This window comes from Dysidea avara, chromosome 2 (genome assembly GCF_963678975.1).
Source record: "Dysidea avara chromosome 2, odDysAvar1.4, whole genome shotgun sequence".
In the NCBI taxonomy this organism is placed as follows: Eukaryota; Metazoa; Porifera; class Demospongiae; order Dictyoceratida; family Dysideidae; genus Dysidea; species Dysidea avara.
In genome coordinates this window covers 48,591,388-48,663,476 of record NC_089273.1, presented here as the reverse complement: position 1 = coordinate 48,663,476, position 72,089 = coordinate 48,591,388, and the positions used below count along the sequence as shown (strand labels likewise).

General features: G+C 38.6%; 1 protein-coding gene across 10 annotated transcripts; it reads right to left on the bottom strand.

Annotated features, from left to right (window-relative positions):
• Positions 1 to 29,779: 29,779 nt before the first annotated feature.
• LOC136247526 (small subunit processome component 20 homolog) lies at positions 29,780 to 50,051 on the bottom strand. 10 transcript variants are annotated; one of them, XR_010697622.1, is made up of 20 exons: positions 49,860 to 50,014; positions 48,094 to 48,290; positions 47,978 to 48,048; positions 47,808 to 47,925; positions 47,486 to 47,755; positions 47,288 to 47,428; positions 47,157 to 47,236; positions 46,973 to 47,103; positions 46,855 to 46,910; positions 46,750 to 46,781; positions 46,614 to 46,662; positions 46,456 to 46,562; positions 46,125 to 46,326; positions 46,016 to 46,071; positions 45,897 to 45,968; positions 45,642 to 45,762; positions 45,527 to 45,593; positions 45,360 to 45,479; positions 44,490 to 44,739; positions 44,279 to 44,440 (listed from the first exon to the last, which is right to left on the bottom strand). XR_010697622.1 is itself a non-coding variant. In XM_066039281.1 (20 exons), exons 8-12 carry the CDS (start codon positions 46,993 to 46,995, stop codon positions 46,476 to 46,478), a joined length of 288 nt encoding a protein of 95 aa, XP_065895353.1. In that variant the 5' UTR covers positions 46,996 to 47,103; positions 47,157 to 47,236; positions 47,288 to 47,428; positions 47,486 to 47,755; positions 47,808 to 47,925; positions 47,978 to 48,048; positions 48,094 to 48,290; positions 49,860 to 50,019; the 3' UTR covers positions 44,279 to 44,440; positions 44,490 to 44,739; positions 45,352 to 45,479; positions 45,527 to 45,593; positions 45,642 to 45,762; positions 45,897 to 45,968; positions 46,016 to 46,071; positions 46,125 to 46,326; positions 46,456 to 46,475. The 10 variants fall into 10 exon arrangements, 7 of the variants coding, with proteins under 7 accessions (XP_065895350.1, XP_065895351.1, XP_065895349.1 ...); XM_066039281.1 differs by having other exon boundaries at positions 45,352 to 45,479; positions 46,614 to 46,703; positions 49,860 to 50,019; XM_066039284.1 differs by having other exon boundaries at positions 44,280 to 44,440; positions 46,614 to 46,697; positions 49,860 to 50,023.
• Positions 50,052 to 72,089: the final 22,038 nt, after the last annotated feature.

The following is a 72,089-nucleotide window of genomic DNA, read 5'->3' as shown; positions in this document are numbered from 1 at the left end:
CAAATGGTGTCAAATTGAATTATCAACTAGCTATTGCTAAAGTTTCTCTTGTAAATAGCAATAGATCAAAACTTACTCTCGAACTTTCCGTGTGCAGAACACCTTTATCACGTGACTTTCATTCCACTTTCTCCAGCCACTGCATCTCTATAGATTATAACCACGAAATTTCCATCTTATACTTAATATCGTACCTTCACTTCGCAAACATTACTAAAAATAAATTAATTTTAAAAAAACCTTGTTTTCTTCTCTTGGAAGGTGCCACTCGGGTAGTCAGTGTACGCTTCTTCACAACATCTACAGTAACCTACAATCGATAATTTGGGTAAATACTAGGTGCAGTACTCTAGCTTACGCATGCGCATCGAGTCGATGCTTCGACGGGATCGAGACTTCACATAGTGATTAAATAGCTTCGGTAAGGAAAGTTAATGATACGACAATAATAATAACTATAATATTACATGTATAAAGACTAGTAATAAAGAATTACAGTTGTAAAAAATTTGATCGGCACAAATGGCCAACCGACAGCTACATTGATCGGTCAACAGCATCGCTTGGTCGCAAAATGGCCTAGGGCCGACCGTTATATTGTACTCTGCACTGTCAGTTTTAGATAAAGTTATCATAATAAAATATAGGTCATCAGTTGTGAATATATAGCTTTAGAGTGAGCGAAGACACTATGTCAACTGAAGGAGACCAGAGAGATGAGTCAGATGCTGATGACAATAGTTTTGAACTTAATGATTTACAATGAAAGATGTTGCAAAATTATATAGAAGCATTGCCTGATGATGATGATTCAAAAGCATTGTTCCACTCCCCAGTAGTGATTATCATGAAGTAGAATTAATTTTAAAGTCAATCTTAGTAATATTCCATTGTACTATAAATATGTGAAAGTAACAATCTATGTATGAAGAGTGCATGTCGAATCAAATGAAAAGCTTGGAACAGTCAACTGAAAAAGAAAGCAAAGTGCTATGTTTATCCTGCTATGCCCGTGCTACATTCTTCTGTCGAATCACTTAACTTAGTTTCCATATATAAGGCCATACCTAATTGATATTATGTTTAGCAGGAAAAATTATTTTAAATTTGGGTAGGTAGGTCGGTTTGAAAATGAAAATGATAAAAATTTTAAACGCAAGCATACAAAATGCAATTAATGAATTTAGCTATAATAGTACATACACAGTTAAAAATCTAGGTTTCATACTCTTCTAGTAGCATCAGATACCTCCAAAAGAGCTTTCCCATCGTATTCTACAATTTTAGAGCATTGGACGACCTTCAATGATCCCTTTTGGACTATATCATGAGGGTGTTGTCTTTAATTAAGAACAATGACCGCACACGTGAATTTCAAATTTTTTTCATTTGAAGAAAAATGCATTCGGTCGGGCCCGCGCATCATAAGATCAAATAGGTATGGCCTAACTTCACTTCGAAATTCATCATGCTGGTATTGTGACATACATTAATTATGTACCTCTGTATAATGTCCACATTGAATCTTATAGACAAGGGAGCATATAAACTGCAAACACAATGAAATTTAAATGTGGCTAGCATTTAGTAGTTTTAAAATTTCCCATACATACAAAACACTATTAGTTTATGCGTTGTATGATGTACGAATGTATGACACTGACTGTGTATGTCTATAAATAGTAAATGCAGCATAGCATGTTTAGTTTTTTACCATATCTGGCCTGCAACTATGTACCACTTCATCATGTGATTTTGGCGTGTGTGTAGGTATTTCCTTAACCTACACATTCCCTTTTCTTTGTTGTCTTATGTGTGCATATAAAATCGCAAGCATCAGCTTTTTTAAAAACAGTACGGCATGGTAGCTAGATATGTCAGAAGATAAGTTACCCCAGGATGATTCTGATATCAGTAAGTCAGAGGATAGTAGAGCAGTGAGTGAGAATCCTATAAAATGGAAATTACTACCTTATTATTTAAGATCACTACCAACCAGAATAGAGTTGACTAAGGATTATGAAAGTGTTGAAATACAGAAGAATTACAACAGTAACAGCCATCATAAAGTGTTAGTAAATGAACTACATAATCTCATAGTTAGAGCAGTCAGTTGTGATCCTTCACATAACAAGACTGCCTGTGAATTTCTGAACAAGATCATTAAAGAGAATATTTGGCTAATGTTGCACGTCAATTTAAAGCAAATTCCTAACCTTTCTGATCACCTTTCATTCACAAAAAAAGCTTACTAGTAACAGTACAAGTTTCCCCATCACTAATTCAACTACTCCAGGAAGCTGTTGATGAGAAATATAAGGCACAGAAACACAATGGACAGATCAGTATTAAAGTAGATTGCAAACAGGAGAAACCTGACCAATCACAAGTTAAACCCCAGTTAAGCACTGATGTACCACATGATGTTGCTTCTTTCAGCTGTAATGTCACTGATATTCAGGCACTGTTGGCTTTAGTAGTTGCCATAAAATGTTACCCAGCAGGATGGAAACGGTATTTCTTCTGGGATGTCTGGCTTGCTGTTACCATCCAGCTTGGTCTGTTAAGAAAAACTGACAGTGACAATCATGATGAAGTATTTCCAGGTCTGTAGATGAAACAAGTCTTCTTAGCAGAACAGTTAGTTGGCATTCCTGAGAGAATAAAATGTTTATTAATGGACCAAGATCCAGCATGCAAGGTATACCAAGGCATTAACCTATCAAATTTGCATAGTGCTACTGGTATTGCCTTCCACAATATTGCAGATGAACATCCATCTATTGTAGTAATGCTCGATAAGTACTACTTAGACTGAACAGGTAATGAGCCTGAGCAATACTGCAGAGATGGTTTACTATTGGTCAACATGATACATTGTATTCCTAAGGACAGCAAATCAATGACTGGTAATCCATTCTATGATGCTTGGTATGTGTACAGTTTGAAGTTAGCAAAATACTGTGGGGAACATCATAAACCTGTTGCTGTGATATGTAATAGAAAATATGAACCAAACTTGGTGAAGTGTATACAAATTGTTAATGACAAAGCAGTGAGTGTTGAACATCCTGTAATGAATGTTAGCCCCACAGACCAAGAAATATTTTTTAACTTGGTAATTTTAACACAGGTGATTCAGGGACCTAGTTAATACTCCAGTATACAAACTTGTACTTGGTTTGGAGAAGCAACAGTAGAAAGTAAACACATAGTATGCAGCTCATCATAGTGTGCACCACCAGTAAAACTGAATTAACTACCAATAATTGCTCAGTTACTTTATTTCTTTCAGATAGGTAAAATTTAAACTTAAATTTTAAACTATTCTGCCAGAAAACCTGTATGAGGAATACAATGCAGAAGTACTATTTAGGAACATCATTGCAGAAAACATACCGTATAATATGTTGGCACCAAAGAACAGACTATAGTTTCCACTGCATTAACCTCTTAATTTCCTCACTTCTCAATCATAGTACATTCAAAATTTGCAGCAGAACACAATCATCGGACTACTGGCTTGATGTCTGCATCATTACTGTATGTTCTGCATGTACAATAGGTAGAGTATTCAGTGTTGGTGCTTCAATCACTTGAAGTGGTATCTCACTATAGTCAATGATGTATCAAGCATCAAGTAGCTAGACTAGTCAATAGTGTCATGTAAACCATCTCATAATAGTCAATGGTGATCCATCAAACATCAGTAGCTACAACAGACAAAGGTGGTGTATCAAACATCAAGAAGCTTTACTAGTCAATGGTGATGTGTAAACCATCTCTCAATAGTCAATGATGTGTCAAATATCAAGTAGATGTAATTAATAGTCAATGGTGGTGTGTAACCCTTCTCAGAGCAGTCTATATTGATGCTTGAATAGCTAGAATAGTCAATTTAGGTTTGTTAACTATTTCACAATGGTAAATGATGTGTCAAACATCAAGTAACTAGAATAGTCAATGGTCCGGTGGTGTGTAAACCATCTCACAACAGTCGATCGCTATGTGACATGTCATACATCAAGTATCTAGAATGGTGAACGGTGGGATGCTACACACCACCATTGGCTATTAAAGCTACTTGAGTTACTTGAAGTTTCATTGACTGTTGTGAGATGGTTTACATACCACCATTTACAATTCTAGCTACTTGATGTTTGACACATCACATTGACTGTTGTGAGATGGTTTACACACAGCGTGTAAACCATCTCACTTACAGCAGTCCATGGTTATCTTTCAAGGATCAAGCAGCTAGAATAGTCAAAAGTGTTGTGTAAACTACCTCATAATAGTCAGTAAAGTGTCAGAGATCAAGTAGCTAGAATGGTGAATTGTTCAGTGGTGTTAAACCATCTCACAACAATCTATGGTGATGCATCAAGCATCAAGTAGTTAGAATAGCAAATGTTTACATGCCACCTGGTTACTTGATGTTTGATGATACATTACCACAGACTTTTGTGAGATAGTTTACACACCACCATTTACTACTCTAGCTACTTGAAGCCTGATACATGACATGGATTGAATCTACAGTGACACCTGTCTTAGTGGCCACCTGCTAAAAAGACCACCTCTCAAAAAGTTTCTCTAGTTGGACATTTTTATGTTAATCCACCACAACCTTTGGCCTATGAAGGCCAAAAAGTTTTGGCCCGAAAACCGTTTTAGACAAACAGAGGGACTCTGATATTATAAACATTCTAGCTTATTACATTGAGATGATGATGATGGACACCTTCCAGCATAGAATTACTATGATATATACATGTAACTCTGTCTTCCACTTTCGAAAATGAAGTGCATGTCTCTGTATAGGAAAAGTTTATTCCCCACTGTAAGTGTTGTATTGATATAATACTAATAGTAAAGAAACAACAGAGAATATTGATACACGCATCAAATATTTCAATATGCATAATTATGATGTGGCATTTTACTTTCTATGAGAAATTTAAGGAAAACTGTGCGCAGTACTAGTGGATTGTACTGAATGATTGTATTGTACACTATGTATATACAGAGTACATGCAATATAACGGTCGGCCCTAGGCCATTTTGCGACCAAGCGATGCTGTTGACCGATCAATGTAGCTGTTGGTCGGCCATTTGTGCCAATCAAATTTTTACAACTGTAATTCTTTATTACTAGTCTTTATACATGTAATATTATAGTTATTATTATTGTCGTATCGTTAACTTTCCTTACCGAAGCTATTTAATCACTACGTGAAGTCTCGATCCCGAAGCATCGACTCGATGCGCATGCGTAAGCTAGAGTACTGCACCTAGTATTTACCCAAATTATCGATTGTAGGTTACTGTCGATGTTGTGTAGAAGCCTACACTGACTATACCCGAGTGGCGCCTTCCAAGAGAAGAAAAGAAAGTAATGTTTGCGAAGTGGAGGTACGATATTAAGTATAAGATGGCCATTTCGTAGTTATAATCTGTAGAGATGCAGTGGCTGGAGAAAGTGGAATGAAAGTCACGTGATAAAGGTGTTCTGCACACGGAAAGTTCGAGAGTAAGTTTTGATCTATTGCTATTTACAATAGAAACTTTAGCAATAGCTAGTTGATAATTCAATTTGACACCATTTGTAACAAAGCATTTAGCCTAGCTAAGTCAACAAACTGGCTGTACAATACATTGATTCATAGTTTTTTTTGTAAAATATGCATGCAGCAACAACACAAATTTTGTACATGTAAACAATTAATTCTCTGTAAAATGAATGTGCATAAAATTCAGTGATAAGTAGCTGAAAGTGGTCTCAGATTCAATCTCAAAGCGATCCTTTTTCAAAAATTTCCTGGGGGGCAGACCCCCTAGAAGGCTTGTACTTCGCACACTAGGATAGTACACCTCTATCTTATGGCAATGCAATTTCTAAAATGGACAATCAAATTTACTTTTGATTGGCCATTCTGTTTAAGCAATAATTTCCTCTTATATTGTACACTGCAGTGTGTAGCATACCTCTACTGTTGCTGTTACAACAGCAGTATAAAACAGTTACTCATCTGACGTTTGCTAAATGTTTGCAGTAAACTTTCTCACTGTTTTTATACTTGTATGCACATCGTGCAAACATGCACAGTAAACAAGTCAGAGTCACATGATGTTACCATATCACCACAATCACCTAATATAGTAAACCACATCACATGATCATCATCTGATGATGGTAACCAAAACTGGGTGTGATGGAATAGTATGAATTGTTGTGGGTTGGGTATGTACTGTTGTACTGATGTGTGGTTTGCACTTTAGCACCATATAGAGACATGTATTTCATTATTATGTCAAAATTGATACCATAACAATAAATATATCACCTTGGCAACATTGTTATTGATTGATGTTCAGATTTTGGCCAATTCTTAGCTACAAATTTGGGTATAGAACTCTGGTGCTCAATTTAGCAGATTTGCTATTCCAAGAATGAAACTTGTTGCATGTTTATTTTGTTCTGAGCAAGTCCATAAACAACAATTAAACATACTTAGTGGAATAAACAGCTATGTAGTCAGTTGCTTTACGTAGAACATGCATACAATTGCATTTACTTACATGGGTTAGTGAAACTTAATTATTCACAGCTACTTAAACTGCTCTTTTGGACCCTATAATGGGACTGAACATAAGCAGTAGATCTGAATTTTTATCAGATGTCACTTGCGGAATCCGGCGGAATCCGGTAAATTTGACATTAGTTTTGAAATGAAAATAGCAACTATAGTTACCAAACTAAACTAGACTACAAGCTCACTTATAGCTATTATAATTACAAAACTGACTAGACATTGAGAGCAGGGAAATAAGTGTCACCACACTGCAATGCCCAGTATCTTAAAATCATTCTGGCGTTGTTGGACCAAAGTGACATTGACAGTTGTTGCAGAAAGTTCTTATGCAAAGATGTAAATATCCCCAGTAGCTAGCTAGCTACCGCAGGTCCACACCCAAACCACTCAGTTCTTATAATAACTATGCGGTTTCTTTGTTTTGCTGACCACTTTCTTCTAGGCTAGTTACTGTTATCGTCTGATATTAAAGTTGAAAGTTTCGTGACGAAAACCGGGTAAATGTTCATAGGCTAACTACGTCAAAGATGTGGGATCGTAAAGAACTTATACCCAAGATGCCTTGCGGTTTTGCTGCAGACACTGGCGACATGTTAGCTTTCAAGGAAGTAAAATCTCTCATAAAACAGTTCAGCATTCGTTTCCTTGCTCCTCTCACGATTCATTTGGACCAGGACACCACCATCATCAATTTGGCACAGGACGCCAACATTACTCCTATCGAAAAACTGACTCCCGACCAAAAACAAGGTCTGGCTATTAGCTGTTGGAATCATGGGTTATGGGACGACTTTTTATCGGCATTGAACACATAACTAAGGACAAAGCAATAGCTGCAGTCGAAAATAGCTCTGAACTTTGAAAAGAGCTAGTGGACCTAATGATGAATGGATATGCCCTAATTTACAAAAGCCTTTTGCCGCATGATAAAGTGAAGTATCCACTTATTTATTATTTATTATTATTATTTATTACAGGTAATTTATAAGGCTAAACAGCCTGTTACACCTGATCAACAGGTAAAAAAAGTACAAGTAGACTAATTACATACATTTATACATAGTGTTAGATGAATATTGGTCAATCAATTTCTTAAAATCATCAACTGATGCTGCACATGCTACTTCTTGGGGTAAATTATTCCATGGCTCAACAACTCTTCTTGTAAAAAAATATTTCCTGGCATCTGTTCTTGAAAAATATTTAAATAGCTTAAATGTATGACCTCTGGTATGGGTAATGGGTGAAAAAGTATGAGGCCCGCTTTGGGTGAAAAAGTATGTCACCTCAAATTATGCCCAATTATTTATGCTTTGGGTAATGGGTGAAAAAGTATGTCACCTCTATAACTCTGAGGCCCGCTTTGTGGATATCCGCGGCGCTGGTCGCTCGGCGAAAGCTAGTCACGGTATACAACAATCTATCGTTTAAGGTTTATGTCCATGCGTACTTTGTATTTCGCTTTGTATCTCGCTTTGAATGTATTGGTGATATCTCACCTGGGCAGGAAAGAATATTTCATATCAGGGTTTCAGATCATGATGAAGCACTGTTGGTGGCAAAGGATGGATGGGATCCTCCTTCTAACGTAGTAAGTTCCTACGTAGTTCATACGTGGAGTACAACGTGGAATATTGCTACTCTCCCAACAGACAGTTTTCTTCCATCGGTTTGGAAGCTGGATAAGACTCCATGGAAGGTTCATATCACCAATTATCTCAAGACCTATATATGTATATGGCAGGTGCTGCCCAATGGTACCCTACATTTTATGCATGTTATGCGAAAATGTTCCTCCATTACAGCTGATCATTGTTACATTGGCACATCCCTTGTTGCTACTCAAGGTGGCACTGTCATCAGTAAGTTTTTTTGCTGACAGCAAAGAATGTATCATTTGGTCAATAGATATTGGCACACTTCCTGGTGGTGGTGAAATCTACAAAATAGGAGACAATAACTACATTTTCAATCAAGTTCACATACCACAGGATGACACGGCAAAACCAACACCTATAAATTTTAGAAAACAAATTCCTTCTGGAGTGAAATTTCTTTATGCCAGTCTCTTTGACTCCTCTAATGCATATTTTGCAGCACCACAAAATGTTACACTCATCGTTGATAGCCAAGATGGTAAAACAAACTATAAACACAAAACTGACATAGAAAGCTTGTACATTCAGATGACCAAAGATGGCCAAAGTCTTCAAAAGCTATGTGTCAGAAACCCTGAAGCTGGCACATGGACAATTAAAATCAAAGCAATGACCAATACACCAGTGTATTTCCAGTTTTAAACAGTGCCTACAAAAGACACATATGCTACAATGCAAGCCACTCTTTCTCCACATAGTGTTCTTGGAAAAAATTGGAAAGATATTGCCTATGCTGGCTTCACAAATATTGCCAATACCCAAACATTTGGTGGCAAAAAGAATCCTGATGTTGTACAAATTCCTGCCGCATTTGGTGCAACCGGAGAGGTGCTTGTTGCAACTCAGTCATGGACCTCAATAAACAGTGACATTCAGAATGGTGAAGGGGACATTGAGAAGGCTACAAAGACAATGTCCGATGCAGCTGAACAACCTCCATCAGATCACCCTGGCATCTTGCTAGTTGATGCCAATGGCGCTCATACTGTTATAATAACAATGTACAAGGGCAGGTATGACTATCTCTACCAGATTCCACAGAACTGCTCTAAACTGGTTGGGGAACATGAAGCAACTAATCAAAATTTTATAACAAGTGTCACCACACCTACTTTAAAATTAGTATCTGTAGCTGGCCATGGCAATGATAACAGTGTTTATGGATACGTTCCACCACCTGTTATTAGATATCCACATGCAGATATTATTTTAAGTACAAATGATGTACAAGGAGGTCTAGCAAATGGAAAAATCTTTCACCTTTAGGTTTGCTGCACTGCAAATGTCCTTGGGAAGCAACTAGTTAATAATGGAGCAATAGCATGTATCAGTTGCAGTAAGGAGTTTTTTTAGCTTTTGGCCGTATGTGGATGGTGAAGCCAGACTGCACCATTTTGCAAGAATTAATAATAAATGGAAAAACAATTGCTCAAGCTAAGGTGCGAGCCGAGCAGAAGTGTGCAGATCTTCAAAATAAACTTGGATCGGAGTTTACGTTGTTATGTAGTTTGATGTGGAGCAATTTTTGTGCTCTCAGAATAATAGGTGATGATAATGCCAGTCTACATATGTAGTGCAAGCCAATAGCCAAGTTAATAAAAACTGTCAAGTACATAATTTACATAATAAACAATAGTAGCTACAGTACACAGTTATATATATATATTTTTGTAGGTATTTTGTGATTTTTTACTAGAGACCCGCCGATTATGCTCATAATTTTACTTATTATGCTATACTGCACTGCTCAAAAATTTACCTATTATGTTTAAATATATGCTCAATACTTACCCATTATGCTCAAATTATGCCCAATTATTTATGCTTCAGTTCCCATGCTCTAGTAATAATTTCCAATTTATGGATAAATAATAAGTGGCTGAAGCACAAACTTACTTGTCAAAATGTATATCACAGAAAAGATCGATATACTCTAATAGAACAGTCAGTTATATGATTGTTCTATTAGAGTTACTGACTGTTTTATTAGAGTATATCGATCTTTTTGTGATGATAAGCACGAATTCATACTATTACACAAATATTCTACCTATTATGCTAGCATTATGCTCAATGCTTTCAGACACCTATTATGCTCATAATTATGCCAGCATAATACGCGGGTCCCTGTTTTTTACTATATATTTACTTTTGTTATATATATATATTCATGGGGAAGCATTATTATTTAATTTTTTTGTTGTAAGCATTTACTTATTTGCTGTATTGACACAACTGTTGATAAATACACTGGGTGAAAAACTGTACATTGTATGTAATGTTTATGAAATCCATTGGTGTGATTTCAGCAGCTTCACTTCTTTACTCATGTCATTTTCTTTTGATAACCTTGGTGCAGTGTTTATAGAATACTGCTGCATGTTAAAAGTATCAGTAAATGGATGTCATGTGTGACTATACCTAAATTAGCTACTATAGGGTAAAGAGTTTTAGAATGGCTCAGGGCATGTATAATGCATGATTATACATGCTACTAGAAATTGCATGAAGAAGGTGAAGTTGAAATATCAAGCTCTTTGCAGATTGTATGATATGGGCATATGGCTTATCTAAATCTGTCAATGCGTTGACCTATGCATATAATAAGAGTGTTCATTCCATTTTAATCACCTTATAATCTAATCTATAAAACAATAGTTTATTTTTAAAAATACATTCAACTCACCTGCAACCAAATTCTTCTGTTTTTCATCTCATCCTCCACTAGGCAAAATTGAAATGTCAGCTTTTAGCACATGAGTATAAAATGTGCATGAAATTTGTCATTTCAGCAACATTAATTTTCATATTTAGAAAATTAGTGGATTTCGGTGGAGTTTCCTGCAGAGTATAGAGAAAGATTTACTGCATCTAGAATGTTGCTGGAAATGAGGCAGTGAAGAAATGTACATTTCAGCACTGTGAAATGCATACAGCATGTAAAAAAATCATGTAGTTGAAATAAACATTTTCTATATTGCAGTGCATCTGCTTTATAGTGCACTAGTAGTTTAGCTAGCAATGCCTTGCTTCCGTGTTGTATTTACTACCCACAATACAGTATTATACTACATTTGTGACTGAATTTGACAAAACAAGGCTTCGACGCACAAAACTTCTTTAGGAGATATGACGATTTTAAGTAATCATTGTGTAATAACTTCCCAGTGCCTACAGCTGTGTAAACAAAATTTGCACCAATTATTCATCTATTTACTAGCTATCAGTGAATGGGTGTATTAATTTCTGATACCCAAATTTTGCTCTGTTTTGGGCAGCTTTTTTCGAGCGGGTTATAATATCACAGGTGGCAGTAATAGGGTGGGAGAGTGGGGGATGGTGGGTGGGCTTAATATAGGGGTATAAAATGAAATAAGAAGACGAATGGAATCAAGTTTTGGCCTTCCATGGCCCGCCATGGCCCTCAAATCTCTCCAAATTGACAGAACACTATTGGCGAGCTCTCTGTGAAGTCCCAGCTCGCCACACACCATTATCACAAAGCCATGGCCATTTAATGGCGCCAATTTCCCACTCGTGGCTTTGACAGGGTCGGAAGAAAGCTGCTACAGAAACCAGACTTGCCAGTCCTGAAGGAAGTACAGTGTGGAACATGATAGTGTGTTAGGCCAGCAATTCATTTCTGGTAAAAACGTAAGTTTGATTTTGTGTGTGTGGAAGCCTTGTTATATGAAATCCGGTCACATTTTATTAATGAGCAATAGCTAATAGCACATTGTTTTTACAACAACTATAATACAAAATGATTGGCTATGTTTCAGTTTACAAAAGTTCCTGATCTTGATTAAAATTGACCAGTAACCGTGCCATCAGGATTCAGAGGAATGTTGTATTCTCAACACCACTAATTCCTACTGTAGGTACATACTTGCTGTTCTACTTGAGTCAGTTGAGTGATCATGAAGCTTTCTTCTCATAATCTGCTTCATCACTATAGCTAGTTCCTGACAGCATGTTAAACCTAGCACCTGCAAAAATTTCGTTACAATAAACTGTTGCTATGGCAATTCTTTCTGTGACAAACCTTAAATTAATGTATAGGGTAGCTACAGTGTCACTCATAACTTTCACAAGATCCAGCCATGATCACAAGTTTCTCCACTACTAAACTTTGATAGGCATCCACAAAATACTCTTGTTTCAAGAACAATACTAGAATTTTATCCACGGCTTAATGGAATATCAATAAATCCATCACCTGCATAATTATGGTGAAAAGTTAACTTCACTGGAGATCGACAATTTTCAAAAATTGGGTCACATATAAAGATTCAATTAAAGCCTTGGTATTGCATCATGGTTACATCCTTAATGTGCAGCCCCCTAAAAAAGTTGCTTCCTCTGCCCCTGATTTAATCTACTAAAAGACATCATCAACGGTACAAGTTTTTAAAGAACCAGTAGCTAACTATATACTTTTGTCACTTCCTTTGACAACTTTAGTTAGTGATGTGTTGATAGAATCCCGCTGCCATGCAATGATATATACATAATAATAGTGAATCATGAATTAGCTGCATCTGCTTACCTCACAGTTGCTACAAATGCAGCTCTTCCTATGTCTTTCTGCAAAGTTCCCTACGTTAGGCTAGCTTGCATTTGCAGTCATCTATAAAGTATACTTAACGAATTCACTGTGAGGTAGTGTAATAGAGATGATGAATGCTTTTGGTATGTAATTAGCTGACTCTCAATTGGGGTGCTATCCACCGGTATCCTTTTGCCAGCAAACAACTTTGATCCATTGTAATACTATTTTGTAGCTGCCAATTTCATGTAGCACTGTTGCTAGGTGTAGCACTGTTGCTAGGTGTAGCACTGTTGCTAGGTGTAGCACTGTTGCTAGGTGTAGCACTGTAGCTAGGTGTAGCATTGTAGCTAGCTACATATAGATACTGTAGCTTAAGGTTATAAGTAGCGTAATATATGTGACCGTCTCAGCAAAAACCCGACTTGTTCGCACAAGCATGCGTATTGAGAAAAACGAAATTTAAAAATAATTCTTAAAAATACGCATGCTACAAAGAAAAACACGCAAGTATTTATCGGGCTAGTATTCGAAGAAGGAAGCCTCAAATCGATTAAACCTATATACCATCTTATTCGCCTACTCATGGAGAGTTCGAAAATCTTCGTTTCGTTTCTGTAGCTTCAACGGTATGCGTGTCACGTGCGTTTGTTTACGATGCGGTAACATAAGCAAGATCGTCATCGTTTTTCTACCAAACCGCTTTCACATCCATATGCGCAAGTATCTACAGGGATACCACTATAACTTGGCTGATGTGCTGATCCATGGTGAACATTTTAAGCCAAATTGCACCGTTGTAGACTAATCAAAACGGAAGTTGTGGCTGCGAATGTAAGCACCTGTAGTTTATTTTCAGTACAGTCGCTGTACAAATCGATTATCTTACTCTTCCTACTGGCTGGTGCTATAATTTCAAAACTACACACCACAGAAGGCTGAAACTTTGGAGATCTATTCCTTGGACACTGCTAATAATGCTGAGTGAATAAAAGTTTTTTTTTAAAATTGTGCGAACAAGTCGGGTTTTTGCTGAGACGGTCACATATATGCATAGCATCTGAGATCGAGCGACACTGGTTGGGTCCCAAAACCGAAAAAAAACTTTTACAAATTGATCCCTCTACCAATGTTGGATATTCATCGTAGTATACTATTATTAGATCCACCATGAAACCGGATGCACGATTGTTACTTTCACAGAAATGTCGCTTTTTGTATATCACGAGATGCAAAATTGGCGTGCAGCAGGGTGATCTCCCTGGACCATTACTGTTTTCCCTTGTCCTTATTGATTTCTTATCCAGTGTTTCTTTCCCAGCTGGACTGGCGTTTCAGTTGTTGTACTCGGATGATGGAACCTTGGTGGGTAAGCGCTCCAGCCTTGCCCTTTTGCAAAGGTTCGTGTAAGGTAAAGGGTGTAAGTCGCACTACAAATCACCCACGCAAGGGTGAAGTGGGAAGTTATACCAAGATAACTTCCGAGGCATCACGTGACTAAGACGTGCGCCCAAGAGCAATGCACTGAGGATTTGCTCCGCGGCAGAATCGCCGCATAACATGAGAGCTGTCAGCTTTTTATAAAGGAAACTTGGCTCAAATCGATTGTGGGTATACTGGATGTTCGTTTTCATAACGTTTAGGAGAGAGTATTTATGAGGATTGTGGTTGTGAGTTTTGTGTAGCGTAAACGTAATAGTGTCGAATTCCGCCAGTGTAAATTACGCGAAAAGTTTTGATTAAGAAGAATTAAGAGCCAAATAGATTATAGGCAGGTGATGAATGGAAGGAACGGATAAAGATGGAGATGAAAGAGTCTTCAAGTAAGTGCCGCTGATAGTGCGCACTAATTTAAGCCTGGAAAACTTAGTAAAAGCATAGATAGTATATTCTCCATACGGAGAATATACTATCTATGTTTGTGTTTGTGGTTGTATGTGTTTTTATCTATTTTGTGTGTGTTTTGTTTAGTGGTTGTATGTGTTTTGTATTAGGACAGTACCTTGTACAGGCTTGCCTTTTGCACCGTTCCTTCCCTTGTGGTAAATTGATAATAAATAAATAAAAATAAATCTATGGTAGAAGGTACACTGGTACACGCCGTGTGTTGTTAAAGAACGTACTCGTTAGGGGTGCAGATATGTAGTTATTTCTACTTTTACTCAGGAACAATGTGAAGATTTTTGTTCTTGGAAGATGTGGGAAGTGCGTAGTTGGAAAAAGAAAGATCACTTATTGTCGAACTACAATGCTACACACAGAATGCAAAGCTGAGTACTGTTCACGATGTCTTGAAGCAGGTTACAACATGACTAAATGTTGATTGGAATTCCACCATCTGGAACTCAATGGCAGTAAAGCAATGCCAATTGGGATTGCCTGTAGTGAACAAGAAGTGTCTTATTCAGTGTTAAGTCTTCCTCAATTTTGTTTGAAATTAGAAGGCTTAAACATTACTGTGCCAGTGGATGTATCTATGCAAGATTTGTCTGGTTGTACAAATCTAAACCATGTTACAGGATTTATGTTGGATTACAGTGAAACTAAATGGAGCGACTGGTTTAGTAGTTATTGTCAGCAGTCCAGTACAAGATACAATATGAAAAAAGAAGGGTATTTCCAGTGGCTTATTGAATACAATAAAGCTTGATATAACCTGTAGTATACTAACAATCACATGTAAGACTTTAGTTAATGTGTTAAACATACTGAAACCATATATGTGATGGTATAGTGTGGGCATTATATTTGATATAAGCTATTTTAGGTATTCTGGTAAATAAACTGAAACCATATATGTAATAGTATAGTATGCATTATACTAAAGTATAACATGGGTATAATACAGGGCTTATATTAAATCTTATTTGTATTCAATAAGCCACTGGAAATACCATCTTATATCCCTTTTTCACAGTGATACTGTATTCATACAGGAAAGCAGGTCAACAAACGGCAAGAACATGATACAGTGCAATTACAGTATATGAGGAAACCTTTACATATAAAATTGAGTGGTCTCGCATATATAATTGTTTCCGAGCTGGAAAAGGGCGACTGAAGTCAGAAAATAGTAATCCATTCAAAAGAAGGAATGCGCCAGGTAGTGTCATGACTGTCCTGCAGCAGTTTATTGTCGTCTCCTCATTTTAAGCAACCATCGTCAAATCCTTGAGGTACAATTACCCCTTTACAGAGCTCACAAAAATCATGACACGTTATCCATTGCCGATCAACTGTGTTATAAGCCTCACCCTGAAATAGAAAAAAAGGTTGAAGAGTTAGTGAGTGATACTAGGTTGACAGCTTTAAGTCTATATCTATTATATCTGTTTTTATAGCACTACATTATGTCATTGTTTATTGTTTAATTAGTATTCAGTCTGGTAAGTTCTAGAACATTCTTCTCACATAATACCACACCGATAGTGAGTTCTCAACTGTACAACACAAGTCGTCTGCCCAAACTAGAGCTGCCAACATTTCCAGGAGACCCTCTTAGTTGGCAATCATTCTGGGACTCCTTTGATGCTGCAGTTAATACCAACCCCACCCTGAGCCCAATCCACAAATTCAATTATCTCAAAGCTCAGCTACATATACAAGAGAATATGCTGCACAAACTATAGCCAGCCTTCCATTAACAGAGTTGAATTACACACAGTCAATTACTCTTTTGAAACAATGCTTTGGCCAGCCAGAGAAACTTATCAACGCTCATACCCATGCCCTCATTAAACTCCCAGGACCAACAAATGATTTATCTAGTTTACAGCTGTTTCATGACTTTACAGAAAATCATATTAGAGGCCTTGCATCACTTGGAGTATCCAAGGAATCATACAGCACAATCCTTGTACCAATAATTCTTGGAAAGTTCCCTGGCCCACATGCAGAAACTTAGCCGGAGATCACGACCAATTGAGCTGGACACTAGATATTTACAAGCTGCTGTGGCAAAAGAAATAAGGATATTAGAGAGTGGGTTATATACCAATGACTCCACATCTAATTTATCAATAGCTAGGTCACATGCAACCACATCCTTTCAAGCTGCCATCAAAGGTGGACGTCACACAACTGCTGTTAAGAAGAAACCACAGTGCATTTATTGTAAGAGTGAACACTCCCCATTACTTGTTCAGAAGTCACCAACCACCAAAAATGACTAGAGATAGTCCGTAAGGCCAATCTATGTTTTAACTGTCTGGGGAATCACAAAGTCTCACAGTGCAACTCGAAGTTTCGGTGCAAACACTGCAGACACAAGCACCATACCAGTCTGTGTAAACCCAATGATAGTCACACACCCAAATCTAGTACACAAGGGACTGATACATAAGTACAACAATCGACACAAGAAGCTAAGCTACACAGCAAGTAGGTGCCCACACAGCTCCAGTTCTACATGGTGTACACAGTAACAAGGAGACTCTGCTGATTGTTACCATACTGAAGACAGCTATCGCCCCTGTTGTTGGTGAAGGATTACGAATACAAGGGAATATCCTTTTTGATGAAGGCTCGCAACGGTCATTCATTACTGAGGAGACAGCAGCCAAACTGAAGTTGACACCAGTCAACACTGAGAACATTGCCATAGCACCCTATGAAGCTAAGTACTCATCTCCCCAACCGACATCAGTGGGACAAGTCAAGGTAGAAACTACAGCTGGGGACAGAGTACCTATATCTGTGCTTATAGTACCGTTTATTGCTGCACCACTGAAGAATTCAGTACATACGAGCCTCCATCGAGAACTTTCCTCACTGGGATGGATTAAGCTGGCACACCCTGTTACCAGCGAGCACAATTTTCAGATATCCATTTTGATTGGAGCTGACCACTATTGGACCTTTGTGGAAGATAAGATTATTCGGGGTGAAGGGCCAACTGCTCAGCAGTCCAAACTGGGATTCCTCTTGTCTGGACCCATGTCTTCTCCAATGTTGCAGTTGAATATTGCCACCATGTCCACAGCCACCAGTGAAGAGCCCAACCTTGAAAGGTTCTGGTCAATAGAAGCAGCCGGCACTTCTCCAATGAAACCTGTACAGACAGATAAGTTTATTGATCAATATCAGACCAACTGTATCAGCCAATCCACCAAAGGCGCTTACACAGCTCAGTTTCCATGGAAACCAGTTAACCTTTCACTTCCATCAAATTTCACGACCTGTGAGAAACAAAAAATGGCAGTTAATATCTCGTCTGACAGATTCACCATCTCTTTTACATATGTATCATACTATCATTACTGACCAGGAAGCACGTGGCTTCATAGAGAAGGTTAATTCTACCGACTTCCCAGCTAAGGTTTACTGTCTACCACATCACCCTGTTAAAAAGGAGTCAGCAACTACACCAATAAGAATAGTGTACGACTGTAGCTCTTGTCAAAGTAAGGAACATGCCAGTCTGAATGACTGCTTACTAGTAGGTCCACCATTCAGAATGATTTGTGTTCAATCTTACTACAATTTCATAAACACACCTTTGCCTTTGCCACCGATATTGTGAAGGCATTCTTACATGTCAAGCTCCATGAATCAGACAGAGATTCAACTCGATTCTTAAGGTTTTGGACATCAATAATCCATTTGGAACTCTTACAACTTATCACTTCAAGGTGGCACCCTTTGGAACGTCCAGCTCACCATTTATGTTGAATGCGACACTTTACTTACACCTCAAGAAATTCCCCTTATCAGAGGCTAAGGATATGAAGTCCAACCTTTACGTTGACAATCTCATTTCAGGTTGTGACTAAGAACAGCAATTCATGGACTACTACATTCAATCCAGATCTATAATGAAACAAGCAAATTTCAACTTGCACTCATGGTCATCAAACAGCCTCAAACTTTGAGCCAAAACTGAAAGTGACCAAACAAATGACTCCAGTACATGTGTCAGCCTACTGGGCTTATGTTGGAACATACTAGATGACACTCTAGGATTTATACCTAAACTGTTCCCTTCACTTACATTCTCACCATTGACAACCAAAAGGGAGATACTATGTGACTTAGCACAGATATATGATCCATTAGGTTTGTTAACTCCAATTACTATCAAAGTTAAGTTGTTGCTACAAGCTCTGTGGAGATAGAAGGTGGACTGGGATGAACCAATTGATCAAGAGACTCGTAACCACTGGCAGTTGATTGCTTCTGACATCCAAGAAGTGACAACTTATGTTTATCCAATATGTTACTTCACACAACAGTTCCACCTCACTGCCACCAAACAAGTTCATGTTTTTGCAGATGCTAGTCTAAGTACAAATGGTGCAGTAGCATACCTCAAGCAGAATGACCAAGCTACATTGGTGGTGTCAAGATCCAGGGTTGCACCAGTAAGGTCCATTACACTTTCTAAATTTCAACTAATGGCAACAGTCATTGCCACTTGATTAGCTAAGTTTGTCATCCAATCTCTACACCTGACATCTGATGATACCAATGTACATATGTAGAGTGATAGCCAGATCGCGCTTCACTGGATTTATGGCATCAAACAGACAACCACAACAAAGCCATTCATTGCTAACAGAGTAGCAGAAATCACACAGTCACTCCCTGCTTCTGCTTGGACCTATGTGCTAACTGATGAGAACCCAGCCAATCTATTGACAAGGGGGGATTTCTACCGAGCAATTGAAGTCCTCCCAACTCTGGCTTCATAGTCCTTCCTAGTTAACTTATACAGAACAGTGGCCCACATGGTCACCAGTTGTTGTAGTTCACTTACAGAACATTGCTATAGAAGATGCTCAAGAAACCAACAACAGACCTCCCATCAACCCTGCTGAGACCTGTGGTATCCATGCTGTCATCGATGTCTCCTGTTACAGCAGACTCACTAAATTACTCACTGTTACTATTTATGTACATCGTATTGGCCACAATTTGAAGCACCCCAGTGATAAAGTAATTGGTCCGATCACTGCTAAGGAACTTTCAGATGCCACAATGCTCTGATTAAAGCCTCCCAACAACTGGAATACTTTGAAGAGATCACAAACCTAACATCAAAGTCACCCAAGCATACTCTTCTCATACATCAGCTCAGACTGTTCCTGGATAGCAGAGGATTTCTATGCTGTGGGGGAGGATTCATAATGTGCCCATTAGCAAGCTGGCAAAGTTCCCCTATCTGCTGTCACCTAAGCACCACATCACTAGGCTTATTGTGTATGCCACTCATGAGAGAATTCATCATTCAGGAGTTAGCAGTACAGTAACAGCAATCAGTCAATTGTACTGGATTACAGCCATTAATTAGAGTATATGTGACCGAATTTTGGAAAATTACCCATATGGGCACATTTGACACCTAAAATATTTAATGATCAAATCACAAACAATAAAGAGCAAATCTGCTTGTTGATGGTTTTAAGCCATTCTCAATACCTTGAATTACAATAACATTCTTGTAATATTTTTAAATCTGTTCCCTGCTCTTATTAGCAACACACTAAACATGAACATTCTAATTATTTCATGCACTCCGATATGGGTGATTTTCCAAAATTCAGTCACATATGTGAAGATACTATTGAGGAGATGCGTGACATGTGTAGGATTGACAGGGAAACCCTACAGGCTGCCTGATCCACCACCACTTCAGAAGACTCGAACTGAAGACCTAACCCGTTCTCTGTTTGTGGTGTAGACTTCACTGGAGCCATACACGCTCATGAAGGAGAGGGTGAGCCTATCTCCGCACCTACTGCAGCAGAGCCTAGCGATGATGTCTTTCCTACAATTCCACCAGAGGAACTCTCTGAAACTGTGCAAAATTTTGCAATACTTGAAGAGAAGAAGATAATCAAACAAGGTGTGAAACAAAAGCTACTCAAATCACAGGATGCTTCCGGTGTGCTCGGACTCTAAACAAATGATCACTTGATATTCTTTCATTTTCCTGAAAGAACCATACTAATGTTGTTTTTCTTATGAAGAGTTGTTCACTGTTATGAATTACTTACACAAACTTTCTGTCTACTTTGGTACACTTTGAAGTACCACTTTCTTCATATAATGGAATCCAGCCATTTAATAGCAGTGGTATAATCATTATGTCACAATGTGATATTTCAAAATTACCTACAGTAAAGGATTCTGTGTGTTTAGGAGATATATGCATATTTTACCATGCTAAACCAGCAGAGGCAAACTGTGTACCCTGGGCAGCAGGAAAATTACACAATTTGCATTTTACAAGCAAAAATCAAAGTGAGATCAGCAATACAAAAACTCTGATGCAGCAGTTGAATCTCCTGTAGGAGTGTCATGCTCATAGTTTAAACAATGTGGGAACAAGTTTTTATTGTTGGCTGAACTATGCAGAAAAAGTCCAGATTACCTTCCTCTGCAGCAGTCTTATATATGTACACTTTCACTAGGATGCATGAAGGATGTAAAGAGCTCTGAAATACAATCTAGCTCTATTTGTCAAGTACCATCAATATCAACACTAAACATGGCCAGTGAGTTTTGCCTTGATCATGATGTATTACAATTTATAGATATTTGTATTGCTGAGAGAAAGCAGAAGCAGAACCTAAATCCTAGTAAAACACAGAAGACAAAAACAAGAACAGATTTGATAGATTTGACTTGTGACTTATGCAGTGCACAATCTGAGAGCACAGAAAAGTTATGGGTGATATGCAATGGGTTTCGTCTCACAATGAAGGAAAAACAGTTATTAGAAAGTGGTGGAGAGTTAACAGACAGGATAATATATGCAGCATGTTCCCTTCTAAAGAAGCAGTTTCCTGATTTTGGAGGATTGCAGACAACCTTATTACAACAAAGTAGTAGAACACTCTCCCAATGCAACAATGCAATCCAAGTCATACTTTTACCTGATAGAAAGCATTGGGCTGTAATTTCTACAGTCAACTGTGATAACAACACAATTAAATATTATGATTCTCTATTCAAAGATATTTCTATTCAAACGATTGTTAATTTGTTGAAGCCTTACAAGTCCATGAATGCACAGATCATGGATATGCAGCCACAAAAAGGAGCTATAACTGAAATCATTGTGCGTTTCCAAGAATCAGGCTATCCAACTGTTGACGTGCTGTGCTTATTGAGCAATTGCAATGCAATGATCCGACTTGGAGTAAAAAACTCCATAATTGATGTGATATAGTAGCTGTAAAAGAAACAACAGTAAAAATAGTCTAGTGTGGTTGATTTTAATGAATTCATGTGAGTGGCATTAACCACACATGCAATGCATATTCATTTTAAATGAATGTTTTCAATGTATTTTTAACAATGTATTTACTCGATCACAATGACACGCCTCATTATTATTGACATGTTATAACATTCCAATATAGGGATTTCCCACTGAACTATGCTGTAGCTAATACCATCATTCATCTCTTGTTTTACTACTTTTTATCACTTGGATCCTTACTTCATTGTTAAATTAATAATTTTTAATATATACAAGAAGCATAATTTCAGATTGGGCTCACGTGACATGTTTTCTGATATAGCTATAGTACACATGTACATATCCAACTCCTCTGGGATAACCACCATTCTTGTATTTGTATAAAATATTGAGATTTACTCTTCCCATCATGGTTACCCCATTTGGTCTAGTGGTTAGGATTTTTGGCTTTTTCCCAGGCGGAACGATGTCTGTTTTAAAATATCCATGCCAAATAACAATGATGTGTGTACACACCACAGGTGGCCTGGAGCCACATGTCTCATGTCTGGTTCTGTAACATAAATATATCCATTTAAAATGAATATGCATTTCATGTGTGGTTAATGCCACTCACATGAATTCATTAAAATCAACCACACTACACTATTTTTACTGTTGTTTCTTTTACAGCCACTATATCACATCAATTATGGAGTTTTTACTCCAAGTCGGATCATTGCATTGCAATCGCTCAATAAGCACAGCACGTCAACAGTTGGATAGCCTGATTCTTGGAAACGCACGATGATTTTATAATGTGTGTGCTCTTTTAATATGTGGAACTCTTCAGGTTTTTTTCTGATCCAGTTAATAATTCTGTCTCGCGAGTCCTCATAGATTGCTTTCAAATCATACTGAGAAGCACTGGACCCACCAGCATCATCACTATCTGCAATTTTCATTTTCTTTGATGGAGGTTGTAGTTTGGATAAAACAACTTTTTGTTTGACATCTTGTATAAAATTGCAGATCCTGGTCTGATGACCAGGTGTAAAGACAAATGACTTAGATGGCAAAGACATGTGATAACAAGTTTAATCTAATGGGAAGTTTTGTAAAATGAATGCTTCTATTTCATCAATGGTATTAGTAGGACCTCTTTCTGTAGTCATCTGAGCAACTACCCGAGCTGTATCATATCCAGAATACAAGAAACACTGGACTACATACTTTGGCAAAGACTCCCTCATATAAGTCACATATTCTTCATCATCCATGATCAAAGAGAATGAAAGTCCTATACAATTATATTGTGTGAATATTATGTATAATATAGCATGATACGTAACTGACTGACATACAAAATGTATTTGGAATATAGCGCAACAGAAAATATTTTCCAGGCATTTATGTAGCTGGTACATAGCTAACTTATAAACATCATAGTGCACGTGTCACAAGTTCAACTGCTGTATTTCTTATAATTTCTCATTTTACAGTATAACACTATAGCATTCTGTTCTTGACCACACTGTTAAAATGAGGTGTTACAGGTGCACCCATCGTAAAGGTGTTCATGTACACCCATGGTATTTACAACACCCTAAGGGAGTACTGTAGCACTAGGGGTGTTATTGAACATCACAAATGTCACTTTATTCCCCATAATAGCTAAGCCACTGTAAGGGTGTTTGCCTACGCCTTGGTATATTGAAACCCACAATCGGATGCTTCTATTAAAAATTAGGTTATAAATACATTTTGTTAACTTTTATAAGAGTGACTTGGAAACAACCATCTGATAAGTATAAAAGTGTTGCAAAAATATAATTGTGTACTGCTAATGTGGTTTGTTGTTGTTAATCATTGCGTATAAATTGAAATCAACATGAAGGTTACCGGAATGTTATAGCAAGCCTACATTTCTTTTCAACAAAATGCCACCATGGAGAGCACTAGAACACCTTTAAAGTGTACTGTGACGCCTTTATAGCTATTCCTAGAACACCCTTAGGGAGTATTGTAACGCCTTTGTAACACCTTTTAGTTGCTCCTAGAGCACCCCTGGGGAGTACTACAACTCCCTTCAAAGGAGTTTAATTTACACAGCAGTTAGAACTCCTCTAATGGTGATTGGATTACACCCTATTTTTAACAGTGCACAAGTGTGTTATCTAACAAGAAACTTTTTGAATTTTGCTAGCTGAGGCCAAGTAGGCAGGTACATTGTAATATGTGTATTGTATCCTAGCAACTAATGGATACAAGTGTACACTCTAGTCATTCCCTTGTACTTTTAGACCACCCATGCAGAGTTAGTTACTATACAGGCCAGAGTTATTATACAAGATATGCATACACAAAGGTATCTCAGTATATATAAGCTGATCCAAACACCACAACAATATACCCTAGTTACAGTATAGCTATAGGTACTTCAGTAGGTACATGCAGCATGCAGTATAGTACATATGTACAAAATAATATTAATGTATATTGTAGCTATTGATGAGTTTATTATAATTATTATAATAGCCACAAAACTAAACCACTTCCCATATAATTATATTAAAGACATGTCACTCATGGCAGCACAGAGTGGAATGCCTGTTACTACAAGTGCTGCTGGATGTAAAATAGAAGAAGTTTACATAGCTATATAGCTTCAGTTTTTTATTCTGCCATATTTGACCACAAATGTGTTGTCTAACCTTTGAGTTTTGCCAGCTAAGGTTCAGCAGGCAGGCACACTGTAAGTGTGTATTGTCTCCTAGTACCTAATAGATGCAAGTGTACACCCTGGTCATCCCCTTGTACTTTTAGATCACCCAGAGTTAATTACTGCAGGACTAAAACTAATATTTATACACTACACTGTTAATATAGAAGTGGTGATAACACACCAGCACAGGTGTGATATTGCTGTCCAAACTGGCACATCTTTACAAGTGTAGTATGCACACTACATCAATCACACTAATAAGGTAAGTTGCTGACTGACACATAGTGTTGTGTTCTGTTTGTAGATTGCTGACATTCCAGGATTTAACACCAATTGCAAAGCTGTACACTCCTGGAGATTTTGTCCATGAAAATCCAATGAAAAAAATGTTGACCCTGTGAAAAGTGAAGTTTTCACTGGGTGGTCCCAATGAAATTTTATTTTCGTAGGAAAATTTAATGAAAAACCAATGAAAAATTACCAATGAAAATTCCATGAAAAGCAGTTTCACAGAGTTTTCAGTGGTAATTTTTCATTGATTTTTCATTAAATTTTCCTATGAAAATGCTATGAAAATAAAATTTCATTGGGGCCACCCAATGAAAACTTCACTTTCCACAAGGTGAACATTTTTTTAATTGGATTTTCAAGGACAAAATCTCCAGTAGTGTGTAGATGATGCAGAATTTCACAATAATATTGAGAATAGTGGTTGACTTTGATAATAGCATGTCATGACTTGCCTCCCACTCCTAAATGTATTAAGTGCTATTTTTCAGTTGTAAACTTATCGTCACACTCTTAGCATTGTTTTCATAATGTATTTAAGACCTATATCACCAAGCATGGAGTTTGGTTGTGGGACTCAACCAAGGCTTACATGTTCTACAGTACAATATGTACTGCCCCCACTGATCATTAGTGCACAGTATTATTATTCCTTTACTGTTGCTTACATTCTGATGTCTGATGACATAAATGAATGTATTTTATTAAGCTATGAGCTAATGGAAATTAATTTTGTTGATACAAACACATATAGCAGCTTTGTGCATTGATCTGAACTGTCTGTGTGGAATGGCTTAGCACAAAATATCACGATTGATATGACTGTCACAAGTGCATGCTTAGTGCTGGATGTAAAATAAAAAGAATTCTACATAGCTATATAGCTTCAGGTTTTTTTTTCAATTTTACATTTATAAATAGCCAATTTAAGCTAACAGCCCATGCACTTCCCTAAGTGAAAGCTACCATACACAGATACAAAATCCAGTATAGCTAAATTTATATAGCTTGCATACCTCTTGAATGAATATTAGCTACTAAAGCTGAAAACAAATCAGTTGCTCCTTGTGAGGTCCACTGAAATCTACTATGCCTATAAAGACTGAAATCTGAGCTGTAAATTTCACCGAAGCAGTAAAAAATGAAGACACTACAGAATTGTGGTTTGTGTTACGATAACGGGGCGCGCGCTAATGAAAAGTGCCTGCCGAAAATTTCACATTTTACTCCAAGTTTCAAATTTCGAAATTAATTTCTGTGTGGTTGTACGAAATCTCATAGCGTGAGTGGCCCCTTGGTGGTTACTGAACCTAAAGTCGGTTCAAGAAGCCGGGCTTGCTATTGTACCGACAGTAAACCTTAGACAAAAAAAAGGGTCACTAAACGAAAAAAACCACAAAACTCAACCTGGACTCGAACCCTGGACTACTGGAACTGTAATCAGTGGGCTTACCACTGTTCTACCGCTGCTAGCTACCCAGTAATCATACCTTTAACACAGTGAGAAGAACGTAAGTAACCTAAGGGTAACCTAACCAAAGCTGAACCCAAGCATACCCTATGATAATGTTACTTTTCGCGTCCCCTAAAGTCGAATGCTCGGGGGGGGGGGGGGGGGGGGGAACTACTAGACGCGTCCTCTAAAGTCGAATGCTCGGGGAAACTACTAGACGCGAAAATAAAAACCACTTCCTACTTTTAAAAGTTTGTAAATAAAAGTTCCTTGCAATTATTAAATACCATAAATACAATGCCTGTTGTATACTAGCTATCTATGTTAGGATAGAAAAGACAATTTTTGTTAGGTAATTTTTTGAGAAGGTCATTATTTAGAATAACTGCTGGTAGAGCCAGTTGTTGTTTTTTATCTGTGCAGTGTGTAGCGTGTAGCCTACTAAATTGTTACACATCATGAAACTGTGTGTAGGCTGGGTACTAGTTGCTGTGTACCTATCAATGTCACACCCACCGACCCCAAGCAAGGTCAGGTAGTGGTTGGAGATTTGTAACCTAAGGCCACTCCAAATAAATTCTCTGTTTCCCGTCCTGGATTCAAGCATATTTGCAAGCGGGCGGGAGGTCCATTCCATTATTTCATTATAAGATTGACAGTTTTCAAGCCATTATTTGCCTGGCAATGGCTGACATAACCATAAAAAGCTGCATAAAAGCATGCTTAAGCTAGTTCCTTCCCTTTTAAGTAGCAAAAATAACACAAACGTGAAGTTTGTGCCGACTTGATAGTACTGCTGACACGTGAGCTGACCCTGTTTCGAGATGGCTTTACTGAGCCTGTCAGTATGCAAGAATAACCGGAAAATAATGGAAGAATATGGAATAATGGAATATTTAGAACTGACAGTAACTAGATGAGGGCGGTGGACGGGAAACAGAGAATTTATTTGGAGTGGTCTAAGAGTAGAAATTTTAAATCAGAAATTCATACCAAGAGTATCCTGCTCTAGGAGGATTTACCTTTGTTCCTCCCTCATGACACACAGGTGGTGGTTTACTGAGTAGGTGTGATTGCACTTGCTTTTGTGTGTGTGTGTGTGTAGTGTGAGTTTGTAATACACATGCATTCATAAATATACAACTCCTAATAGGGATTGGAAACAGCATTACAAGCCAGAAATAGGCTTCTTTCGAATGTTACTGGTGGTTTCTGTAATTTGTATCCCAACCAAAAACAGCTTATAGCTGTAAAAAAAGTGCACGTCCAAGTAAAACAGATTTAACTACGACAAAAGTAATGATGATATCATAATACGGCCATGTGCAAGGTATGCAAGTTGTAAACTTAATATTAGCTAATCAGGTAATACAATGTTATTGTTAAAGTGTTAATGAAAACTATGTAATGCTGCTAGTTTTTAAGCGTGTGAGCATCTTCATAAATGCCACACAAATTGTGACCAGATTTTACAAAACCGATCCAAATCACACATCAGGCAAAATCAAACTAACACCACCAGTGAAAGCTACACTATCGTACTAGTAGTTATGACACTCAGTACCATTCAAACTACTCGAGGCTGGTTTCAACAGACGTCTTTTCTGGGGTGTGTGTAGAGGGCGAATGGCAGTATTAGGCCTTGTGAAGGACCTGGCTTTGTAAGAATGAGTGGTTTACTGGTGGACAGCCTGACACAGGAAAAGCTAAATGACAATACACGGTTACACGGGTTGCGTATTGCCAATATAGTACGACACAAGCCGATCAATGATACGAAATATCACACTTACGAGCATGTATCACCGTGGTAATTTCACCCATCGATGGAACGTGAACAGACCTTATTTGTATTTCTGTATTTAACTAGACCAATGTCATTTAGCAAATATGCCATTCATTAATTATAATTACTTATGTAGGGATCGACGCATCGATATCAAACACTGGACTAGGAGCCTACACTACCTATAAAAGAAACCGAGCTCGGTAAGAAGACGTCCAGTCTGCTGGAGTGACACAAGTGGATAGTCGCACGATGAATCTTGCGTGGGGGCCAGAACCAGCTGCATAAGTGAAACCTCCTAGGCAATGCTGTTTCGTTACAAATCGGACAAGGCCATGGCCAGTGATTGATCTCTATTACTGTGCTTTTACTACTTGATAAAAAACTTGTGATGGTTATCACGTGATCATTTGTCTTGTTCTGAAACCTTGATGAGTGAAATTGTTATTGTCAGTAGCACCGCCCTAGTCTCGAACCCAGACCCTTTCGGTCTGGGTCTTCCCTTCAATTATTTGAAGTTACTGGGTCTGATAAAAGTACATGCCGGTGTGAATTATTGAAGGTTGCCCAGCAATTCAACGATCGGCAGCAAGGTTATGTTACAAGGACTACTCTAGATTCTCAAGTGTTTCATTAATGTTAGAAAATCTAAACTTACCTACCCTAGAAAGCAGGAGGAACAGAACCATAGTACAGATGATGTATAAAATCACTAACAACCAGGTGTGTATTCCAAATGATTCCTATTCCACAGAAATGGCTACTCCAACCAACTAGATACCAGAATTGATAGTTTTAAATTTTCCTTTTCCCCTCGACAATCAAACTGTGGAACTCAATCCTCCCTCATATAGTCAACTCCCCCACACACGATCAGTTTTGTACCCTCTTAGATAATTATCACAATCACACCTGTGCATTATAATCACATTGATTTCTGCACAGCACACACAAAGAATAATAATTCATCAAATAACATAGTTCTGGCAAGGTGGTTTCCTGTTTTGACCGTAGTGTAATTTAAGTCTTGTAGTCATGTTGGTGTATTTGGCAGGACTTGCCAATGGCTTTCAGCACTTACGTACTGTAAAACAATATTACTATGACATGACTGAAGTTGAACTAATTAGCACAGGCAGGTGGATATATCTGCTAGTATAGCACCCCCTTGGCTAAGATTTAGGGACTGGTGAGCATCTGTATTCTATGTGCTCCACTTTGTAGTACTAAAAAATGTAAGGCTACTCCAAATGAGGCCCCTGTCCTCTGCCTGCATCAAGCTTCGGTACCTGAATTATTATTTCTAAATTATTATGATACACCGTACATGTATAAATGGAAACCTTGATGGAAACTTCTCAAGACTTGTTCTATTTTAAATGACAAAAAGCACAAGAAGCCTCATTTTAAGGCTCACTACCTACATTATATATACCTGATCCTGGTTTGATTTTATGATTGATGTTGAGGTACTCTGCAGTCACATATTATAATAACTGGTTTGGACATCAATCTTCATACAACTTGGATGTGCAGTGAATTTGTCGAAAAAATCTTTCAAATAGGTCAGAAATGTATCACATATATGTGTTGCTATATTCATTGACACTGACTCAAGGTTTTGCTAATTACTCTAAATAAATAATTTTACATAAAGGCTGTATAGTAGACTACTGTCTATGTAGTTTTCATCTGCACAGAGACAACACCTTGAACACCATGTATGCCTGTGAAAAGTAATATCATTTACACAACCATCACAGAGTTTGCGTACTTCATCTCAGTGGAAATCTAATCAAAATATTCTATGGATACGAGAGAGTTAGTGACACACAGTACACACACACAGAGTACACACACACACACACAGAGTACACACACAGAGAGAGTACACACACACACGCACACAGACACATGCAGTACACACACACACAACACACACACAGTATACATGCTCAGTACACACACACACGCACTCACACAAACACACACACACGCACTCACACAAACACACACAGTATACACACAGAGAGTACATGCACGCACGCACGCACACGCACACATAATGCAATGCTAATAAGGTACACCATAGGACACTTATTTATGGTCACACTTCTATTTCTAATTCATACGCATTACAGTGGGGGCTAAAGACTCTCTCCCAATTAATAATATAGAGGGGGCTAAGCCTATCCAATTAAAATACTCTAATAGAGCTTTAGATATGCTAGTAAACTACATTTTCTAAAATTCAGAAAATCAATAGTTCCAAAATCCTTGTTGGGGCAAAGCCCCTAGGGAGAGCACATGTAGCAGCACCAGCCCCAAGGCCTTTTTGACTCACACTTCATACATACCATTATAATTTCCTGTTATTGTTGCTTGGTGTATTCAATGCTATTCATATAGCATTTTTGATGATCCAGATGAGACGTTTCAAGACACCAAGCTACTTGTGCAGTACATTGGTGACCCTGAAAAGAATTACAAAATATGCAGAATTATAAATATAACTGTTACAAATTACTGAATATATTGTAAACAAAACATAATTGCTTTCGAGGAACCATCATGGTCATAATGTTTTCAGACTAGCCACTGTGACTCGCAAAGGTAACTAGTAGTAAAGAATGATTAAACTTTGCGAATTACTGAAAATTCTACAAACCAATGAGTGCCAAGGTACTAAGTCCACTGTTTACACATACACCAGAACGTTTATGATACAGGTGGCATTGGTTGAACTATGTAGGTTTACCATTGACACACAGAGTTACTGACAGGCAAACAGGTATACTTGATTGCTGGAAGAGTGACCACTTAAAATGCATACATACGTATGGGAAATATGAGAAAAATATTTTGGGACAGCCATACAAAGGTGACCAATACAAAAGGGACCATGGACAAGCGTCGTCATCATTAGCATTAAATAGTATATACATGCACTTTTATACCCCTCAGATCAGGACACCTCACTAACAAGTCCACCTTGATAATCGGGACACGTGTTCATTGTGCCCCCCCCTCCCATGTATGTGTTGAGCTGGATTCTCAAAAAGCAGAAGTGTAGTTATACCTAGGCACAATAGGCGCTGGTGCTCATGTAGTAAGTCCAGTGAAAGTGGCCATTTCAACTTCCCGGCCATAACTCATACATTCTCTTCTTTTCATATTTATTAGATAATTTCCATATAATATCTAGCATCACATTTTGACATTTAAGCAGTTGAAGGTTGAAAGTTCCAAGGAGGGTTGTGCTAGTAAACTACTTACAGGAGCTACACTGGATAATTAAATGATGGAAAACAGACTAAAGGCTCAGTTCTACCATTGTCTGTAATGCACGAGGAAGATAGGGTTGGAGGAGTCACAGTCACTGCTATTCATTGCTAATTGAGCTCACTGAGCTGTAGTACGTATAACGTATAAAGAGCCGTGTGATACTAATAATAAAGTGAAAAAAGAAGTTGATAGTTCCCACTGTTAGAAGTCAATCTGCTGCGATCGTTTAGTTTCAGCTTGTAAATTATTCATGCAGTAATTTTAATAGTGTAGCATAATAAGCTGCATCATCAGCTAGCAGTGTAGTATAGTTAGCTAGGTATACGAGTATGCACTTTTTAACAGATTTCAAGAACTAAAGAGTCCATAGTTGAGTTTCAATAGCTTGAATGTGGGGACAATCAGACCTTGTGCCTGGGCAGTTCTGAAGGCTACCGACATCAAATCAGAGATGGACTCAGTTCTGACACTTTTTTGCATTAGTGAATTTTCTGCCAACAATTGTGATCATGAGTGCATTATGACTGGATGAACACTTTTATCAGAAAATGCCCTCACACCTTCAGATCATGGTCCTAGTTGGCAGATGGATGGGTGAATCAGTGTATTAACTTCTCACTTGGGGGATTTAAAGGTGGTCGTTATACAGAGGTGGCATTTTTAAGGAATTGGTTGCTAAGACAGGTTCCACTGTACTTCATACAGACTATACAATATCACTGTATTCTCTCACCTTTATTACCTTCCCAGCATTTTTGACCAGGTGTGTAAATGAATAGGGGCTATTTAACACTGCTGGGCATTTATTTTAGATAAGTTTACTGACCCAGGTAGCAAAATTTAATTGGACTCGTGAACAGCATTTATAATTGTAATGCATGTTGACCCATAGTCATGAACATAACACACTACTCATGCACTTTCATCCAAGAGTTTACAATAGAAGCTAGGCTCATCTTTAAAGAAAAAAAACATATACTACATATTAAAATAAACATACATCATCTAGATGTTTCTTGACAAAGCAGCCTAAAAAGAAACATATAAGTCCATCACACTGTACATGCACCATGACACTGACATCCACATACAAAACTATAGACTAGGGTATTTCCGTGATACACGTGTCCATGTATGCCTCGCATGTATTAAGTATACAAGCGAGAGTTTGTAAAATTTGGAATAATGGGATAAGTGAAAATTCAATTCTAAACCTAGTGCTGTCATTTTTACTCTATCACCCCATAGCAAGTAGTAGTGATAGTAGAATACCAGAACAGTACTCAGGGTAATCTTCAAATAAAATGTACACAAAACTATTTACTCTAGAACAATCTAACTATTAAAGCTTAACAACTTTCAAATACACTTCACTACACATTCACTACAAAACCACTGTATACGTTCTTTCTGCTACACTTGCTTATACCACCTGTCACATATTAAATTTATTATAGTTGGCCTCTATATAGTGATGAAGGCTAAAAACAGCATTTAGTCTTCTCCCACTATTAGCAGCCATTTTATGTTTGTGATACCATTTTGTATAGACGTCATCGAGGCTGGTTGTCAGGGGTTAATCTAGGGGGGGGCGGGGGGGGGCACAGGCCCCCTCTGGGTTAGCTATTGCCCCCCCTAGGTTTATACCTAAAGCCTTGAGAAATGGAAAGGTTTAATTGATCCCAAAGTTGTATAATCTAATGGTCAATATTCAACTTGGCATCACAGTAAAATTTCACCAAAATTGAGTATATTTACACCTAAATTTTCAAAATTTTCCTGGAGGAGCATGCCCCCAGACCCCCCTAGAATCCGAAGCGACTTACTTCGCCCCCTCTAGGTTTATATTCTGGGTTGAGCCCTGGTTGTAGTCATCTGTAGAATGTTACTGATATTTACTTACTCTGTATGATTGTCAGACATCTCATTCTTGCTGCAATAAATGTGATGTCATAGTTTAATTACATTCTACTGTTACAACTCTGTAATGCTGCTAGAGTAACCAGACCCTTCTTATTTATGCAAGCAGCTGTTTTGATGCATGCCTACATTGGGATTCTTTCTATTTTGTTACTGACTCCATGAGACTTTCTCTAGTGAGATAGCATTTTATAAAATGTCAACCTTCTTCCACTACCTGGTTGTCCGAAGGCACTTTACAAACAATAAGAGTTATATGTCTATTCCTGTTTGTCATTGGAGGATGAACATGTAAGGCCACTCCAAACAAATTCTCTGTTTGTCGTCTTGGATTCAGGCATATTTGCATGCGGGCGGGCGGGCAGTCCATTTCCATTATTTCATTATAGATTTTCAAGCCATTATTTGTCTGGCATATCCAAAAAGGTTGCATAAAAGCATGCTTAAGCTTGTTCCTTCCTTTGTAAGTTGCAAAATAACACAAACATGAAGTTTGTGCTGACTTATAGCAATACTAACATGTGAGCTGACACTGTTTCAAGATAGCTTTTACTGAACCTATCAGTAAAATAATGGAAGAATATGGAATAATGGAATATTTAGAACTGGCAGTAACCAGATTCGGGTGGTGGACGGGAAACAGAGAATTTATTTCAAGAGGGTGTCACGTAGGTACGCGCTGTACGTAGATCTGCGACCGTGGTCAAAGTCTTGACCAGCCGAAATTTCGCTTTGACCTGTGACTAAGAGCCTTTTTCGACCTTTGACCGGTGACTTAGCGACGATATTTCAGCACTTTTCGATTGTGGGTTGAAAGCTTTTACCCTTGACCATTGAATTGGCACGATTTTGGTGGCCTTGACCTTTGACTTAGACCGCGGTCGCAGATCTACCTACAGTGAGTGCCTGTGTGTCACCCCCTTGTATTTGTAGTGGCCTAATAGGCAGAGGCTGTATACCGTGCTGCACTTATGGTACAACCATATATATATACAAATTGTTGCTCAGAATCTACTAGCCCCTCTACCCGACGTTAGTTCTATCAAGGCTCAGATTCATCAGGATCGTCGCTCTGCTTTGAGGGGGAGGGCTTCTACGATCAAATCTAATCTTTCGTCACAATCCCAAAGAGTTTTAGACCTGAACAGTGAACCGGGTGCTTCTGCCTGGCTGACAGCATTGCCTTTAGCAGAGCAGGGATTCCATCTGATGAAGCAAGAATTTTGGGATGCCTTGCATCTTAGATACGGCTGGAAGCTCCTGAACATACCCAGTCACTGTGTTTGTGGGGTCCCATTTTCTGCGGATCATGCTATGATTTGCAGACATGGAGGCCTCACATTTGTTCGCCACAATGCTTTGCGAAACATCACTGCAGAGTGGCTTTCCAAAACATGTCATGGTGTGGCCCTTGAGCCACCTTTACAGCCACTTACTGGGGAGATCATTGCACCTAAGACTGCCAACCGTCAGGATGAGGCTAGGGCAGACATACATGCTAGGGGATTCTGGGGGCAGCGGCAAAGTGCCTTTTTTGACATAAGGGTGTTTCATCCTAATGCACTGAGCTACTGCAACACCAGTGTCCCCTCTTTGTATCGACGTCACGAGGCACAGAAGAAACGTGAGTATGGTGACCGTGTCAGAGAGGTTGAGCAGGCCTCCTTCACTCCCCTTGTGTTTGCGACCACTGGAGGTATGGGAAGGGAGGCAATAGTTTTCTACCGTCGTTTGGCTGACCATCTATCTCGCCGCGGCTCTACTAGTTACAGTCAGACTCTGGCTTTTATCCGATGCACATTGTCTTTTTCTCTACTTCGGTCAGCTACAATATGTATATGTGGAAGTAGGTCCATCTCGCATCGCTCCTCTGATGCCTCTCCTGAGATGGGCTGCATTGATGAGCACAGGGACTTTTAAACTTTTAGCAATCTGGTCCTTTTTATTCAGTTGTCCAGCACGTGCTTTCTTTGTGCTGGGGGTGGTAGGTAAGGGCAGTCCATCCAGCCCGGGAAAAAAAAATATATATATATATATATACAAACTATGGTACAACAATACTCCACGTAGTCTCGTGCGCCCGACATAAAGGGTCAGTCGGGCGCACGAGACTATACTCCAAAGCACATACCAACACCGATCACCTCCAGTTACACTGAACAATCTTTTCCATTCTTTTAAATCTGTGCCACCGGCTACTTTTTACCTCCTTGTCCCTAGAGGGATAGTTAAGCAGTAATAACCCACCCGGGGAACACTCCCGGGGAACACTCTCATCTGATTGATGGGGTTTAATAGGAATATTTATTCGCACGTGACAGCTTAGTTGTAGTCATGGCGAGAGTCACGGCGAGAGTCACCGCGAGAGTCACGGCGAGAGTCACAGCGGATGCTGTGGCAACGTATTCAGATGATTTGAGAAATTCTATGGCCATTGTAAGACACAGCGAGAAATATTATGATCATCACTCCAATCAATGGCTGATTGCAGGTATGTTCTAGTACCATATATGGATATTTATAATGATAATTATAAAAATAAGAGAGAAAACGTCTTGTTTTATTAAGACAACATACATACATTTTTTGTATCCGTGGCATTCTTGTGGAACACTATTCCTGAGGACATTTTGGCACGAAGTCAGGTTAAACATTTCAGATCTAGTTTATTTTAATGTGATTGTTTAATTCTGTACTTGTATTGTGTATGTTGTTCTGTTTTTGTAATTGTATTTTTGTAACTGTAAGGGTATCACCTTGTACAGGCACATGCCTTTTGTGTATCCCTTTAAACAGTTTGATAATAATAATAATAAATGATACATACATACATACAGGGAAGGAAAAGGGGCCTAGACTCAGGGCTACACAGCTAGCTGAAACACAGGTAGCTGGATCCCTGGCAACACAAAAAAAAACCATACATTGTTTGAGTGTGTAAGGAAGAATGGTTGTTGTTACTGTAAAGCTTTACAGTGACCAGCACTGAAGGCCTGACAGCAACATGTTCTGTCAAATCGTAACATGGTCAGATGAACTCTTATCAGTACACCAGCTGCTGTATAGACCCTTTTCAGGTGAGCTGCTGCCATAGCAACATCTGCTATCTTGGGGTACAACCCGTTTTGCAACCCTGGTAGCGTTGCTTTCTATAAGAGTAAAACAATACCCAGGAAATAGAGCTTCTGCATTTCACAGCAAAGGTTAACCTGGTTAAACGTACGCTTTCCCCCACGCTACCAGGGTTTCAAAATGGGTTTTACTCCAAAATGGCGGATGTTGCTATGGCAGCAGCTTACCTGAAAAAGGTCTATAGAATATATAGTTAGTTTATACCTACACCGTAATGTTTGTGCAAATGTGTCCAGGGCAAAATCTTGCCATATGTGCTGTAGCCATAGTGTAGAGTTTTTCGGAGTTGGCTCTTATAAATCTAATTGATAAGTGTCGTGACAGAGAAAAAGTGGTTTGCTGTCAGTTACATAAAAATCACACATGGTGTATTATCCGAGCATATATTTGTGACTTCATGTGCGAAAACCAGTCTTATCCCCCAAAATACAAATGCTGGTTTAAGTATTCAAAGTATTGTAGCTTACCAATGGCTGTAGCTATATGAATAAGAATTTCACACACTTCCCACTATCTCCTTACCTTTAATTGTGTATTTATAAACATTGAACCCAGTGTTTGCATGTGTATGTGTGTTGTGTGTGTGTTTGTGCATTGCTTTCCTTGAAAATGAATCATAATTATGTCTTCTTTAGATCAATGGAGAGAGTGACAAGAAGAGACATTACTAGGTATTAAGATAAGAGGGAGGGCTGGTGTGTCTGGGTAAGGAAGGATTGTTGCCTAATTGCCTAAACAGGTGTGTGTGCGTGCGTGCGTGCGTGCATGTGCCTGCGTGCATGCGGACAGTGCAAGCAAATGTCAACTGTCCAGCATGTAACATAGTGGGTAAAAGTCCAGATAGTACTTCGGGTGCCCACACCTTTACCTGTGAGACATGGTACAGCTTCCTATGGGTTACTAATCCTACCACAGAAGGAATTGCCTACACTAAATCATAGCACTTGAGTAGCACAGAGGTGTCACAGTGCTGGCACACTGGGCAGGCAAGGTAGCCTAAGGCTTTGCTTGACTATGTGTGTGTGTATGTGTGTGTGTGCGTGGGTGTTCATGCATATAGTGTGTGGAGAGAGAGGTAGTTTGCCATGATATTTAAATATTCACAGATGAAATCGTTCACTTTGTGTAACTTCTGCTTGATGGTATGCACTAACAAGCAGCCATCTACAGAACATGAATACATGTGTGATTAATTTCTTGATGACAGTTTTCAAGCTGTACACTGCTGTATATTTTATATTAGATTTTCTCAAGAGCAGACAGAATCATATGAATTCAGCAATAATGGTGATGAAGAGTGATACACATAATTATGGTAAGTTCCATGTACACACGCACACACAGACACACACTACACACACACTACACCTGTACACTAAACCTACACACTACACCTACACACACTACACCTACACACACTACACCTACACACACTACACCTACACACACTACACCTACACACACTACACCTACACACACTACACCTACACACACTACACCTACACACACTACACCTACACACACTACACCTACACACACTACACCTACACACACTACACCTACACACACTACACCTACACACACTACACCTACACACACTACACCTACACACACTACACTCCACATTACTCACTATACACACACACACACACACACTACACCACACACACACTACACATACCATGCAGTGATACGTACGCACACATTTTAGCTCACTTTAGTTTAGTTTAGTGTGTGAGGCAGCATAAATGAGTGGTTAGAGCATCAGCCTAGTAATCCAAAGGTTCCAGGTTTGATGCTTAGTTATGCCACTTTGGTGTTGTTGTTTCCTTGAGAAAGAAATTGCTCTAGTCTACCCAGCTGATTTAATGGAAGCCTGGTGTTCATTGGGGAAAGCAAATATCAAACCTCTGTCCATGTCTCACTAATGGGTGTGGCCCAGGTGGGACCTCTGGTACCCACACCATCACCCTGGGACATGTAACCCTCCTGCGGGGCACTAGCTCCTCCCCAGGTGGATTTTCCTATGCGGCACTTAACACCCCAATTATATGTAGCTGGTGTGTGTGTGTGTTTGTGCGTGCGTGTGTGTTGGTGTGTGTTTGTGTGCGTGTGTATGTATGTGTGTGTGCATGTGTGTTTGTGTGTGCGTGTGTGTGTATGTGTGTGTGTTTGTGTGTGCGTATGTGTGTGTGTGTGTGTTTGTACGTGCGTGCGTGCGTATATGTGTTTGTGTGTGTGTGTTGCTGTGTGTTTGTGTGCGTGTGTGTATGTATGTGTGTGTATGTGTGTGTGCATGTGTGTGTTTGTGTGTATGTGTGTGTGTGCGTATGTGTGTGTGTGCGCGCGCGCGTGTGTGTGTAGTATGTGTGTCTACTCTGTGTGTGTCCAGTGTGCTTAGTGTTGTGTGTACAGTATGTGCAGTGTATCTACGTCCATGATGTGGACACACTAAACAAAGAGTATATTCCCATATTCACATATACACATACTAGCACTGGTACCTGCCCTACAGTGCAGAACTACTTGCAATTTCATGCACTTTACACTAAGTTTAATCTTGTAGCTGTCTAGTGACACAATTTCCTACACAGCATTGGAAACCCAAGTTTAAAACATCACTTGTCTATACTTTAACTTAATTTAACATGATTGTGCTTCAAGGCACACATTCAGAAAATGTTACACCAATAATGTTCAGAATCAAACTGTAGTATATTGTGTATACCCATAGTGTTTACCATACAGGTACAAATGGTGCTAGTAGTAGTACCTGTCCTATTATGCACGCTTATGTAAAATCATTAATGATGTTTGAAATTCTGACAACAAAAGACATGAATTTGTACATACTGTTGTAGTACCTGCTTTACAGTGCAGTACTTGCCTTGCTGTGTATTTTACGTGCTAAATGTGCAGAGCCATCTCTGTATTAACTAAGCAAGGTCTAGTCACAGACACAGGCATGTCAAGACACACTACACACACATTCACGCATACACAAGCACTGCATAGTGCTTGTGCGCGCGCACACACACACACACACACACACACACTACACATGAACACAACATACACACAATATACACATGTCCCATTCCTAGACTACCCATACTGGTCAGCACTGGAACACCTGTGTGCTACTCAGGTGGTTCGAGTCGGCACTAGAAAATCCTCCTGGAGCAAGACTAGTAACCCACAGGAGGCTGTACCATGTCTCACAGATAATGGGGTGGGCACCCAAAGTCCCACCTGGACCATTGTGTAAGACATGGACCGTTAGCATTTGCTATACGCATACCAGTCTTGGGGTCAAATACATTATTTAGCGCTTTTTAATAAATAAAAATTTTGAGTATTTGTAATTAAATTTGTGGTTTGAAAAATAGATTTAATACTTTCTTATATTTGTATGTAACCTTGATAACCAGTTGTGTTGGGGTAAAGTCTACGACTATCTTATATCGTGATTTTGTCAGGTGAGGGTATACATGTAAGCTAGTAAATACAAGCAAGCTCAAAAAGGAAGTTAATTTCAGTGAGGAGACAGGAATTTTTTTTGTCCCATCGAGACTTTCATTACACGGCACACAGTGCTGCATGTAAAACATGTTCTAGTACACTGACATGTGTATGTACAAAGTTTAACAGTTTGTATACATAACCATGGATAAATAATTATATCTGTATCTGCTACTTTTTCTGTCATGGTGCCGGCCTGATATACAAAAAAGTAGCCAACGTATGTTTTTTTTGATAACCAATCCGAATCTGTGCAACACTAGCTTCTCATACAAAAATGATTTATTAACTTTGCAGTGCTGTTAGCGTTTGCACATTTTATAATCCTGGGGTTTTTATTATCCAGCCATGTTGCTTTCTAATTGGAGGGAAATGGACTTGTATTACCACAGTAAATCAGTAATGTATACTTGGTGTTAATATATTCTATAGATATGATTGGCTTGTCCCAGCAAATGGGGTTATGTGTCTTCAAATTCTTTGGTAAGCTATTGTTTTGTGTATATACATAGGTACTGAAGTATTTTTCCACACAGAGGGTGTGTACTTGGACTGACAATATATACTTGGTACTGACAGAGGATTAGAGAGCAGAACTTAACTGTTTTATTTTATAATATAAGATGTACATTCTATAGCTATTTTATACAGTTTCACATGCACGTAACAGTGAATTAATCTAAATCAATCAATTTAAATGTTTTAATATAGAGAAACTACCTGACATAGAAGAGCAATGCGAGGTGTTGGCAATTGCTGTAAATCAAATTCTCCATTCAATGGCACTCATGGGGATAGTTGCAAATTTAATTCCACTCAAAGTGAAACAAAACATGTACAACATATGTTGCAAAACAATTTTTACTCAGTAAATAACTACACGCGTAAGTCAAACTGGTGTCAAACAACTATAAATGATCAGATGTCCGTTTGTACTGTGTCCACAGGACAATTTTCTCCAGTGAGGTTTAAGGCTGCATTTGCCATTTGTTTGGTCCTACAGTACTAGTGAGTATGCCCTTACTGCTACCAAATTTGACAAAACAAGGGGCTACCACACACACATCCAATTCTCTGACTTCAACTTGACTACTCAGTAAGCTATAGCTATTGTTCAAAAATTTTGCATAATTCTTTCATAGCATAGTGAAATAACAGGTCAAATTTGAAACCATTTGCATACTTCTACATTGAGTTATATATGGTGCTTCAAAGTCCTAAAACTGGGTGTGTGTGGAAGGCTGGAAGCCTAGCTTGTTTTGTCAAATGCTTGATGGAGAATACAGTATACATTTAGACTCACTAGCTCCAATGGAACATGATATTATTTCTTGCTACCACATGCACTGCGTGAGAGGTCTGCAGATTGAGTGCAATATTGAAGAGTCAACTGACTAGCTATATTCACTGAACAGTGTACAATAACATTATTTCACCACCACCCATGATTTGATTGGCTGTTCAGTGGCTTTTTAGTAATGATTCTATATAACCAACTTGTGACCTGCTTCACTTACCATGCATCCAGTGGCTCATGATCAATGAGTTACTTCAGCTACAGTACATTCCATCAGTTGTGATGGTGACTTCTCATCGACCTGACCTTATTATTATTTTGTTGATAACATCACCACTTCCTTGATTGCTCTGATTGAGTTATTCTGTACATTGATTGATCGATCAACTAATTAATTTTTACCTTTATCGAATTTTACTCATCTGTAGGTCATGTACTATAATTAAGTTGACAGTCAGTTTATTAACAGAATTAATACCATTGCTTGAATATATGCTCAAGCTCAGCTATTTATATTATACACAATAAATTATATTGATGTTGAATTTACATCATGTTTGGTAAACATTATATAATTATTTTGGTCTGGTGAGGGTATTAAATTTTGCTTCAGCCACCAATAGACTGGTCGTAAACATTAAACAATACTGGACATGGTTTGGAGACTTTTTTAGTATACATATAGTCAGCACTTCCTTCAGCACCAGGCTACAGTGTGGTCGACATCTCAATGGCTTGAATGTTATTTTACTACAGTTGTAATAGTTATTGTGTCAGTACTAGTGTTGTGTAGCTTTGTCTGTGCTCAAGAGAGAGATAAACGTCATAATAATTGACAATTACATGAACAAATAATTACAAGTGGTCAGGAGTCCAGTCTCAGGGTTACCAAGTTATTACTAAAAAGTATGGAGCCCTGGCAAGACCAAAAAAAAAAAACAAAAAAAAACCAATACATACAAAACTAAACAATTATACATGGCTTCTCAACAGGTAAACAGATCAACTACATCCCAAGTAGTGGAAGCATGGGAATTAAAGATCCTATATGAACAGGAGATTGCAACATGAGCTGCTTGCTGAAGAATACAACGAATAGTATTCTTCGGTAGATGGCATACATCGCTTAGTTTAGAGACAGTCTGTGGCATGAAATGGCCCAAACAGCCAACCTCAATTGTCACAAGATTCACTGAAAATCCAGCCTGTTGAAGGTCAGTCAGTAATGAACCATAGCGATCTTCTTTACGGTTCCTTGCAGCTAAAAGGTGATGTTCAGTATTAGTAACTACAGAGAGTTCTAATAATGTGATGGAATCTGTGGAAACTACCACAAGATCAGGTTGATATCATTGGGCCAAAAGGGAGGAAACATAAGAAGTAGTCCAAGGGTAAAATACTTTTATGTCAAAAATGCCATAAAATTATTCTTATCTCGTTTCCAAAGACTCATCAAGCTAGGCACTATCTTCAACACATTAGCAGATATAGTGGAAATGATCCCAACAAAGGCTGTATTGCCGCTGTAATGGTGGTTCAGTGCATACATTATGACATGCCTGGCAACAAGGCAGCAGTACTAGTGATATCACCCAACAATTCATTAGCTACATTAAGGAAACCACCTGCTCTATAGATTGGTTAAAGGCATGCTCAACAGTCATTGGCTTTCCCACAAACACAACTTGAAAGCAAGTTAAGAAGTTTTGCCAACCACATCAAAGGCAAAGAGCATCACAACATGCTCCTTTTATGTAAGGTGCGTATCCATGATCTGGATGTCATCCTTTTAATTGTATAATATTAGTATCTTATTAATGGAGGTCTACACCGTAATGATGTACACTTAGATAACTTGTGGGATAAAGCAATGTGGTTACAATGGAAACTGATCATGATGATATTATGCTTGCCAATGAGGTAGCTAGGCAATTATAATGCTCTAAAATGCAATAATGTGCATGGCAATTATTCTGCCAGAGATTAGTAGTGAGGAGTTGGATGCAAAGAACTTCAACAAAAATCATTCCACCATTCCAGTAGTCTATTCCACTGTTTATACACTCCCTAGCTTGCCAAATTAAAGCAGGGAACATGAATGGAGAGAAAGTAGAGAGAGAGTACTTACAAAAGTACATACTTGCATTCTCTTCTTATCCAATTTAGCCTGATGGTAGCATTGGGCTAAACGGGAGGAGGCATAAGAAAGTGGCCAAAAAGTAATTACCTATTTTTAGATCAAAAGGGTCATCTTCTTATCTTGGCCCCCAAAGCTCTCAGCGCTCAAGCTGGGTAGAAATTAAAGCAGGGAGGAGGGTGGGGCTGTCAACCTTAAAGGCAAACAGAATCACAAAAGGCTCCTTTATGTATGTCATGCATGCATGATCTGATCAAGGTCATCCATCTTATATAAGAGGACATGATGTACACTTTGCTAGCTATGTTTATGAAGAGAAGGCAATGCAGTTACCATAGAAACTGACCAGACTATATATGATTGCCAATGAGGTAACTGGCTTGTCAAGTAGTGTATATGTAAGCTTTATAATTGCCAATTGTTTGCATCAATAAAATGTATAGATATAAATTTTAAGTGGAAGCTGTAAAGAAAGCAAATGGTTACCATGATAACTGAGCAGACCACGCTTGCCAATGAACCCATGTAGGTGGAAATTAATGTTCTCTATAAGTGCATGGTAATAATATTATTTTTGAGATCAGTGGTGGTAACTCATAGCAACATCAGCAATGTACATTGGAGAGATAATTGTGGCACAAAAACATGCTGCTGTACACAGGTGGATTACATAATATGACGTATTGTCACAACACTTAATTATATAATTCAAGCTTATGCAAGTACCTATCATAGCTTTAAGTTATACATCAGATTTGCGGGACATCACTGACATCTTAAAAGTAAGAATAAATATAAAAGCATGAACAGCACTTAACACACACAAATAATTTGATTAACCATTCGTCAATCATAATAGTTTTTTTCACATCACAACGTCTAGCAAACTCTTCATGTATCTGAATATGCTACAAGTAAGAGAAATAGAAAATTGCTCTACAATTGGAAAGAACTCACCATGACCAAACTTAATGAATGACATCACAGCCTTTGCAGAACGCGTACAATGTCATCATCATCTCCATATTATCCATAAACCTGCCGCTCAGAAGACTGTTTCATACTGTATGTACCAGTAACAATGTGATCGGCCTCACAGAAAGTCAACCCACAATCCAAGTTGGCAAGGATGCAGAGTGAATAACCTGGAGAATCCAGCAGCCACAATCAGACACATATGACTTCCAGGGTAGGTCATGAGCCCAATCTGAAAGACACAACACGCCATTACAAACTTATAAACAATACAGATTAATTGAACCTCTAGCTTTCTACTTGAAATATAGGATAATACTAAACCTAAACTAAATACACAACAATGTGTGCTCCAAGTCATACAATAATTAGTCCTGTTACCAATCTTCTACATGCCTGTCAATATATCAATAGCAAATAACAATGTTGATACACTGGCTAGGATCATTCCTGTGGCAGGGTGGTCAGAAAGAACTGCTGCAGAATAACAGTAGCATGGTGGAAGGCATGCTGCATACATGCTATATTGATTTGTGGGCTTCGGTAGTCTATCATGTAACACTTTCACATCTCAGAACAAGAACTACCCAGACTATATTTCACATACAGGTGTACATAAGTAGCCCCAGCTATAACTAGGCAGTGATTATATAGACACTAAGTCCAAAATTGGTTATATTGTGGGGATCGATTAATATAGGGCAATAACAACCACCTTGTTAGTACGACAACATGTAGTGAAATGTCCAACAATGAAGGGACCAATTTCAATGAGGTGACACACATCTTAGCATTGCTACTATCACAACATGTAGTCTCATTAAAGTTTCATAGTACTACATACTTCCTCACATTAGTGATTAAATCTTTCATTACTTCAGCCACCATAGACCTACCCATTGGTGAGTCATCATTAACAAGACGACTGGCCACTGGGATGAAAAAGTATGTTGCCATTTTGCAGTGAGTTGTCTGGTGAAAGCAAATATGAGCTTAGTAAACAGACCACAATTTTTTACCTTTGGGAGTTTAGCAAATATTACAGACGTTTCCAATGCCGGCTCTCTGCCACCCTGCACCTCAAAGCTAGTCACAAAATATAAGTATGTAAATATAAAGAAGTATTTTACGTACCTATATGAACAAATCAAAGTAAGACTAAAGCTTCTTCAGTTTATAGTCTGGGAGAAACTGTAGCACAGCAAAGGTAGCACTAAGCATGTCACTTAGGTAACAGTGATGATGACCAACCTTCCTGAAAAAAAATTAACCACTCAAATTCATTTGCAATGAATAAAGTGGCGCAGTTATCAATTAAACCAGACTGTTCCAAGAAAGCCCAACACATCACAGGTTACATCGCACATTAACATGTACTATGGAGACCACCCTTAGCAGTGGAAAGGCTGTTGTTTGGTGTTGATAGTCGTATACGTCTTCTTCAATGGACATGAACAATAGCTAAGAAGATGCGACATAAAACACTTCTTTCACACTCATGCACACACCTTAAGCTGTGCTTCACTAATCTGCTGACTGATGCAGTCCCTTACAAGTACTGCACCTACGTCAGCATAACACATACTACACTACTTACAGAAACACAATGGTGCAAACCTTGAACGCTGATGTTAATAGCTTTTGGTTTGAACCACTGGCAGAAGAATCCCCAGCTCTAGCATAGTTTCTCAGCACATCAACAATACACTTGCAGTTGTGTTTGAAGATCTGTTAACAGCTCAACATAAATATCCATCATTTTAAGATACTCATTGTCTTTGCTATCAACTTTTCCTCTTTTCAGCGAAGTCCATAAGATCTAATGAATATAAACAAGAGTTTTTAATATTTGTGAATTCTTGATACAAGAAACTTCAACTTTGTCTACCGATCAATCAATCATGAACACACACACACACGGTTAACATTACAGAGTAACACGGCTAACATTTTGTAATTCTTAATACTCTAGCTGGCACGTGCTTCAGGAAGTTTTGATGATGTAATTTCTCCTTCTCTTCTCTCTTCTGCCGCCACACCACACCAAACCAACACCTATACCACCATTGTTACCCTAGCAACAACTATTTTACCGGATATTGTTACCTCGCTAATGGTGACATCTAAATTTCCAGCAGTCAATTGGTCCTTAACTCTATTCAATAACACATGGATACTGTAACTAAGCACCTGCACCTGGTCCAAGAAAAAACTCTCAAGAAATCCTGAAATGTAGTCATACCTTGTATCCTTTTGTTAGCACCTCCTTCATCTCTTTTAATATGAAGTGGACATATTTGGGACCAAAAGTGATACCATCTTTATAAGTGTATTTCTGGCCAGTCACCTCTCAAACATCTCATTTGGTAGCTCCTTACTGTGTGACAAACCTTCAGTAGTAAGCTAAACAGCATAGAGACAGTAAGGATGGGAACAATTGCAATATCATTAACACAACTACTCACCCAGAAAGGTTAGAATTAAGCATGTCCTCCGGTAGTTACAGTAATAGTTGAGTTATGGCTAGAGTGATATGTACTTGAAGTGTGTCTTTGTCATGTTTGTGGGGACTGAGTCCATAACCACTTTGATTCGACTGTGGATCCATTACATGATGGTAACTACTGTATGACCTTTATATTATCATACCCGCTTTGTCAGACATGACTGCAACTCTGGTAAAATAGCTTTGGTAACAGTGGTGTGAATTATAAGTGACTTGGCCTTTTCTAAATCAGAAATGATGATGTCTATGTCGTATTTCTTGTAAAACTGCTCACCTTCCTCTTGTGTTTTCAAGTCTTCTTCTGCCACATCCATCTTGGCCAACTCTGGTACACCTTCACCTCCATTGTCAGTGACTAGCTTCTGCTTGTGATTTCAAATCAAAGTGAAATCCACTAAGAATTCCAACTGCTGCCCTACAAATAAATCATTACACTATGGATGGATAGATACAGTATAAACAGTATTCGTACTTGATCAAGTTCTTTTCAATGTGTTTCCTCTTTGGGATTAGCTGTAGGTAGCTCTTCAGTAGAAAATAGCATTTGGTTCATTTCAGGTGTGCAGCAATAGCAGTGAAGATATTGATAGCCTCTAATATCAGTTTCTGTTCTCTCTCCATGGAGGCAAAGATGACATAAGAGATCCTATCGGCAACAAGAAGTTCAGTACAGTGGACTGACTGAACGTCCCAGAAAAGCACAGTCTGGCAAGTGGTGGAGAGCTTGTGTTCAATGATGAAGCTATGGAGAAGACACCACAACTAAAAGCAAAAGAAATGCCATCCCTTATTACCTGATGTTCCTGCTTTGAGTCCACATTCAGTAGTTGGTGCATGTCAGCAAATTTAAATGATATATGGATAAGTTTTTACCAAGAGTGCCAATATGGCTATAAACTCATGATGAGTTGACTGCAACAGAAACATGTAACATTACTAGCATGATACACTGCATGGCACCTACCTCAGAATTGGAGCAAAGGCCCTGCCTAGCATTGTCCAATAATGTACCAAGAACAAGCAACTTGTCCTTATCTACAAGATCAATGAAGCACTTGTACTCCATGATACAATACTCACCTGTGTCAGGATCAGTGGCTGAAATTGGTTTGACAACTCAGCGTTCGAGTGTAAATCGGATGGCTGCAGGTTCGAGGCCACCTAGGTCCAGTCATGGATTTTTTCTCCTTTCTCCAACTTTTCAAACACACCATAAGTAGCTAAAGTCTTTGAGCAGGCTGTAGGACCAGGTGTCCTACAGACCTTCAGCACTTGTGCTGTAAAGCATTATTAAATAAATTAAATAAATAAACTGTTTATGTACCAATGCTAGCAACTAGAAATGGTAAACAACTAAAGTGGAGGTGTCACAATGATGCAAAGTATCTAAGGTGGAGTTGTGGTTTCAATTATGTCTTTGTTGTGGCTGATTTTGAAGTGGTTGATAGTTTTAAGCTGGTGACAAAGCCATTAAAAAAATTGTTGTGTAGCTGAAAATTGCTAACTTAAATAAAGCAACAGTGTAATTCAAAGTAAGCGCTTGTGAATGCCTTCCGTCTGACATCATGTTTTTGAAAAGTTTTAAAAGTATTCTACATACACACAGGTCTGAAAAAAAGATTACAAAATGACACAAAACTAACTTAAACTTAACGCACACAATAAAACTAATGTACCTATCAATGTCACGCCCCACCTACCCCAAGTTGGGCAGCGAGTAGGGATTTGTCACCCAACCTCGTCCCCAGGATAGGGGCATTTGCAACACAAATAGCCATTGGCCATGTCGTTATGCACTTATCAAAGTTTTGCCCCACCTACCCCCATGCGGGCAAGGAGGGGACACAGGAGGGGATTTGACAAAATTCTAAGTCTAATCCCCCACCCTGGGGCAAATTTGGAGGTCTAATCCCCCTCCTATGAGGCCACCATCCATCAGATTTCAAAATCTTTTATTACAAGTATAGATCAAAGCCCCCACCCCTGGGGCTGAAATTTTTGTCCAATCCCCTTGTTATGCCTCTCATTTGCCCGTATGGGGGTAGGTGGGGCAAAACTTTGATAGGTGCATTAGTGATTCCTGGGATAAATAATACGAATTAGTAGGGGATTTGTAATTCGAAGTTGTCCCCAGGGGTGGGGAATTTGTCATCTAACATTTGCAAATCCCCACCTCTGCCCGACCTGGGGTATAGGTGGGTTGATAGTAGTCTCGCGTGGCCAGACCGCTTTTTTTCCGTATATTGGGTGGGGAAAAAATGGTCTGGTGCAACTCCAATAGCTGTTTACTTCTGAGTCGTCCCCACATTCCAGGGACGCTAATTGAATAACATTGGTCACAAAGGAGGTGCCATGACGTCAGTAAAACTATGAAGTATTCCTACACTCCTGCTCCGGTTGTGAGTCTTGTTACACGATGAGGATTAACTTTCAAGACGCTATAAAAGAGACATCAGAGCAAATTAAGATTCGTTTAAAGGATAAACAGATCCCTAGTTAACTTACTGACGTCATGGCACCTCCTTTGTGACCAATGTTATTCAATTAGCGTCCCCGGAATGTGGGGACGGCTCAGAAGTAAACAGCTATTGGAGTTGCACCAGACCCTTTTTTCCCAACCCAATATACGGAAAAAAGCGGTCTGGCCACGCGAGACTAGGTTGATAGGTGCATAAGATTTCTGATTGATCAGCCTATAGGAAAACTCCGCAGTGAGTTTCATCTTCCTAGAAGGCCGTATGGCTGAGTAAACCATTGCCATCCATCGATCTGAGCCAATTCGCACCCTGTACCACATTATTTAACATGAACCTCGTCCTCGAGTAGCTATACTCACTACAACGTACCTTGGACTACTAGCTTCAATCGTTCTGAAGAACTTGACTGAGTCAGGTAATCTGGTCACATCTATCATCCCATCATCATCTGATTAAATATTCGGATTTATGTGCCTGGGTCGCGAATTTGAATAGAATATCGCGCACTTATTAGAATTGCTACCTCACGTGATTAAGACGGATCACCACGTTGCTGGTTGAAAGCAGTAAGCCTTGGTGGGTTCTAGTCAGAACAATGGCAATATGAATATTGCTGTGTGAGATCTTTGATGCTGTATAAGTTTAATACAGCTTTGTTTAATATTTTTGTCTGCTTTTCTTTAGAAGATAACACTAAGGCAGGACTTGTGTGTACATCATTATTAAAGTAAGTGGACTGTATTTGTTAATGTACTTATATATATTTGTTTTTGGAGTAGAAATCTGAGACAATGCTAGAGAAGTTGGAGGGGACTGCTGTCAACACCAGTAGTTTGGATGACAAGAAAACTGTGCTGATACAGTGCACATCTTCAGATGTAAGTAAACTCTTTGTTAGTATGTGTTTATTTACTATTGTTTACAGAAGATAAGACTGAGATGTCAAGACGACTTTCAGCAACAAGGGTACTTTAGACAGCAACATGGCTGAGGGAAGTTGGAGACAAACTAGAGAAGTTGGAGAAAACGCTGCTGTCAACTTAGACAACAAGACAACTGTGCTGGTACAGTGGGAATCTTCAAATAATGTAAGTATGTAGACTATATTTGGTTTGTGTGTTTATTTACTATTGTTTACAGAAGACAAGACTGAGACATCAAGACTATTGTGGACAACACCAGTAGTTTACAATGAGATGTATCTTCAAATAATGTAAGTAGACTATATTTGTTTGTGTGTTTATTTACTATTGTTTACAGAAGAGAAGACTTAAATTTCAAGACTGCCGTGGACAACACCGGTAGTTTATACAACGAAACACTCCTTCAAATAATGTAAGTAGGCTATGTTTGTTTGTGTGTTTATATTTGCTGTTGTTTACAGGAGATAAGACTGAGATATCAAGACTACTGTCAGCAAGGGTACTTAAGACAGCAAGATGGCTGAGAGAAGTCAGAGACAGACTAGAGAAGTTGGAGAGAAGGCTGCTGTCGACTTAGACAACAAGGCAACTGTGCTGATACAGTGGAAATCTTCAAATAATGTAAGTAGACTAACTGATTTCATATAACAAGGCTTCCACACACACAAAATCAAACTTACGATTTTACCAGAAATGGATTGCTGGTCTAATACACTATCATATTTCACACTGTACTTCCTTCAGCACTGGCAAGTCTGGTTTCTGTAGCAGCTTTCTTCCGACCCTGTCAAAGCCACGAGTGTGAGATTGGCACCATTAAATGGCCATGGCTTTGTGATAATGGTGTGTAGTGAGCTGGGACTTCACAGAGAGCTCACCAATAGTGTTCTCAGTCAATTTGGAGTAATTTGAGGGCCATGGAGGGCCATGGAGAGCCCAAACTTGGCCTCTGGATTCCAATCGTCTTCTTACTCCATTTTATACCTGTATATCAAGACCACCGTCCACCCCCACCCTCCCACCCTATTACTACCATCTGTGATATTATTACCCGCTCGAAAAAAGCTGCTCAAAACAGGGCAAATTTTGGGTATCAGAAATGTATACACCCACTCAGTGATAGCTAGTGAACAGATGAACAATTGGTGCAAATTTTGTTTGCACAGCTGTAGGCACTGGGAAGTTATTACACAATGATTCCTTAAAATCGCCGTATCTCCTAACAAAGCTTTGTGCGTCGAAGCCTTGTTTTGTCAAATTCAGTCACATATTTGGTTTGTGTGTTTATTTACTATTGTTTACAGAAGACGAGACTGAGACATCAAGACTATTGTGGACAACACCAGTGGTTTATGACGAGATGCATCATCAAATAATGTAAGTAGACTATATTTGTTTGTGTGTTTATTTACTATTGTTTACAGGAGATAAGGCTGAGATATGAAGAATCCTGTCAGCAACAAGGGTACTTTAGACAGCAAGACGGCTGAGAGAAATTGGAGAAAAGGCTGAGGTCAACTTAGACAACAAGACAACTGTGCTGGTACAGTGGAAATCTTCAAATAATGTAAGTAGACTATATTTGGTTTGTGTGTTTATTTACTATTGTTTACAGAAGAGAAGACTTAAAATTTCAAGACTGCCGTGGACAACACCAGTAGTTTATAGGACGAAACACTTCTTCAAATAATGTAAGTAGAATATTATTTGTTTGTGTGTTTATTTACTATTGTTTACAGAAGACAAGACTGAGACATCAAGACTATTGTGGACAACACCAGTGGTTTATGACGAGATGCATCGTCAAATAATGTAAGTAGACTATATTTGTTTGTGTGTTTATTTACTATTGTTTACAGGAGATAAGACTGAGATATCAAGACTACTGTCAGCAACAAGGATACTTTAGACAGCAAGATGGCTGAGGGAAGTTGGAGAAAAGGCTGCTCTCAACTTAGACAACGAAACAACTGTGCTGATACAGTGGAAATCTTCAAATAATGTAAATAAATAGACTATATTTGGTTTGTGTGTTTATTTACTATTGTTTACAGAAGAGAAGACTAAGATGTCAAGACTACCGTGGACAAAACCAGTAGTTCATATGATGAGATACTTCTTCAAATAATGTAAGTAGACTATATTTGTTTGTGTGTTTATTTATTATTTGTTTACAGAAGACAAGACTGAGACATCAAGACTATTGTGGACAACACCAGTAGTTTACGACGAGATGCATCTTCAAATAATGTAAATAGACTATATTTGGTTTGTGTGTTTATTTACTATTGTTTACAGAAGAGAAGACTAAGATGTCAAGACTACCGTGGACAACACCAGCAGTTTATATGATGAGATACTTTTTCAAATAATGTAAGTAGACTATATTTTGTTTGTGTGTTTATTTACTATTGTTTACAGAAGAGAAGACTAAGATGTCAAGACTACTGTGGACAACACCAGTAGTTTATACAATGAGACACTTCTTCAAATAATGTAAGTAGACTATATTTGTTTGTGTGTTTATTTACTATTTGTTTACAGAAGAGAAGACTAAGACGTCAAGACTACTGTGGACAACACCAGTAGTTTATGCGAAGAGACACTTCTTCAAATATTGTAAGTAGACTATAATATTTGTTTGTGTGTTTATTTACTATTGTTTACAGGAGATAAGACTGAGGTATCAAGACTACTGTTAACAACAAGGGTAGTTTAGACGGCAAGACGGCAGAGGAAAGTTGGAGACAGACTAGAGAAGTTGGAGAGAAGGCTGCTATCAACTTAGACAACAAGACAACTGTGCTGGTACAGTGAAAATCTTCAAATAATGTAAGTAAATAGACTATATTTGGTTTGTGTGTTTATTTACTATTGTTTACAGAAGAGAAGACTAAGATGTCAAGACTACCGTGGACAACACCAGTAGTTTATATGACGAGACACTTCTTCAATAACGTAAGTAGACTCTATTTGTTTGCGTGTTTATTTACTATTGTTTACAGGAGAGAAGACTAAGACGTCAAGACTACCGTGGACAACACCAGTAGTTTATATGACAAGACATTTCTTCATAATGTTAGTAGACTGTATTGTTTGTGTGCTTATTTACTGTTCGTTATAGAATAGAAGACTCGAGACAGAACTACTGTGAACGACAAGGGTAGTTTAGGCAACAAGGCAACTGAGAAAAGTCTTAAGACTGTGTGGATTGAGAGTGTAGAGGTGACGTGGCTGTGCCAGGACTTGTGTCAACCCTAGGCCTACAAACACTTGCTGCATAAATTTGTTGGATACTGCTGTTAAAATGGATTGGACGTGTGGCTTGATGGAGAAAAGGATTTGAACTTGTGTGTGTGTGTGCTTTTTTTAATGGTTGAAGAAAAAAATTTTATTGCTCAGAATAATTAATTACGCCGTGCGCTTATTGCTCAGAATAATTAATTACGCCGTGCGGCAATAATTACAAAAGCGGATATCAAGCTACGTAGGTATACGGACATCACTGTCGGATATTATGGTGGGACGACCGAGAATACGCGTTATACATCAATGATACGAGGAATTGTACGTGAATGAACGAGTAAGCGCGTATAATATTTGTCTCACAACGAGCGAAAGACGAAGTTGTTCTATTAAGCGAACTAAACCTGTAAGAGTGAGTGTAAGAGCGACAATACGAGCGTTCACGATCGATTGAAAGCAACGTATTCTTGTTTGCGATTTCCTGTGTGATAGTGTAGGCCAAACAATTTTTCTGTGGATTCTGCTACATATCTATTTATTTATTTATTTGGGGGGAAAGGGCAGACAGCAAAGCTGATTAAGTCCAAACAATTACAAATTATAAGTGCTGTTCAATTAAGTTTGAAAATGTAGCTAGAGTGTTCAGTTCAATTAGATGCGGTGGCAGTGAATTCCATTCCAGGATGGTTCTTGGAAAGTAGCTTGTCATGTAGGTGGTATATCAACCGCTAAGGAGTCAGCACGGCCCTGTAATCTCGTCTCTGGACTCCAATCATGGTCTGCCACCATTTTGAGGTCTAACCCTTGCCCACCCCGCCACCCCCCAACCCTCCACCCCGTTGTGAGCACTCGTGATACTACTTCGCTCGTCCAACAGCTAAGATTTTCTATGTTATTTGGTGAGAAACTACAAGCAGCTACAAGTACTGAAAGTGGTCTGAAAAGTAAAAAATTGATGCAACTTTAGTGTAAGTTTCATTTGCGTGTTTGCTATCCTTGGAGAGTTATGCTGGCTTGAATTCTTTAAACTGTTTATCTTGAAACTTCTAATGTGCGATTTGGATCGTTTTTTTCCAAAATCCAGTCACATACCGTAAAGTCGGGTTGTTAAGCGCATGCATTTATATTTTTTCGGAGAACTTTTTGTAAAAAATCATACTATCTGTTAGGCGCATACGCCTAATAAATAATTATGGTGAGTGTAACGTGGAATCACTACCTTATAATGGAGTAGTTACTAGTTTGTACTAGTTTGTACTACAGAAAGAGGTCCTACTAATACCATTGATGAAATAGAAGCATTCATTTTACAAAACTTCCCATTAGATTAAACTTGTTATCACATGTCTTTGCCATCTAAGTCATTTGTCTTTACACCTGGTCATCGGACCAGGATCTGCAATTTTATACAAGATGTCAAACAAAAAGTTGTTTTATCCAAACTACAACCTCCATCAAAGAAAATGAAAATTGCAGATAGTGATGATGCTGGTGGGTCCAGTGCTTCTCAGTATGATTTGAAAGCAATCTATGAGGACTCGCGAGACAGAATTATTAACTGGATCAGAAAAAAACCTGAAGAGTTCCACATATTAAAAGAGCACACACATTATAAAATCATTGTGCGTTTCCAAGAATCAGGCTATCCAACTGTTGACGTGCTGTGCTTATTGAGCGATTGCAATGCAATGATCCGACTTGGAGTAAAAAACTCCATAATTGATGTGATATAGTAGCTGTAAAAGAAACAACAGTAAAAATAGTGTAGTGTGGTTGATTTTAATGAATTCATGCGAGTGGCATTAACCACACATGAAATGCATATTCATTTTAAATGGATATATTTATATTACAGAACCAGACATGAGACATGTGGCTCCAGGCCACCTGTGGTGTGTACACACATCATTGTTATTTGGCATGGATATTTTAAAACAGACATCGTTCCGCCTGGGAAAAAGCCAAGAATCCTAACCACTAGACCAAATGGGGTAACCATGATGGGAAGAGTAAATCTCAATATTTTATACAAATACAAGAATGGTGGTTATCCCAGAGGAGTTGGATATGTACATGTGTACTATAGCTATATCAGAAAACATGTCACGTGAGCTCAATCTGAAATTATGCTTCTTGTATATATTAAAAATTATTAATTTAACAATGAAATAAGGATCCAAGCGATAAAAAGTAGTAAAACAAGAGATGAATGATGGTATTAGCTACAGCATAGTTCAGTGGGAAATCCCTATATTGGAATGTTATAACATGTCAATAATAATGAGGCGTGTCATTGTGATCGAGTAAATACATTGTTAAAAATACATTGAAAACATTCATTTAAAATAAATATGCATTGCATGTGTGGTTAATGCCACTCACATGAATTCATTAAAATCAACCACACTACACTATTTTTACTGTTGTTTCTTTTACAGCTACTATATCACATCAATTATGGAGTTTTTTACTCCAAGTCGGATCATTGCATTGCAATCGCTCAATAAGCACAGCACGTCAACAGTTGGATAGCCTGATTCTTGGAAACGCACAATGATTTCAGTTATAGCTCCTTTTTGTGGCTGCATATCCATGATCTGTGCATTCATGGACTTGCAAGGCTTCAACAATTTAACAATCGTTTGAATTGTTTGAATAGAAATATCTTTGAATAGAGAATCATAATATTTAATTGTGTTGTTATCACAGTTAACTGTAGAAATTACAGCCCAATGCTTTCTATCAGGTAAAAGTATGACTTGGATTGCATTGTTGCATTGGGAGAGTGTTCTACTACTTTGTTGTAATAAGGTTGTCTGCAATCCTCCAAAATCAGGAAACTGCTTCTTTAGAAGGGAACATGCTGCATATATTATCCTGTCTGTTAACTCTCCACCACTTTCTAATAACTGTTTTTCCTTCATTGTGAGACGAAACCCATTGCATATCACCCATAACTTTTCTGTGCTCTCAGATTGTGCACTGCATAAGTCACAAGTCAAATCTATCAAATCTGTTCTTGTTTTTGTCTTCTGTGTTTTACTAGGATTTAGGTTCTGCTTCTGCTTTCTCTCAGCAATACAAATATCTATAAATTGTAATACATCATGATCAAGGCAAAACTCACTGGCCATGTTTAGTGTTGATATTGATGGTACTTGACAAATAGAGCTAGATTGTATTTCAGAGCTCTTTACATTCTTCATGCATCCTAGTGAAAGTGTACATATATAAGACTGCTGCAGAGGAAGGTAATCTGGACTTTTTCTGCATAGTTCAGCCAACAATAAAAACTTGTTCCCACATTGTTTAAACTATGAGCATGACACTCCTACAGGAGATTCAACTGCTGCATCAGAGTTTTTGTATTGCTGATCTCACTTTGATTTTTGCTTGTAAAATGCAAATTGTGTAATTTTCCTGCTGCCCAGGGTACACAGTTTGCCTCTGCTGGTTTAGCATGGTAAAATATGCATATATCTCCTAAACACACAGAATCCTTTACTGTAGGTAATTTTGAAATATCACATTGTGACATAATGATTATACCACTGCTATTAAATGGCTGGATTCCATTATATGAAGAAAGTGGTACTTCAAAGTGTACCAAAGTAGACAGAAAGTTTGTGTAAGTAATTCATAACAGTGAACAACTCTTCATAAGAAAAACAACATTAGTATGGCTCTTTCAGGAAAATGAAAGAATATCAAGTGATCATTTGTTTAGAGTCCGAGCACACCGGAAGCATCCTGTGATTTGAGTAGCTTTTGTTTCACACCTTGTTTGATTATTTTCTTCTCTTCAAGTATTGCAAAATTTTGCACAGTTTCAGAGAGTTCCTCTGGTGGAATTGTAGGAAAGACATCATCGCTAGGCTCTGCTGCAGTAGGTGCGGAGATAGGCTCACCCTCTCCTTCATGAGCGTATATGGCTCCAGTGAAGTCTACACCACAAACAGAGAACGAGTTAGGTCTTCAGTTCGAGTCTTCAGAAGTGGTGGTGGATCAGGCAGCCTGTAGGGTTTCCCTGTCAATCCTACACATGTCACGCATCTCCTCAATAGTTTCTTCACATATGTGACTGAATTTTGGAAAATCACCTATATTGGAGTGCATGAAATAATTAGAATGTTCATGTTTAGTGTGTTGCTAATAAGAGCAGGGAACAGATTTAAAAATATTACAAGAATGTTATTGTAATTCAAGGTATTGAGAATGGCTTAAAACCATCAACAAGCAGATTTGCTCTTTATTGTTTGTGATTTGATCATTAAATATTTTAGGTGTCAAATGTGCCCATATGGGTAATTTTCCAAAATTCGGTCACATATACTCTAATTAATGGCTGTAATCCAGTACAATTGACTGATTGCTGTTACTGTACTGCTAACTCCTGAATGATGAATTCTCTCATGAGTGGCATACACAATAAGCCTAGTGATGTGGTGCTTGGGTGACAGCAGATAGGGGAACTTTGCCAGCTTGCTAATGGGCACATTATGAATCCTCCCCCACAGCATAGAAATCCTCTGCTATCCAGGAACAGTCTGAGCTGATGTATGAGAAGAGTACGCTTGGGTGACTTTGATGTTAGGTTTGTGATCTCTTCAAAGTATTCCAGTTGTTGGGAGGCTTAAATCAGAGCATTGTGGCATCTGAAAGTTCCTTAGCAGTGATCGGACCAATTACCTTATCACTGGGGTGCTTCAAATTGTGGCCAATACGATGTACATAAATAGTAACAGTGAGTAATTTAGTGAGTCTGCTGTAACAGGAGACACTGATGACAGTATGGATACCACAGGTCTCAGCAGGGTTGATGGGAGGTCTGTTGTTGGTTTCTTGAGCATCTTCTATAGCAATGTTCTGTAAGTGAACTACAACAACTGGTGACCATGTGGGCCACTGTTCTGTATAAGTTAACTAGGAAGGACTATGAAGCCAGAGTTGGGAGGACTTCAATTGCTCGGTAGAAATCCCCCCTTGTCAATAGATTGGCTGGGTTCTCATCAGTTAGCACATAGGTCCAAGCAGAAGCAGGGAGTGACTGTGTGATTTCTGCTACTCGGTTAGCAATGAATGGCTTTGTTGTGGTTGTCTGTTTGATACCATAAATCCAGTGAAGCGCGATCTGGCTATCACTCTACATATGTACATTGGTATCATCAGATGTCAGGTGTAGAGATTGGATGACAAACTTAGCTAATCAAGTGGCAATGACTGTTGCCATTAGTTCAAATTTAGAAAGTGTAATGGACCTTACTGGTGCAACCCTGGATCTTGACACCACCAATGTAGCTTGGTCATTCTGCTTGAGGTATGCTACTGCACCATTTGTACTTAGACTAGCATCTGCAAAAACATGAACTTGTTTGGTGGCAGTGAGGTGGAACTGTTGTGTGAAGTAACATATTGGATAAACATAAGTTGTCACTTCTTGGATGTCAGAAGCAATCAACTGCCAGTGGTTACGAGTCTCTTGATCAATTGGTTCATCCCAGTCCACCTTCTATCTCCACAGAGCTTGTAGCAACAACTTAACTTTGATAGTAATTGGAGTTAACAAACCTAATGGATCATATATCTGTGCTAAGTCACATAGTATCTCCCTTTTGGTTGTCAATGGTGAGAATGTAAGTGAAGGGAACAGTTTAGGTATAAATCCTAGAGTGTCATCTAGTATGTTCCAACATAAACCCAGTAGGCTGACACATGTACTGGAGTCATTTGTTTGGTCACTTTCAGTTTTGGCTCAAAGTTTGAGGCTGTTTGATGACCATGAGTGCAAGTTGAAATTTGCTTGTTTCATTATAGATCTGGATTGAATGTAGTAGTCCATGAATTGCTGTTCTTAGTCACAACCTGAAATGAGATTGTCAACGTAAAGGTTGGACTTCATATCCTTAGCCACTGATAAGGGGAATTTCTTGAGGTGTAAGTAAAGTGTCGCATTCAACATAAATGGTGAGCTGGACGTTCCAAAGGGTGCCACCTTGAAGTGATAAGTTGTAAGAGTTCCAAATGGATTATTGATGTCCAAAACCTTAAGAATCGAGTTGAATCTCTGTCTGATTCATGGAGCTTGACATGTAAGAATGCCTTCACAATATCGGTGGCAAAGGCAAAGGTGTGTTTATGAAATTGTAGTAAGATTGAACACAAATCATTCTGAATGGTGGACCTACTAGTAAGCAGTCATTCAGACTGGCATGTTCCTTACTTTGACAAGAGCTACAGTCGTACACTATTCTTATTGGTGTAGTTGCTGACTCCTTTTTAACAGGGTGATGTGGTAGACAGTGAACCTTAGCTGGGTAGTCGGTAGAATTAACCTTCTCTATGAAGCCACGTGCTTCCTGGTCAGTAATGATAGTATGATACATATGTAAAAGAGATGGTGAATCTGTCAGACGAGATATTAACTGCCATTTTTTGTTTCTCACAGGTCGTGAAATTTGATGGAAGTGGAAGGTGAACTGGTTTCCATGGAAACTGAGCTGTATAAGCGCCTTTGGTGGATTGGCTGATACAGTTGGTCTGATATTGATCAATAAACTTATCTGTCTCTACAGGTTTCATTGGAGAAGTGCCGGCTGCTTCTATTGACCAGAACCTTTCAAGGTTGGGCTCTTCACTGGTGGCTGTGGACATGGTGGCAATATTCAACTGCAACATTGGAGAAGACATGGGTCCAGACAGGAGGAATCCCAGTTTGGACTGCTGAGTAGTTGGCCCTTCACCCCAAATAATCTTATCTTCCACAAAGGTCCAATAGTGGTCAGCTCCAATCAAAATGGATATCTGAAAATTGTGCTCGCTGGTAACAGGGTGTGCCAGCTTAATCCATCCCAGTGAGGAAAGTTCTCGATGGAGGCTCGTATGTACTGAATTCTTCAGTGGTGCAGCAATAAACGGTACTATAAGTACAGATATAGGTACTCTGTCCCCAGCTGTAGTTTCTACCTTGACTTGTCCCACTGATGTCAGTTGGGGAGATGAGTACTCAGCTTCATAGGGTGCTATGGCAATGTTCTCAGTGTTGACTGGTGTCAACTTCAGTTTGGCTGCTGTCTCCTCAGTAATGAATGACCGTTGCGAGCCTTCATCAAAAAGGATATTCCCTTGTATTCGTAATCCTTCACCAACAACAGGGGCGATAGCTGTCTTCAGTATGGTAACAGTCAGCAGAGTCTCCTTGTTACAGTGTACACCATGTAGAACTGGAGCTGTGTGGGCACCTACTTGCTGTGTAGTTTAGCTTCTTGTGTCGATTGTTGTACTTATGTATCAGTCCCTTGTGTACTAGATTTGGGTGTGTGACTATCATTGGGTTTACACAGACTGGTATGGTGCTTGTGTCTGCAGTGTTTGCACCGAAACTTTGAGTTGCACTGTGAGACTTTGTGATTCCCCAGACAGTTAAAACATAGATTGGCCTTACGGACTATCTCTAGTAATTTTTGGTGGTTGGTGACTTCTGAACAAGTAATGGGGAGTGTTCACTCTTACAATAAATGCACTGTGGTTTCTTCTTAACAGCAGTTGTGTGACGTCCACCTTTGATGGCAGCATGAAAGGATGTGGTTGCATGTGACCTAGCTATTGATAAATTTGATGTGGAGTCATTGGTATATAACCCACTCTCTAATACCCTTATTTCTTTTGCCACAGCAGCTTGTAAATCATCTAGTGTCCAGCTCAATTGGTCGTGATCTCCGGCTAAGTTTCTGCATGTGGGCCAGGGAACTTTCCAAGAATTATTGGTACAAGGATTGTGCTGTATGATTCCTTGGATACTCCAAGTGATGCAAGGCCTCTAATATGATTTTCTGTAAAGTCATGAAACAGCTGTAAACTAGATAAATCATTTGTTGGTCCTGGGAGTTTAATGAGGGCATGGGTATGAGTGTTGATAAGTTTCTCTGGCTGGCCAAAGCATTGTTTCAAAAGAGTAATTGACTGTGTGTAATTCAACTCTGTTAATGGAAGGCTGGCTATAGTTTGTGCAGCATATTCCCTTGTATATGTAGCTGAGCTTTGAGATAATTGAATTTGTGGATTGGGCTCAGGGTGGGGTTGGTATTAACTGCAGCATCAAAGGAGTCCCAGAATGATTGCCAACTAAGAGGGTCTCCTGAAAATGTTGGCAGCTCTAGTTTGGGCAGACGACTTGTGTTGTACAGTTGAGAACTCACTATCGGTGTGGTATTATGTGAGAAGAATGTTCTAGAACTTACCAGACTGAATACTAATTAAACAATAAACAATGACATAATGTAGTGCTATAAAAACAGATATAATAGATATAGACTTAAAGCTGTCAACCTAGTATCACTCACTAACTCTTCAACCTTTTTTTCTATTTCAGGGTGAGGCTTATAACACAGTTGATCGGCAATGGATAACGTGTCATGATTTTTGTGAGCTCTGTGAAGGGGTAATTGTACCTCAAGGATTTGACGATGGTTGCTTAAAATGAGGAGACGACAATAAACTGCTGCAGGACAGTCATGACACTACCTGGCGCATTCCTTCTTTTGAATGGATTACTATTTTCTGACTTCAGTCGCCCTTTTCCAGCTCGGAAACAATTATATATGCGAGACCACTCAATTTTATATGTAAAGGTTTCCTCATATAATTGCACTGTATCATGTTCTTGCCTTTTGTTGACCTGCTTTCCTGTATGAATACAGTATCACTGTGAAAAAGGGATATAAGATGGTATTTCCAGTGGCTTATTGAATACAAATAAGATTTAATATAAGCCCTGTATTATACCCATGTTATACTTTAGTATAATGCATACTATACTATTACATATATGGTTTCAGTTTATTTACCACAATACCTAAAATAGCTTATATCAAATATAATGCCCACACTATACCATCACATATATGGTTTCAGTATGTTTAACACATTAACTAAAGTCTTACATGTGATTGTTAGTATACTACAGGTTATATCAAGCTTTTTTGTATTCAATAAGCCACTGGAAATACCATTCTTTTTTCATATTGTATCTTGTACTGGACTGCTGACAATAACTACTAAACCAGTCGCTCCATTTAGTTTCACTGTAATCCAACATAAATCCTGTAACATGGTTTAGATTTGTACAACCAGACAAATCTTGCATAGATACATCCACTGGCACAGTAATGTTTAAGCCTTCTAATTTCAAACAACATTGAGGAAGACTTAACACTGAATAAGACACTTCTTGTTCACTACAGGTAATCCCAATTGGCATTGCTTTACTGCCATTGAGTTCCAGATGGTGGAATTCCAATCAACATTTAGTCATGTTGTAACCTGCTTCAAGACATCATGAACAGTACTCAGCTTTGCATTCTGTGTGTAGCATTGTAGTTCGACAATAAGTGATCTTTCTTTTTCCAACTACGCACTTCCCACATCTTCCAAGAACAAAAATCTTCACATTGTTCCTGAATAAAAGTAGACATAACTACATATCTGCACCCCTAACGAGTACGTTCTTTAACAACACACGGTGTGTACCAGTGTACCTTCTATCATAGATTTATTTTTATTTATTTATTATCAATTTACCACAAGGGAAGGAACGGTGCAAAAGGCAAGCCTGTACAAGGTACTGTCCTAATACAAAACACATACAACCACTAAACAAAACACACACAAAATAGATAAAAACACATACAACCACAGACACAAACATAGATAGTATATTCTCCGTATGGAGAATATACTATCTATGCTTTTACTAAGTTTTCCAGGCTTAAATTAGTGTGCACTATCAGCGGCACTTACTTGAAGACTCTTTCATCTCCATCTTTATCCTTTCCTTCCATTCATCAGCTGCCTATAATCTATTTGGCTCTTAATTCTTCTTAATCAAAACTTTTCGCGTAATTTACACTGGCGGAATTCGACACTATTACGTTTACGCTACACAAAACTCACAACCACAATCCTCATAAATACTCTCTCCTAAACGTTATGAAAACGAACATCCAGTATACCCACAATCGATTTGAGCCAAGTTTCCTTTATAAAAAGCTGACAGCTCTCATGTTATGCGGCGATTCTGCCGCGGAACAAATCCTCAGTGCATTGCTCTTGGGCGCACGTCTTAGTCACGTGATGCCTCGGAAGTTATCTTGGTATAACTTCCCACTTCACTCTTGCGTGGGTGATTTGTAGTGCGACTTACACCCTGTATCTAGCACGAACCTTTGCAAAAGGGGCAAGGCTGGAGCGCGTACCCACCAAGGTTCCATCATCCGAGTACCACAACTGAAAAGCCAGTCCAGCAGGGAAAGAAACACTGGATAAGAAATCAATAAGGACAAGGGAAAACAGTAATGGTCCAGGGAGATCACCCTGCTGCACGCCAATTTTGCATCTTGTGATATACAAAAAGCGACATTTCTGTGAAAGCAACAATCGTGCATCCGGTTTCATGGTGAATCTAATAATAGTATACTACGATGAATATCCAACATTGGTAGAGCGATCAATTTGTAAATTTTTTTTTCGGTTTTGGGACCCAACCAGCGTCGCTCGATCTCGGATGCTATGCATATATGTGACCGTCTCAGCAAAAACCCGACTTGTTCGCACAATTAAAAAAAACTTTTATACACTCAGCATTATTACCAGTGTCCAAGGAATGGATCACCAAAGTTTCAGCATTCTGTGGTGTGTAGTTTTGAAATTATAGCACCAGCCAGTAGGAAGAGTAAGATAATCGATTTGTACAGCGACTGTACTGAAAATAAACTACAGGCGCTTACATTCGCAGCCACAACTTCCGTTTTGATTAGTCTACAACGGTGCAATTTGGCTTAAAATGTTCACCATGGATCAGCACATCAACCAAGTTATAGTGTTATCCCTGTAGATACTTGCGCATATGGATGTGAAAGCGGTTTGGTAGAAAAACGATGACGATCTTGCTTATGTTACCGCATCGTAAACAAACGCACGTGACACGCATACCGTTGAAGCTACAGAAATGAAACGATAATTTTCGAACTCTCCATGAGTAGGCGAATAAGATGGTATATAGGTTTAATCGATTTGAGGCTTCCTCCTTCGAATACTGGCCCGATAAAAACTTGCGTGTTTTTCTTTGTAGCATGCGTATTTTTACGAATTATTTTTAAATTTCGTTTTTCTCAATACGCATGCTTGTGCGAACAAGTCGGGTTTTTGCTGAGACGGTCACATATATTACGCTACTTATAACCTTAAGCTACAGTATCTATATGTAGCTAGCTACAATGCTACACCTAGCTACAGTGCTACACCTTGCTACAGTGCTACACCTAGCAACAGTGCTACACCTAGCAACAGTGCTACACCTAGCAACAGTGCTACACCTAGCAACAGTGCTACACCTAGCAACAGTTCTACACCTAGCAACAGTGCTACATGAAATTGGCAGCTACAAAATAGTATTTCAATGGATCAAATCTGTTTGCTGGCAAAAGGATACCGGTGGATAGCACCCCAATTGAGAGTCAGCTAATTACATACCAAAAGCACTCATCATCTCTATTACACTACCTCACAGTGAATTCGTTAAGTATACTTTATAGATGACTGCAAATGCAAGCTAGCCTAACGTAGGGAACTTTGCAGAAAGACATAGGAAGAGCTGCATTTGTAGCAACTGTGAGGTAAGCAGATGCAGCTAATTCATGATTCACTATTATTATGTATCATAGGCGGCGGAAAGGGGGGGCTAGGGGGCTAAAGCCCCCCTCGGTCTGCTGAGGGGGGGCTTAGCCCCCCCTCAGAATGATATCACACCGAAATTATCTTTCTTGGAGTGGGCTGAAAACCGTGATAAAGATCGAGATACTCTAATAGAGCAGTCACTCTAATAAAGTAGTCAGTGTGTAGCGAGCTATGAAAGGATTTTTATGTAGTTTATCAGCTAGGAATGGTAGCTGGTGAGGTGGAAAGCTCTTGTCAGTTGGTTGCGACCTTTTTTTTTTTTTTTTTTTTTTTTTTTTTTTTTTTTTTGGTCTTACCTTACCAAACTATAGAAATAAGTCTGGGTCAGCCCAGCCCCCCCTCATATCAACTACTTCCGCCGCCGCCGCTGTTATGTATATATCATTGCATGGCAGCGGGATTCTATCAACACATTACTAACTAAAGTTGTCAAAGGAAGTGACAAAAGTATATAGTTAGCTACTGGTTCTTTAAAAACTTGTACCGTTGATGATGTATTGTAGTAGATTAAATCAGGGGCGGAAAAAGCAACTTTTTTAGGGGGCTGCACATTAAGGATGTAACCATGATGCAATACCAAGGCTTTAATTAAATCCTTATATGTGACCCAATTTTTGAAAATTGTCGATCTCCAGTGAAGTTCACTTTTCAGCATAATTATGCAGGTGATGGATTTATTGATATTCCATTAAATCGTGGATAAAATTCTGGTATTGTTCTTGAAAAAAGAGTATTTTGTGGATGCCTATCAAAGTTTAGTAGTGGAGAAACTTGTGATCATGGCTGGATCTTGTGAAAGTTATGAGAGACACTGTAGCTACCCTATACATTAATTTAAGGTTTGTCACAGAAAGAATTACCATAGCAACATTTTATTGTAACGAAATTTTTGCAGGTTTTAGGTTTAACATACTGTCAGGAACTAGCTACAGTGATGAAGCAGATTATGAGAAGAAAGCTTCATGATCACTCAACTGACTCAAGTAGAACAGCAAGTATGTACCTACAGTAGGAATTAGTGGTGTTGAGAATACAACATTCCTCTGAACCCTGATGGCATGGTTACTGGTCAATTTTAATCAAGATCAGGAACTTTTGTAAACTGAAACATAGCCAATCATCTTGTATTATAGTTGTTGTAAAAACAATGTGCTATTAGCTATTGCTCATTAATAAAATGTGACCGGATTTCATATAACAAGGCTTCCACACACACAAAATCAAACTTACGTTTTTACCAGAAATGGATTGCTGGTCTAACACACTATCATATTCCACACTGTACTTCCTTCAGGACTGGCAAGTCTGGTTTCTGTAGCAGCTTTCTTCCGACCCTGTCAAAGCCACGAGTGGGAGATTGGCGCCATTAAATGGCCATGGCTTTGTGATAATGGTGTGTGGCGAGCTGGGACTTCACAGAGCTCGCCAATAGTGTTCTGTCAATTTGGAGAGATTTGAGGGCCATGGGGGGCCAAGGAGGGCGAAAACTTGGCCTCTGGATTCCATTCGTCTTCTTATTTCATTTTATACTCCTATATTAAGCCCACCCACCACCCCCACTCTCTCACCCTATTACTGCCACCTGTGATATTATAACCCGCTCGAAAAAAGCTGCCCAAAACAGGGTAAATTTTGGGTATCGGAAATTAATACACCCATTCAATGATAGTTAGTAAATAGATGAATAATTGGTGCAATTTTTGTTTACACAGCTGTAGGCATTGGGAAGTTATTACACAATGACTACTTAAAATCGCCATATCTCTTAACGAAGTTTTGTGCGTCGAAGCCGGGTTTTGTCAAATTCAGTCACAAATGTAGTATAATACTGTATTGTGGGTAGTAAATACAACACGGAAGCAAGGCATTGCTAGCTAAACTACTAGTGCACTATAAATCAGATGCACTGCAATATAGAAAATGTTGATTTCAACTACATGATTTTTTTGTCCTGCTGTATGCATTTCACAGTGCTGAAATGTACATTTCTTCACTGCCTCATTTCCAGCAACATTCTAGATGCAGTAAATCTTTCTCTATACTCTGCAGGAAACTCCACCGAAGTCCACTAATTTTCTAAATATGAAAATAATATTAATGTTGCTGAAATGACAAATTTCATACACATTTTATACTCATGTGCTAAAAGCTGACATTTCATTTTTGCCCAGAGGAGGATGAGATAAAAAACAAAAGAATTTGGTTGCAGGGGAGTTGAATGTATTTTTAAAAATAAACTATTATTGTTTCATAGATTAGATTATAAGGTGATTAAAATGGAATGAACACTCTTATTATATGCATAGGTCAACGCATTGACAGATTTAGATAAGCCATATCATACAATCTGCAAAGAGCTTGATATTTCAACTTCACCTTCTTCATGCAATTTCTAGTAGCATGTATATTCATACATGCCCTGAGCCATTCTAAAATTCTTTACCCTATAGTAGCTAATTTAGGTATAGTCACACGTGACATCCATTTACTGATACTTTTGACATGCAGCAGTATTCTATAAACACTGCACCAAAGAAAATAACATGAGTAAAGAAGTGAAGCTGCTGAAATCGCATTAATGGATTTTATAAACTTTACATACTAATAGTTTACAGTTTTTCACCCAGTGTATTTATCAACAGTTGTGTCAATACAGCAAATAAGTAAATGTTTATAACAAAAAATATTAAATAATAATGCTGCCCCATAAATATATATATATATAACAAAAGCAAATATATAGTAAAAAATCACAAAATACCTAAAAATATATATATAACTGTGTACTGTAGCTACTATTGTTTATTATATAAATTATGTACTTCACAGTTTTTATTAACTTGGCTATTGGCTTGCACTACATATGTAGACTGGCATTAGCATTACCTATTATTCTGAGAGCATCAAAATTGTTCCACATGCAAGTACATAAATTAAGAAAGTCCACTCCATGTTTATTTTGAAGATCTGCGCACACCTGCTTGGCTTGCACCACAGCTTGAGCAATTGTTTTTCTATTTATTATTAATTCTTTCAAAATGGTGCAGTCTGGCTTCACCATCCATATACGGTCACAAGATAAATAAATCTCCTTTCTGTAACAGATACATGCTATTGCTCCATTATTAAATAGAGTCTGCCCAAGAGTTTTTGCAGTGCAGCAAGCCAAAAGGTGAAAGATTTTTCCATTTGCTAGATTTCTTTGTACATCATTTGTACTTAAAAGGTTTGCGGGTGGATCTTTAATAACAGGTGGTGGAACGTATCCACAAATACTGTTAGCATTGCCATGGCCAGCTACAGATACTAATTTTATAGTAGGTTCGGTGACACTGGTTCTAAACTTTTGCCTAGTTGCTTCATGTTCCCCAACCAGTTTAGAGCAGTTCTGTTGAATCTGGTAGAGATAGTCTTTCCTGCTCTGGTACATTGTTATTGTAGCAGTATCAGCGCCATTGGCATCAACTAGCAAGATGCCAGGGAGATCTGATGGAGGTGGTACAACTGCATCATACATTGTCTTTGTAGCCTTCTCGATGTCCCCTTCACCATTCTGAATGTCACCGTTTACTGAGGTCCATGGCTGAGATGTAACAAACGTCTTTCCGGTTGCAGCAACTGCGGCAGGAATTTGTACAACATCAGGTTTCTTTTTGCCACCAAATGTTTGGGTATTGGCAATATTTGTGAAGCCAGCATAGGCAATATCTTTCCAATTTTTTCCAAGAACACTATGTGGAGAAAGAGTGGTTTGCATTGTAGCATATGTGTCTTTTGTAGGTACTGTTTGAAACTGGAAATACACTGGTGTATTGGTCATTGCTTTGATTTTAATTGTCCATGTGCCAGCTTCAGGGTTTCTGACACATAGCTTTTGAAGACTTTGGCCATCTTTGGTCATCTGAATGTACAAGCTTTCTGTGTCAGTTTCGTGTTTATAGTTTGTTTTACCATCTTGGCTATCAATGATCACCGTAACATTTTGTGGTGCTGCAAAATATGCATTAGAGGAGTCAAAGAGACTGGCATAAAGAAATTTCACTCCAGAAGGAATTTGAATTTGCTTTTTAAAATTTATAGGTGTTGGTTTTGCCGTGTCATCCTGTGGTATGTGAACTTGATAGAAAATGTAGTTGTTGTCTCCTGTTTTGTAGATTTCACCACCACCAGGAGGTGTGCCAATATCTATTGACCAAATGGTACATTCTTTGCTGTCAGCAAAAAACTTACTGATGACAGTGCCACCTTGAGTAGCAACAAGGGATGTGCCAATGTAACAATGATCAGCTTTAATGGAGGAACGATTTGGCATAACATTCATAAAATGTAGGGTACCATTGGGCAGCACCTGCCATATACATATATAGGTCTTGAGATAATTGGTGATATGAACCTTCCATGGAGTCTTATCCAGCTTCCAAACCGATGGAAGAAAACTGTCTGTTGGGAGAGTAGCAATATTCCACGTTGTACTCCACGGATGAACTACGTAGGAACTTACTACGTTAGAAAGAGGATCCCATCCATCTTTTGCCACCAACAGTGCTTCATCATGATCTGAAACCCTGATATGAAATTTTATTTCCTGCCCAAGTGAGATATCAGCAATACATTCAAAGCGAAATACAGAGTACGCATGGACATAAACCGTAAACGAGAGATTGTTGTATACCGTGACTAGCTTTCGCCGAGCGACCCGCGCCGGGGATATCCACAAAGCGGGCCTCAGAGTTTCCATAAGTGGATACTTCTCTTTATCATGCGGCAAAAGGCTTTTGTAAATTCGGGCATATCCATTCATCATTAGGTCCACTAGCTCTTTTCCAAGTTCAGAGCCATTTTCGACTGCAGCTATTGCTTTGTCCTTAGTTATGTGTTCAATGCCGATAAAAAAGTCGTCCCATAACCCATGATTCCAACAGCTAATAGCCAGAGTTTGTTTTTGGTCGGGAGTAAGTTTTTCGATAGGAGTAATGTAGGCGTCCTGTGCCAAATTGATGATGGTGGCGTCCTGGTCCAAATCAAACTTGAAAGGAGAAAGGAAACGAATGCTGAACTTTTTTATGAGAGATTTTACTTCCTTGAAAGTTAACATGTCGCCAGTGTCTGCAGCAAAACCGCAAGGCATCTTGGGTATAAGTTCTTTACGATCCGACATCTTTGACGTAGTTAGCCTATGAACCTTTACCCGGTTTTCGTCACGAAACTTTCAACTTTAATATCAGACGATAACAGTAACTAGCCTAGAAGAAAGTGGTCAGCAGAACAAAGAAACCGCATAGTTATTATAAGAACTGAGTGGTTTGGGTGTGGACCTGCGGTAGCTAGCTAGCTACTGGGGATATTCACATCTTTGCATAAGAACTTTCTGCAACAACTGTCAGTGTCACTTTGGTCCAACAACGCCAGAATGATTTTAAGATACTGGGCATTGCAGTGTGGTGACACTTATTTCCCTGCTCTCAATGTCTAGTCAGTTTTGTAATTATAATAGCTATAAGTGAGCTTGTAGTCTAGTTTAGTTTGGTAACTATAGTTGCTATTTTCATATCAAAACTAATGTCAAATTTACCGGATTCCGCCGGATTCCGCAAGTGACATCTGATAAAAATGCAGATCTACTGCTTATGTTCAGTCCCATTATAGGGTCCAAAAGAGCAGTTTAAGTAGCTGTGAATAATTAAGTTTCACTAACCCATGTAAGTAAATGCAATTGTATGCATGTTCTACGTAAAGCAACTGACTACATAGCTGTTTATTCCACTAAGTATGTTTAATTGTTGTTTATGGACTTGCTGAGAACAAAATAAACATGCAACAAGTGTCATTCTTGGAATAGCAAATCTGCTAAATTGAGCACCAGAGTTCTATACCCAAATTTGTAGCTAAGAAGTGGCCAAAATCTGAACATCAATCAATAACAATATTGCCAAGGTGATATATTTATTGTTATGCTATCAATTTTGACATCATAGTGAAATACATGTCTATATATGGTGCTAAAGTGCAAACCACACATCAGTACAACAGTACAAACCCAACCCAGAACAATTCATACTATTCCACCACACCCAGTTTTGGTTACCATCATCAGATGATGATCATGTGATGTGGTTTACTATATTAGGTGATTGTGGTGATATGGTAACATCATGTGACTCTGACTTGTTTACTGTGCATGTTTGCACGATGTGCACACAAGTATAAAAACAGTGAGAAAGTTTACTGCACACATTTAGCAAATGTCAGATGAGTAACTGTTTTATACTGCTGTTGTAACAGCAACAGTAGAGGTATGCTACACACTGCAGTGTACAATATAAGAGGAAATTATTGCTTGGACAGAATGGCCAATCAAAAGTAAATTTGATTGGCCATTTCTGAAATTGCATGGCCATAAGATAGAGGTGTACTATCCTAGTGTGCGAAGTACAAGCCTTCTAGGGGGTCTGCCCCCCTAGGAAATTTTTGAAAAAGGATCACTCTGAGATTGAATCTGAGACCACTTTCAGCTACTTATCACTGAATTTTATGCACATTCATTTTACAGAGAATTAATTGTTTACATGTACAAAATTTGTGTTGTTGCTGCATACATATTTTACAAAAAAAACTATGAATCAATGTATTGTACAGCCAGTTTGTTGACTTAGCTAGGCTAAATGCTTTGTTACAAATGGTGTCAAATTGAATTATCAAC

Excerpts from the sequence above, each read along its gene's own strand:
- LOC136247526 (XM_066039278.1), bottom strand. The coding sequence starts at position 46,995 with ATGCTTAATTCTAACCTTTCTGG. Across the intron at positions 46,911-46,972 it reads CTTAATTCTAACCTTTCTGG|CTTACTACTGAAGGTTTGTC; the intron begins GTGAGTAGTTGT and ends TATGCTGTTTAG. Across the intron at positions 30,714-46,613 it reads TAGATGTCACCATTAGCGAG|GGTCACCAATGTACTGCACA; the intron begins GTAACAATATCC and ends AATTCTTTTCAG.